The 72,089-nt window shown below is 39.6% G+C and overlaps 1 long non-coding RNA gene across 1 annotated transcript; it reads right to left on the bottom strand.

The window, feature by feature from the left end:
• Nucleotides 1-37,844: 37,844 nt before the first annotated feature.
• LOC147320058 (uncharacterized) lies at nt 37,845-40,127 on the bottom strand. The gene is made up of 6 exons (XR_015131202.1): nt 40,000-40,127; nt 39,783-39,882; nt 39,605-39,664; nt 39,424-39,514; nt 39,100-39,257; nt 37,845-38,433 (listed from the first exon to the last, which is right to left on the bottom strand). It is a non-coding gene; the product is annotated as an uncharacterized LOC147320058 (long non-coding RNA).
• Nucleotides 40,128-72,089: the final 31,962 nt, after the last annotated feature.

Here is a 72,089-nt window from a genome sequence, read left to right as displayed (position 1 = left end):
ATGGATTTTTTTTTCACATTCTGTCTCTCACAGTTGAAGTGTACCTCTGGTGCAAATTACTGACCTCTGTCATCATTTTAGGTGGGGGAACTTGCACAATCGGTGGCTGACTAAATACTTTTTTGCCCCACTGTATATGCTTTGTTCAATTGTCACCATGTAATGTATTATGATAAAGTCAGGCACAGGCTGTTTGCAGAAGTGGTTAAAGGATAGGTTAACAAATCGTTAGAAGTACCGAACAAAGTGATGGTAATTTATGAGAATACTTTTACAGATATATGCTGATTAATGATTAATTGATTATCTGCCATTACTACCTCCTGCCATGCAGATGAAAAACAAAACACTTTCTGTGTGATAACTGAAAGTGTTTTGTAATAATTGTCTTTTTTTGTACCTGATTTTCACTTACAGCACAGAGGCATATCTGACTGGAAGAACGCTGTGTACAGTGGTTGTGTGACTGGAGGAGCTATTGGCTTTTGCGGTATGTAACTTACTTTATTAACTTACATTACAGCAAATTTATGCATTTTGTCCACGTGTTTATTTTTCTGTTTTGCAGCTGGTCTGAAGGCTGGTGTTTATTCTCTGCTGCAATTAATCATGACTTGCGGTGAAGCTCTATGGAGTGGCTCGATGGACAAAAACATAAATATTACACATGTGGCCCAGAGAAAGAAGACTCGCGTTGTGAGTTTGCTAACCCTGATGTTTCCCTGCACATCAAGGATTGCTGTTAAAGCAGAATTGAAGTGTACTGTTCAAACACAGGGATTTTAAGTGGCACCATAGTGGGTTAAAACAAACAAACAAACATAAAAAAAAGACATGTCGGTTTTTCCTGTGACTTTCATATTGTGGACAGTTAGAGCAAGGAATGCCAATTTCTCATGGTGAATCTTCAAAGACAGAGCAGAGTGGGTCTGCTTCAGTGGCGCACTGATCAGGTAATGAAAGCTGAACTTGTGTGAATTTCACTCTGGGTCAAAACTCAGATGAGCAATGTTCTGCCTGTAAAACATTGGTTTGATGTGTAAGTAACTAATCCACACCAGGATTATTTATAATAAAAGAATTTTTTTTTAAATTGTGGATTTACTACTTTTCCTTGATTATTAAAGGACTACAACACCCAAACTAGTCATTACCTTTGCTTTAATTTTTCCTTTTTTTTATTATAGCGAAAGTAGTCTTCAGGAAAAGTTCTCCAGGCTTCTTGAAGGACATTCAATTCAATTCAATTCAATTCAATTCAATTTTATTTATATTGCACCAAATCACAACAACAGTCGCCTCACAGAGCTTTATATTGTACAGTAGATCGTACAATAATAGATACAGAGAAAAACCCAACAATCAACAATATGACCCCATATGAGCAAGCACTTTGGCAACAGTGGGAAGGAAAAACTCCCTTTTAACAGGAAGAAACCTCCGGCAGAACCAGGCTCAGGGAGGGGCGGTCATCTGCTGCGACCGGTTGGGGTGAGAAGGAAGACAGGATAAAGACATGCATTCAAAGCTCTTCTTTTGGATGTTGGCTGCCTTTCCTTCCCTTCTCTGTCAAGATGATCCCACTATTCACTAATGTTGAGGTCCAGGGTTTGGGGAGGCCAATACACAACTGATAGCATTCCATAATGTGTTTTTCTATTTGAAGATGGTGGTGTTGTAAATGCTATTGTATAATTACGTTAGCACAATGGTGATAGGAAGTAGGGGTGGGTTTTAATAATCGATTCATCGATTAAAATCGATTCTGGATTGGATAACGTGACATTGATTCATTAAAATCCTGAATCGATTTTTTTATATAAATGTATTTTGCCCAAAATTCCAGAATCTCAGGTGAAACGTCACAAAATTTTGACGACCACCAAACATTTAAAACAGTAAATGAGAGCAGGTACACGGCTTCTGCACAAAGACGTAAACACAAAGCGCAACCCGCAGATCAGAATCAGTGAGATGTGGCCTTTCTCACCCGACCGCACGGACACGGTCGGGGCTGAAAGCTGACAGCTCGCTGATTCTGATGTTTCGGCGGGTCCGCGCTTTGTGTTTACGTCTTTTTTGCACTGATTCTAAAGCTGTTAGTTTGATCTCTCTCCAAACAATATTGACCAAACCAGCAGCAGCAACCCTGTTCGAACATAAGAGTGTCCATAAGTGCACGTGGCACCAGGACGCTCTAGGCCGTAGAGTGATGTAGGACACATGTAGCTTTGGAAGATGGGTGCAACATTGACTGTCCAGCTCAGCTCAAAATTCAGTGTTTAGACATTTTCCTAGCTCTCCCATCTTCTTCTTCTTCATCCTCCTCCTCCCTTGGTCTCCTCCTCGAACCGCCTGGTACTGGGTTGGGGGGCAATAGCACAGGAGCATCCTGGCCATTGTCTCCATCGTCATCTGTGTCACTATCAGGAACACTTTCAGTGTCGCTCTCAGATCCCTCATCTTCCCACCACCTGATTTCATCAATAATTGGATCTTCTTCTGCTACATTATTGTACACGGGTTGTTCTATTTCTAGAGGTGGATTTCTTTCTGTGTAATCTCCTGCTCCCATCTCTGCTCTATTAATGACCAATGGTCGTTCTATCTGTTGGGGTGGATTTCTTTCTATGTTATCTCCTACTCCCATCTCTGCTCCATTAATGACCAAGGGTCCTGCTATTTCCTGGGGTGGATTTCTTTCAATGCCATCGCCTACTCCCATCTCTGCTCTAAAATTTTCCCAGGGTCCTGCTATTTCCTGGGGAGGATTTATTTCGATGCCTCCTACCGGAACATCAACTGCCTCCTCTTGTTGTGGCAGTTGATTATCAACTAAACCACGCAACTGATTGATTTCAATCCAGGGGAACATCCTGTCAACTGCTCTAAGATTTCCCTGTTGCAGCAGTGCCAAAAGCAGCTCATTGACTGCTAGTCCTACACCAACATGGTTTTGTTCACCATCGTCATGGTTTTGTGAGCCGTCTCCTCTATCCATTTTTTGAAAACAGTCTGCTTTAATAGACTGGAGGAAACTGGTCGGTACAGCTGTCAAACTTTAGCTGATTGGTACAGAACTTTTAAAATGTCCTTGAAAAAGAGTTTAAATCTCTTTAGGAAACTGTTTAAAAACACGAAGCAAATGTGAACTAATCGCAACTGATTGCTGTGAGGAACACTGCGAACTAACGGCTATTTAAGGATTTTCAGATCAAAGTCAAGATTTTGATTGGTTGTGCTTTGAGCTGACTTTTGTGACGTCATCGAATTTGGTTCATTGTGATGACGGTCAACGTTCTGTTGATGAAAAAATGTCGCCGGTGACTGAAACTTTTACAGGAGAAGCATTTCCCACAAAGCCTTGAATGAATTATAGTGACAGAAAGGGGCCACAAGATGACGCCATTTTTCACGTAGTAATTCGCGCCTCAGAGACGTCGTTATTTTTCAAAAAGAAAAAAGAAAAAGAAAGAAAGAAAGAAACAGCAACAACTACTAAACAGAATTTTTACACGTTCATTGCACATTTGTAGGAATGTTTAAATATTTACTTTTTATTAATTACTTTTCATTTTATCTTTATTTTTAAAATCACTGTGCACTGGCAGACCGGGGAGGTGGTCCCCATCTTTAAGAAGGGGGACCGGAGGGTGTGTTCCAACTAAAGGGGGATCACACTCCTCAGCCTCCCTGGGAAAGTCTATGCCAGGGTGCTGGAAAGGAGAGTTCGTCCGCTAGTAGAAACCCTGAAGACCAAACCGCTGTTGACTTAGCATGATCTGTTCTCGTACCTTGTCTGTAAAGTCAGCGCATACACGGCGCACCAGTTTCGCCGTCATAAATCTCTGGAGGCGCACATCCAATTCACCAAGGACTGGGTGCAATTGTGAGTACGCCGTCATTCAAACCAAGTGAAGTCAGCTTGAGTACTACGAGTAAAATGCGTTTGATTTCCCTCCGAACATTCAGATTAGTGCAGCATAAATTCATTCATGAGGGGAAATTACAGTGAGAACGTGTGGAAGCTCTGTTAGATGGATGCCATAGTGAGTTCAGTGCACTGATGTGACATTGTCCTGAAGGATTTAGTTATTCTCTATGGTTAATGAAATTACACTAATTAATTCATATTTATTATAAATAATCCTAATTACACATCTTGCTTCCGTGTTTGTGTGCTGTGTCACTAAATACATTTTAGTGACACATTTTATTTTAGTTTTATACATTGATTAATGACCTGCAGAATCGCCTGCAGGTCCCTCTGTTGTCAGCATGAAGCTGTAAACATTCATTCTTTGAATCTCCACTGGAGAAAATCTACATGTATACAGAGGGAATGCAATCCACGCTTCCCGACACATGTTTCTACTGTATATCCTGACCATTTACTATTTCCTTCCCACCCATATCTGGTGTATTTGGAATAAAATATTCTCATCTACTTCATATTTCATTATATTTTTATTCTACTAAGTTTCTTCTCAGAATATGATCATATAAAAAAATTACTGAACATAAAATGATTTGTTTATTATAGTAAATTAATCTATTATAGTAGAATATAGTAAATGATAGTAAATTAAACTAATCTATAGATGCAGAAAAACTAGATCCTCAGTTACTGAAAAGGTTATCTAAGAAATCTAAGGTACTGGAGAAAGAGATTTCAGTTTCATTTTACTTAATGTATTTTATGAGTATCATTATTATGCTTTAACAGAGAAAGCACATTTAAAAGCACTAAAACTGAGCAACTCTGTCGCAAACGTTGAGCAATACACTCTCTGGATCATCTCGAAACCTGGGTTTGAATTAAAAGATCCCTGGGTAAGCTAATGGCTACCTTTTCTGCAGACAGAGATAACACTTGCGTCCGTGTTGTCTATGTTTTTTGTGGCGTTCCTCAGGGCTCGGTTCGCTTTTATTTTCAGTGATATGCTGCTACTCAGCCAGTTCTTTTACCGTATGGGCGTGCTGCCCCTAGTTAAAATATTATACTCATATTTCTAGGAATACAGGACTATTGCAGTTCTTAAAGCATAGACAGACAAAATGAGAGCATTTTGCTTATTTTTTTAAGGGGGATGGACGTTAAAATAGATATTTAGCCATAACACTACAATATATTCCCCACAAATCAAAGTCCAACATTTTCTTTATTTAGTTTTAATCAGGAAACAAAAAACAGGAGTAAAAATAATAATCTATTGCTCCTAAAACAGTAACAGTTATAATATTCATCTAGCATTGCATATAGTATTTTTACAACTGCAAGCACTGCTGGAAATGTTGCCTCACACACTCAGTTAGGTATGCTTATGTCCACATCACTATCCAGCAACATTTGTCACCAACAAATGGACACAGCTGGAATGAAGACAGAAACAGCTGCTAACATTTTTCCATCCTTTTTTCCTAGAATTCTATGATTTCTTCCAAAATCATGCTCACATTCCCACTGCTACCTGTTTTTGTAATTACAGTGGGGCCAGTGAGAGCCAGAGATTTTCCTTGTTTGAGGTGACCAAATACTTATTTTCCACCCTGATTTACGAATAAATTCTTTACAAATCCTACCATGTGAATTCATGGATTTTTTTTTCACATTCTGTCTCTCACAGTTGAAGTGTACCTCTGGTGCAAATTACTGACCTCTGTCATCATTTTAGGTGGGGGAACTTGCACAATCGGTGGCTGACTAAATACTTTTTTGCCCCACTGTATATGCTTTGTTCAATTGTCACCATGTAATGTATTATGATAAAGTCAGGCACAGGCTGTTTGCAGAAGTGGTTAAAGGATAGGTTAACAAATCGTTAGAAGTACCGAACAAAGTGATGGTAATTTATATGAGAATACTTTTACAGATATATGCTGATTAATGATTAATTGATTATCTGCCATTACTACCTCCTGCCATGCAGATGAAAAACAAAACACTTTCTGTGTGATAACTGAAAGTGTTTTGTAATAATTGTCTTTTTTTGTACCTGATTTTCACTTACAGCACAGAGGCATATCTGACTGGAAGAACGCTGTGTACAGTGGTTGTGTGACTGGAGGAGCTATTGGCTTTTGCGGTATGTAACTTACTTTATTAACTTACATTACAGCAAATTTATGCATTTTGTCCACGTGTTTATTTTTCTGTTTTGCAGCTGGTCTGAAGGCTGGTGTTTATTCTCTGCTGCAATTAATCATGACTTGCGGTGAAGCTCTATGGAGTGGCTCGATGGACAAAAACATAAATATTACACATGTGGCCCAGAGAAAGAAGACTCGCGTTGTGAGTTTGCTAACCCTGATGTTTCCCTGCACATCAAGGATTGCTGTTAAAGCAGAATTGAAGTGTACTGTTCAAACACAGGGATTTTAAGTGGCACCATAGTGGGTTAAAACAAACAAACAAACATAAAAAAAAGACATGTCGGTTTTTCCTGTGACTTTCATATTGTGGACAGTTAGAGCAAGGAATGCCAATTTCTCATGGTGAATCTTCAAAGACAGAGCAGAGTGGGTCTGCTTCAGTGGCGCACTGATCAGGTAATGAAAGCTGAACTTGTGTGAATTTCACTCTGGGTAAAAACTCAGATGAGCAATGTTCTGCCTGTAAAACATTGGTTTGATGTGTAAGTAACTAATCCACACCAGGATTATTTATAATAAAAGAATTTTTTTTTAAAATTGTGGATTTACTACTTTTCCTTGATTATTAAAGGACTACAACACCCAAACTAGTCATTACCTTTGCTTTAATTTTTGCTTTTTTTTATTATAGCGAAAGTAGTCTTCAGGAAAAGTTCTCCAGGCTTCTTGAAGGACATTCAATTCAATTCAATTCAATTCAATTCAATTCAATTTTATTTATATTGCACCAAATCACAACAACAGTCGCCTCACAGAGCTTTATATTGTACAGTAGATCGTACAATAATAGATACAGAGAAAAACCCAACAATCAACAATATGACCCCCTATGAGCAAGCACTTTGGCAACAGTGGGAAGGAAAAACTCCCTTTTAACAGGAAGAAACCTCCGGCAGAACCAGGCTCAGGGAGGGGCGGTCATCTGCTGCGACCGGTTGGGGTGAGAAGGAAGACAGGATAAAGACATGCATTCAAAGCTCTTCTTTTGGATGTTGGCTGCCTTTCCTTCCCTTCTCTGTCAAGATGATCCCACTATTCACTAATGTTGAGGTCCAGGGTTTGGGGAGGCCAATACACAACTGATAGCATTCCATAATGTGTTTTTCTATTTGAAGATGGTGGTGTTGTAAATGCTATTGTATAATTACGTTAGCACAATGGTGATAGGAAGTAGGGGTGGGTTTTAATAATCGATTCATCGATTAAAATCGATTCTGGATTGGATAACGTGACATTGATTCATTAAAATCCTGAATCGATTTTTTTATATAAATGTATTTTGCCCAAAATTCCAGAATCTCAGGTGAAACGTCACAAAATTTTGACGACCACCAAACATTTAAAACAGTAAATGAGAGCAGGTACACGGCTTCTGCACAAAGACGTAAACACAAAGCGCGACCCGCAGATCAGAATCAGTGAGATGTGGCCTTTCTCACCCGACCGCACGGACACGGTCGGGGCTGAAAGCTGACAGCTCGCTGATTCTGATGTTTCGGCGGGTCCGCGCTTTGTGTTTACGTCTTTTTTGCACTGATTCTAAAGCTGTTAGTTTGATCTCTCTCCAAACAATATTGACCAAACCAGCAGCAGCAACCCTGTTCGAACATAAGAGTGTCCATAAGTGCACGTGGCACCAGGACGCTCTAGGCCGTAGAGTGATGTAGGACACATGTAGCTTTGGAAGATGGGTGCAACATTGACTGTCCAGCTCAGCTCAAAATTCAGTGTTTAGACATTTTCCTAGCTCTCCCATCTTCTTCTTCTTCATCCTCCTCCTCCCTTGGTCTCCTCCTCGAACCGCCTGGTACTGGGTTGGGGGGCAATAGCACAGGAGCATCCTGGCCATTGTCTCCATCGTCATCTGTGTCACTATCAGGAACACTTTCAGTGTCGCTCTCAGATCCCTCATCTTCCCACCACCTGATTTCATCAATAATTGGATCTTCTTCTGCTACATTATTGTACACGGGTTGTTCTATTTCTAGAGGTGGATTTCTTTCTGTGTAATCTCCTGCTCCCATCTCTGCTCCATTAATGACCAAGGGTCCTGCTATTTCCTGGGGTGGATTTCTTTCAATGCCATCGCCTACTCCCATCTCTGCTCTAAAATTTTCCCAGGGTCCTGCTATTTCCTGGGGAGGATTTATTTCGATGCCTCCTACCGGAACATCAACTGCCTCCTCTTGTTGTGGCAGTTGATTATCAACTAAACCACGCAACTGATTGATTTCAATCCAGGGGAACATCCTGTCAACTGCTCTAAGATTTCCCTGTTGCAGCAGTGCCAAAAGCAGCTCATTGACTGCTAGTCCTACACCAACATGGTTTTGTTCACCATCGTCATGGTTTTGTGAGCCGTCTCCTCTATCCATTTTTTGAAAACAGTCTGCTTTAATAGACTGGAGGAAACTGGTCGGTACAGCTGTCAAACTTTAGCTGATTGGTACAGAACTTTTAAAATGTCCTTGAAAAAGAGTTTAAATCTCTTTAGGAAACTGTTTAAAAACACGAAGCAAATGTGAACTAATCGCAACTGATTGCTGTGAGGAACACTGCGAACTAACGGCTATTTAAGGATTTTCAGATCAAAGTCAAGATTTTGATTGGTTGTGCTTTGAGCTGACTTTTGTGACGTCATCGAATTTGGTTCATTGTGATGACGGTCAACGTTCTGTTGATGAAAAAATGTCGCCGGTGACTGAAACTTTTACAGGAGAAGCATTTCCCACAAAGCCTTGAATGAATTATAGTGACAGAAAGGGGCCACAAGATGACGCCATTTTTCACGTAGTAATTCGCGCCTCAGAGACGTCGTTATTTTTCAAAAAGAAAAAAGAAAAAGAAAGAAAGAAAGAAACAGCAACAACTACTAAACAGAATTTTTACACGTTCATTGCACATTTGTAGGAATGTTTAAATATTTACTTTTTATTAATTACTTTTCATTTTATCTTTATTTTTAAAATCACTGTGCACTGGCAGACCGGGGAGGTGGTCCCCATCTTTAAGAAGGGGGACCGGAGGGTGTGTTCCAACTAAAGGGGGATCACACTCCTCAGCCTCCCTGGGAAAGTCTATGCCAGGGTGCTGGAAAGGAGAGTTCGTCCGCTAGTAGAAACCCTGAAGACCAAACCGCTGTTGACTTAGCATGATCTGTTCTCGTACCTTGTCTGTAAAGTCAGCGCATACACGGCGCACCAGTTTCGCCGTCATAAATCTCTGGAGGCGCACATCCAATTCACCAAGGACTGGGTGCAATTGTGAGTACGCCGTCATTCAAACCAAGTGAAGTCAGCTTGAGTACTACGAGTAAAATGCGTTTGATTTCCCTCCGAACATTCAGATTAGTGCAGCATAAATTCATTCATGAGGGGAAATTACAGTGAGAACGTGTGGAAGCTCTGTTAGATGGATGCCATAGTGAGTTCAGTGCACTGATGTGACATTGTCCTGAAGGATTTAGTTATTCTCTATGGTTAATGAAATTACACTAATTAATTCATATTTATTATAAATAATCCTAATTACACATCTTGCTTCCGTGTTTGTGTGCTGTGTCACTAAATACATTTTAGTGACACATTTTATTTTAGTTTTATACATTGATTAATGACCTGCAGAATCGCCTGCAGGTCCCTCTGTTGTCAGCATGAAGCTGTAAACATTCATTCTTTGAATCTCCACTGGAGAAAATCTACATGTATACAGAGGGAATGCAATCCACGCTTCCCGAAACATGTTTCTACTGTATATCCTGACCATTTACTATTTCCTTCCCACCCATATCTGGTGTATTTGGAATAAAATATTCTCATCTACTTCATATTTCATTATATTTTTATTCTACTAAGTTTCTTCTCAGAATATGATCATATAAAAAAATTACTGAACATAAAATGATTTGTTTATTATAGTAAATTAATCTATTATAGTAGAATATAGTAAATGATAGTAAATTAAACTAATCTATAGATGCAGAAAAACTAGATCCTCAGTTACTGAAAAGGTTATCTAAGAAATCTAAGGTACTGGAGAAAGAGATTTCAGTTTCATTTTACTTAATGTATTTTATGAGTATCATTATTATGCTTTAACAGAGAAAGCACATTTAAAAGCACTAAAACTGAGCAACTCTGTCGCAAACGTTGAGCAATACACTCTCTGGATCATCTCGAAACCTGGGTTTGAATTAAAAGATCCCTGGGTAAGCTAATGGCTACCTTTTCTGCAGACAGAGATAACACTTGCGTCCGTGTTGTCTATGTTTTTTGTGGCGTTCCTCAGGGCTCGGTTCGCTTTTATTTTCAGTGATATGCTGCTACTCAGCCAGTTCTTTTACCGTATGGGCGTGCTGCCCCTAGTTAAAATATTATACTCATATTTCTAGGAATACAGGACTATTGCAGTTCTTAAAGCATAGACAGACAAAATGAGAGCATTTTGCTTATTTTTTTAAGGGGGATGGACGTTAAAATAGATATTTAGCCATAACACTACAATATATTCCCCACAAATCAAAGTCCAACATTTTCTTTATTTAGTTTTAATCAGGAAACAAAAAACAGGAGTAAAAATAATAATCTATTGCTCCTAAAACAGTAACAGTTATAATATTCATCTAGCATTGCATATAGTATTTTTACAACTGCAAGCACTGCTGGAAATGTTGCCTCACACACTCAGTTAGGTATGCTTATGTCCACATCACTATCCAGCAACATTTGTCACCAACAAATGGACACAGCTGGAATGAAGACAGAAACAGCTGCTAACATTTTTCCATCCTTTTTTCCTAGAATTCTATGATTTCTTCCAAAATCATGCTCACATTCCCACTGCTACCTGTTTTTGTAATTACAGTGGGGCCAGTGAGAGCCAGAGATTTTCCTTGTTTGAGGTGACCAAATACTTATTTTCCACCCTGATTTACGAATCAATTCTTTACAAATCCTACCATGTGAATTCATGGATTTTTTTTTCACATTCTGTCTCTCACAGTTGAAGTGTACCTCTGGTGCAAATTACTGACCTCTGTCATCATTTTAGGTGGGGGAACTTGCACAATCGGTGGCTGACTAAATACTTTTTTGCCCCACTGTATATGCTTTGTTCAATTGTCACCATGTAATGTATTATGATAAAGTCAGGCACAGGCTGTTTGCAGAAGTGGTTAAAGGATAGGTTAACAAATCGTTAGAAGTACCGAACAAAGTGATGGTAATTTATATGAGAATACTTTTACAGATATATGCTGATTAATGATTAATTGATTATCTGCCATTACTACCTCCTGCCATGCAGATGAAAAACAAAACACTTTCTGTGTGATAACTGAAAGTGTTTTGTAATAATTGTCTTTTTTTGTACCTGATTTTCACTTACAGCACAGAGGCATATCTGACTGGAAGAACGCTGTGTACAGTGGTTGTGTGACTGGAGGAGCTATTGGCTTTTGCGGTATGTAACTTACTTTATTAACTTACATTACAGCAAATTTATGCATTTTGTCCACGTGTTTATTTTTCTGTTTTGCAGCTGGTCTGAAGGCTGGTGTTTATTCTCTGCTGCAATTAAACATGACTTGCAGTGAAGCTCTATGGAGTGGCTCGATGGACAAAAACATAAATATTACACATGTGGCCCAGAAAAAGAAGACTCGCGTTGTGAGTTTGCTAACCCTGATGTTTCCCTGCACATCAAGGATTGCTGTTAAAGCAGAATTGAAGTGTACTGTTCAAACACAGGGATTTTAAGTGGCACCATAGTGGGTTAAAACAAACAAACAAACAAACATAAAAAAAAAGACATGTCGGTTTTTCCTGTGACTTTCATATTGTGGACAGTTAGAGCAAGGAATGCCAATTTCTCATGGTGAATCTTCAAAGACAGAGCAGAGTGGGTCTGCTTCAGTGGCGCACTGATCAGGTAATGAAAGCTGAACTTGTGTGAATTTCACTCTGGGTCAAAACTCAGATGAGCAATGTTCTGCCTGTAAAACATTGGTTTGATGTGTAAGTAACTAATCCACACCAGGATTATTTATAATAAAAGAATTTTTTTTTAAATTGTGGATTTACTACTTTTCCTTGATTATTAAAGGACTACAACACCCAAACTAGTCATTACCTTTGCTTTAATTTTTCCTTTTTTTTATTATAGCGAAAGTAGTCTTCAGGAAAAGTTCTCCAGGCTTCTTGAAGGACATTCAATTCAATTCAGTTCAATTCAATTCAATTCAATTCAATTCAATTCAATTTTATTTATATTGCACCAAATCACAACAACAGTCGCCTCACAGAGCTTTATATTGTACAGTAGATCGTACAATAATAGATACAGAGAAAAACCCAACAATCAACAATATGACCCCCTATGAGCAAGCACTTTGGCAACAGTGGGAAGGAAAAACTCCCTTTTAACAGGAAGAAACCTCCGGCAGAACCAGGCTCAGGGAGGGGCGGTCATCTGCTGCGACCGGTTGGGGTGAGAAGGAAGACAGGATAAAGACATGCATTCAAAGCTCTTCTTTGGATGTTGGCTGCCTTTCCTTCCCTTCTCTGTCAAGATGATCCCACTATTCACTAATGTTGAGGTCCAGGGTTTGGGGAGGCCAATACACAACTGATAGCATTCCATAATGTGTTTTTCTATTTGAAGATGGTGGTGTTGTAAATGCTATTGTATAATTACGTTAGCACAATGGTGATAGGAAGTAGGGGTGGGTTTTAATAATCGATTCATCGATTAAAATCGATTCTGGATTGGATAACGTGACATTGATTCATTAAAATCCTGAATCGATTTTTTTATATAAATGTATTTTGCCCAAAATTCCAGAATCTCAGGTGAAACGTCACAAAATTTTGACGACCACCAAACATTTAAAACAGTAAATGAGAGCAGGTACACGGCTTCTGCACAAAGACGTAAACACAAAGCGCGACCCGCAGATCAGAATCAGTGAGATGTGGCCTTTCTCACCCGACCGCACGGACACGGTCGGGGCTGAAAGCTGACAGCTCGCTGATTCTGATGTTTCGGCGGGTCCGCGCTTTGTGTTTACGTCTTTTTTGCACTGATTCTAAAGCTGTTAGTTTGATCTCTCTCCAAACAATATTGACCAAACCAGCAGCAGCAACCCTGTTCGAACATAAGAGTGTCCATAAGTGCACGTGGCACCAGGACGCTCTAGGCCGTAGAGTGATGTAGGACACATGTAGCTTTGGAAGATGGGTGCAACACTGACTGTCCAGCTCAGCTCAAAATTCAGTGTTTAGACATTTTCCTAGCTCTCCCATCTTCTTCTTCTTCTTCATCCTCCTCCTCCCTTGGTCTCCTCCTCGAACCGCCTGGTACTGGGTTGGGGGGCAATAGCACAGGAGCATCCTGGCCATTGTCTCCATCGTCATCTGTGTCACTATCAGGAACACTTTCAGTGTCGCTCTCAGATCCCTCATCTTCCCACCACCTGATTTCATCAATAATTGGATCTTCTTCTGCTACATTATTGTACACGGGTTGTTCTATTTCTAGAGGTGGATTTCTTTCTGTGTAATCTCCTGCTCCCATCTCTGCTCTATTAATGACCAATGGTCGTTCTATCTGTTGGGGTGGATTTCTTTCTATGTTATCTCCTACTCCCATCTCTGCTCCATTAATGACCAAGGGTCCTGCTATTTCCTGGGGTGGATTTCTTTCAATGCCATCGCCTACTCCCATCTCTGCTCTAAAATTTTCCCAGGGTCCTGCTATTTCCTGGGGAGGATTTATTTCGATGCCTCCTACCGGAACATCAACTGCCTCCTCTTGTTGTGGCAGTTGATTATCAACTAAACCACGCAACTGATTGATTTCAATCCAGGGGAACATCCTGTCAACTGCTCTAAGATTTCCCTGTTGCAGCAGTGCCAAAAGCAGCTCATTGACTGCTAGTCCTACACCAACATGGTTTTGTTCACCATCGTCATGGTTTTGTGAGCCGTCTCCTCTATCCATTTTTTGAAAACAGTCTGCTTTAATAGACTGGAGGAAACTGGTCGGTACAGCTGTCAAACTTTAGCTGATTGGTACAGAACTTTTAAAATGTCCTTGAAAAAGAGTTTAAATCTCTTTAGGAAACTGTTTAAAAACACGAAGCAAATGTGAACTAATCGCAACTGATTGCTGTGAGGAACACTGCGAACTAACGGCTATTTAAGGACTTTCAGATCAAAGTCAAGATTTTGATTGGTTGTGCTTTGAGCTGACTTTTGTGACGTCATCGAATTTGGTTCATTGTGATGACGGTCAACGTTCTGCTGATGAAAAAATGTCGCCGGTGACTGAAACTTTTACAGGAGAAGCATTTCCCACAAAGCCTTGAATGAATTATAGTGACAGAAAGGGGCCACAAGATGACGCCATTTTTCACGTAGTAATTCGCGCCTCAGAGACGTCGTTATTTTTCAAAAAGAAAAAAGAAAAAGAAAGAAAGAAAGAAACAGCAACAACTACTAAACAGAATTTTTACACGTTCATTGCACATTTGTAGGAATGTTTAAATATTTACTTTTTATTAATTACTTTTCATTTTATCTTTATTTTTAAAATCACTGTGCACTGGCAGACCGGGGAGGTGGTCCCCATCTTTAAGAAGGGGGACCGGAGGGTGTGTTCCAACTAAAGGGGGATCACACTCCTCAGCCTCCCTGGGAAAGTCTATGCCAGGGTGCTGGAAAGGAGAGTTCGTCCGCTAGTAGAAACCCTGAAGACCAAACCGCTGTTGACTTAGCATGATCTGTTCTCGTACCTTGTCTGTAAAGTCAGCGCATACACGGCGCACCAGTTTCGCCGTCATAAATCTCTGGAGGCGCACATCCAATTCACCAAGGACTGGGTGCAATTGTGAGTACGCCGTCATTCAAACCAAGTGAAGTCAGCTTGAGTACTACGAGTAAAATGCGTTTGATTTCCCTCCGAACATTCAGATTAGTGCAGCATAAATTCATTCATGAGGGGAAATTACAGTGAGAACGTGTGGAAGCTCTGTTAGATGGATGCCATAGTGAGTTCAGTGCACTGATGTGACATTGTCCTGAAGGATTTAGTTATTCTCTATGGTTAATGAAATTACACTAATTAATTCATATTTATTATAAATAATCCTAATTACACATCTTGCTTCCGTGTTTGTGTGCTGTGTCACTAAATACATTTTAGTGACACATTTTATTTTAGTTTTATACATTGATTAATGACCTGCAGAATCGCCTGCAGGTCCCTCTGTTGTCAGCATGAAGCTGTAAACATTCATTCTTTGAATCTCCACTGGAGAAAATCTACATGTATACAGAGGGAATGCAATCCACGCTTCCCGACACATGTTTCTACTGTATATCCTGACCATTTACTATTTCCTTCCCACCCATATCTGGTGTATTTGGAATAAAATATTCTCATCTACTTCATATTTCATTATATTTTTATTCTACTAAGTTTCTTCTCAGAATATGATCATATAAAAAAATTACTGAACATAAAATGATTTGTTTATTATAGTAAATTAATCTATTATAGTAGAATATAGTAAATGATAGTAAATTAAACTAATCTATAGATGCAGAAAAACTAGATCCTCAGTTACTGAAAAGGTTATCTAAGAAATCTAAGGTACTGGAGAAAGAGATTTCAGTTTCATTTTACTTAATGTATTTTATGAGTATCATTATTATGCTTTAACAGAGAAAGCACATTTAAAAGCACTAAAACTGAGCAACTCTGTCGCAAACGTTGAGCAATACACTCTCTGGATCATCTCGAAACCTGAGTGTTGGAGCTATTTGTTCTTTATTTTTTATTATTTTGAAATTAGTTAAAGTTTGTTAGTTTATTTATATTTTGGGGTTTATTTGTCGGTTAATATTTTGTTTTAAATGATTTGTTTGTTTGTTGTTATTTTGTTAAATTAGTCAGTAAGAGCTGTAGGGCCATTTTGTTTCTATAAATAAAGAGACTGGTATAGGACCAGCATGCATTGGGGTGGGCCTATGGTTTTTTACCAGAGCAGGAGAAGCAGTAGGAAGGATCTTGTTTGCCAAATGGATAAATAAACCAAAATCAAAACTCTCAACTAAAAGGTTTGGACAATGGACTTCTTTTGCCTGCGTACGAAATATTACCTCAGTGCAGCAGTGGCTTGTGGACTTTAAGTTGTGGGACGTTTGATCATGCAAAAGTAAAGGAATTGCCACTACACAAAGTAAAAAACCTTCCCGTGGACAAAGGAATAATTCTTCATTAATGGATATAAGGATTTCAAGGATCACCGTCGAACTCGAATAAAAGTTATTGGATCGTCTGGTGAGTAATCCAGACGGATTTGATGTTGAAGCCTGGATCAACATGTCACTCGTTCGTCAAAGCTGGTGAGTGATAATATTGTTTAAGCCGTAAAGGAAAACGGTGAAGCTATTGGAGTTTAAAGACATTATTTCACTACAAAGACTGATGAACTGAGTTTTGACGTACTAAATTGGTGCAAAATTGGATCGCTAATTGAAACATGCCAACGCCCTCTGTGGAAATGTTTGTTCGCTGCAAAAGGCAGGTAAATGGATGTCATGTTTGTACTTTAGGCTATGGATTCTCAGTGTGCTGTGCATCTTTATAAAGTTTGAAATAATCCAAGAAGACAATAAAAATGTCGGATATTAAGAGTAAACGAGAGGATGACACTGAGATGCAAGCAGAGAAAAGAAGTGTTAAATTTACGCCAAAAGGTTTGGATTTGTATATAAAGACATGCCAAGAAAAGCGCAGTTCAATGTGTAAGCAAGCATCTAAGTACATGGGGAAAATTTCCGCTTTAATGACCTCACATGAAAACGTTAAGGAAGTGTCTTCTGAATTTGGGAAGTTTATTAAATGCTATCAAGATGCAAACGCTTTGCAAGAATCCTTTTTAAGTTTGCCACTGCCAGAAGATGAAGTGAAAAGGCAAGTTGCACATTTTCAGTCGAAGGTGACAGCATTCTCTGTTTTTATGGACAAAGTAAAGGTTTGGTTGCAGGAGGCGGGCGAGCCTTATACTGAACAAAACAATACTGTTCGCAATGATAAAGCTGTTGAAAGTTTGGATGAAATAAAACCTGAAGACAGTGTCTCTAATATCTCAAGTGTAAAACCACCTTCAAAAACCTTGTCACAGCAAAGTCGAATTTCATCAACATCTTCCGCACGCATTAAAGCTGCGGCTGACAAGGCAGCGCTCATGGAGCGACTGGCTGCATTAAAGAAAAAACATTCTATCGAAGCGCAAGAGGAAAAACTGAGAAAAGAAAAGGAGAAACTGAGAAAAGAAAAGGAGACATTATCCTTGGAAACAGAGCTGGCAGCCACTAATGCAAAGCTTCGTGTCTTAAAAATAAATTCAGTTTGTAGCTCTGAGCATTCTGATGGAATGAACTCTTATTTTGAAAGAGGGCACGTACAAGAAGCGCCTAGTTTAAATCCTTGTGCCGATACATTTGTTCCAACATCAAGAGATTACTCTGGTATAAATTCTGCATCTGAATCACAAGTAATCGTACCTAGACAAAGTCAAACCCAACATCAGGTTGATGATTCAGCTCAAGTGACGCAGCAAACACAGCCTCAGTCTCCTACTTTGACTGGGAACTGCACGAAGGAGATTGTAAATATTCTGCAAAAACAAAATGACATCACTACTTTGCTTGTAAAACAAAACTTATCTTCTGTCCTCCCCGCCAGAAACATCCCTGTGTTTGATGGAGACCCTTTACAGTACAGATCATTTATGAATGCCTTTGAAAATGGAGTGGAAGCTAAAACTGATAACTGGAGCGACTGTTTGCATTTTTTAGAGCAGTTCACTAGGGGGCAGCCTAGAGATTTGGTGCATAGTTGTCAGCACTTACCACCTGAGCAGGGCTATTCCACAGCCAAAGATCTTCTTGAAGAACATTTTGGGAACGAAAATAAAATTGCCTCTGCATATATGGAGAGGATTGTGAGTTGGGTACCTATTAAAAGTGAGGATGTGAAAGGTCTACAGTCATTCTCTCTTTTTCTTCAAGGATGTTCGAATCTAATGCAGCAAGTTGTTTATATGAAGGAGTTGGATTTGCCCTCAAATATGAGAATGGTTGTTATGAAACTTCCATACAAATTGAGGGAAAAATGGAGAGTTGTTGCCTATGAACTGCAGGAACAAAATGGTTACAGAGCAGTATTCACTGATCTGGTTACCTTTATAATAAAACAGGTAAAAGTAGCATCAGATCCAGTGTTTGGCAACATCCAAGACTCACAATCTGGAAGCAGCTTTAAAGCTTCAAGTTCTACCAAGCAAAGGAGAAAAGGAAGTAGTTTTGCCACTAATGTCAGTACAGTGCCAGGAATCAAAGCTCAATCAACTGGAAGCAGAACAACTTCCGTTGTTCTGCGTAGTTGTTTGTTTTGTTCACACAGCAACCATTTACTAGAGAATTGTAAGCAGTTTAAAGCTAAAACGCATCAGGATAAGTTGACTTTTATCAAGGAAAGGGGAATTTGTTTTGGTTGTTTAAAAGTTGGTCACACAAGCAAAGACTGTAGGAGTCGTTTGGATTGCGACGTGTGTCACCAAAGGCACCCAGGGGTTCTTCATATAGAGCGAAAGGATCCAGGTGCGTCTTCGGAACAAACTCAACAGAGGACAAACTCTAATGTCAACTTTTCAACTGCAACCACTCAGACATGTGGGTATATTGGGGCTGGTCATGAAGTTGATGCAATTTTTTCTATAGTTCCAGTTCAAGTTAAGAGCCAAAAGAGCAATAAAATTGTGCAAACCTATGCGTTTTTGGATCCTGGAAGTTCAGGTACATTCTGTACAGAAACTCTGGCAAAAAGACTGAATGTAAAAGGTAAAAAGACCAATATCTTTTTGAGAACAATGAGTCAAGATAGGATTGTTAGTACACAAGTTCTGTCTGGTTTGGAAGTGTCTGGTTTGGAAGCAAATGATTTCATGCCATTGCCAGATGTTTTGACTCAAAAGACTATGCCAGTTTCTACAGTTAATATTCCCCAGCAAAGCGACATCGATCAGTGGCCTCATCTTAAACCTGTTAAACTGTACAACGTTAATGCAGATGTGGAGCTACTGATAGGCACTGATGCTTCCAATGTTTTGGAGCCATGGAAGGTGATAAACAGTGTGGGAGGTGGACCTTATGCTGTAAAAACAAAAGTTGGCTGGGTCATAAATGGTCCCCTGCGCACTGGAAGTAACAGTGGAAATAAAACCAACTGCACTGCTGTAACAGCCAATAGGATTTCTGTTGAGCGTCTTGAAGACATGTTGATTAAACAGTACAATCATGATTTTAATGAAAGATCATCAGAGGAGCAGACTGAAATGTCTAGAGAGGATCTGTGTTTCATGGATATTGTTAGTAGTTCAATAAAGCTTATTGGAAATCATTATCACATTGATTTGCCTTTCAGGAGAGAAGGTTCCAGTTTGCCAAATAACCTCTGTGTCGCGGAGCAGCGTCTCCAGAGTCTCAGACGGAGATTTGAAAAGGATACTCATTATAAGGATGAATACACTAAATGTGTAAACAACATGCTTGAACGAGGATATGCCGAGTTTGTGCCTGTAGATGAGTTGCACAAAGATGATGGAAAGGTGTGGTACATCCCTCATCATGGAGTGTATCATCCCACAAAGGGCAAATTAAGAGTTGTATTTGACTGTGGAACAACTTATAAAGGAGCATCATTGAACAGTCAGCTTCTACAGGGACCTGATCTCACAAACTCGCTGGTTGGGGTTCTGATCAGATTTAGACAAGAGCCTGTTGCATTAATGGCGGACATTGATTCCATGTTTCACCAAGTTCACGTCTCAGAAAAACATGTCAACTTTCTCCGTTTCCTGTGGTGGCAACATGGCAACACTTCAAGGTCTGCACAGGAATGCAGGATGAAAGTGCATTTGTTTGGAGCTGTATCTTCGCCAAGTTGTGCAAATTATGCTCTACAGAGAACTGCAGATGATAATGCACAACAGTTTCCAGCTGAAGTGGTTGATACAGTCAAAAGAAACTTTTATGTGGATGATTGTTTGAAATCTGTTGCTTCAGAAGAGGAGGCAGTGCACATGGTGAAGAGGCTGACAGATATCTGCGCTAAAGGAGGATTTAAGCTTTCAAAATGGATCAGCAACAGTCGCACAGTGCTCATGTCAATCCCAGAGGAAAGAAGAGCAAAGGAAATTAAGGATCTGGATTTGGACACAGATCAACTTCCAGTTGAGAGAGCACTGGGTTTACAGTGGTGCATAGTAACAGACAAGTTCCAGTTCAGAACCTCCCTGCAGGACCGTCCAACAACCAGAAGGGGAATTTTGTCTGTGGTCAGCTCACTGTATGATCCTTTGGGAATCTTGTCTCCCTTCAGTATGCCAGCTAAACTGTTGCTACAAGAGCTTTGCCGACAAAATTTGAAGTGGGATGAAGTTATTCCCCACTCTCTTTCCCAGCGGTGGCGTGATTGGCTGGAGGATCTCCAGCTGATTTCAAAGTTTAAAGTGGAACGTTGCATTAAACCAAATTGCTTTGGAAGACCAGATAGGGCACAACTTCATCATTTTTCTGATGCAAGTCAAGATGGGTATGGAACGGTGTCATATTTAAAGTTGGAAAAGAATAACGTCACGCATGTTGCTTTTATCCTGGGAAAGGCTAGAGTTGCTCCTCTCAAGCAAACTACAATTCCCAGGTTGGAATTGACGGCTGCAGTTCTTGCAGTTCGGGTGGACAGGCTTCTGCAAAAGGAGCTGCAAGTCAGGTTGGAAAAATCAGTTTTTTGGACTGATAGCACAACAGTACTGAAATACATCTCCAATGAAACCAGAAGATTCAATACTTTTGTTGCAAACAGAATTGCTGTTATTCGGGAAGCAACAGATGTGAATCCGTGGAGATACGTTTCTTCTAAGGAGAATCCTGCAGATGACGCATCCAGAGGTATGAGAGCTGGGGATCTCCTCAAATGTAGGAGATGGATAAAAGGGCCAGAATTTCTCTATGAGTCAGAAAAGGAATGGCCTAAACTGGATGTGGAGTACAGTGTAATTTCTGCAGATGACCCAGAGGTCAAAAGGGACCTGACAATGAATGCCATTGTGAGAGAATTACAAAATCCTACCAGCTATTTTATCCTCTACTTCTCGTCTTGGGCAAAACTTAAAATCTCTGTAGCCTGGCTTTTAAAGATGAAAGAGGTCTTGGTGTTGTTGGCACAGAAGAGGAAAGAGTTGCTTGCTGCAGGTTTGAATAAGAATGATCCGGAAGGTCAGAAAGAAGTGGAGATAAGAATGGAAAGATTTAAGACCACTTTGAAGAAAGGAAATCTCACTCCAGAAGACTTGGCAAAGGCAGAACAAGCTATTCTTCAATATGCACAACAACAGAAATTTACGACTGAAATGGCTTTAATCCGCAATGGCCTCAAAGGAGTCTCTAAGGGAAATTGTCTCTATAAACTTGATCCAGTGTTGGATGCAGGAATCCTCAGAGTGGGTGGCCGATTGAATAAAGCAGCCATGCCTATGGAATTAAAGCATCCTGTAATTTTGACAAAAGATATGCATGTGTCAACACTGATTTTACGCCATATCCATCAAAGGTTGGGACATGCAGGAAGAGCACACATGCTGTCAAAACTAAGACAAAATTACTGGATACTAAATGCAAATTCTGCTGCCAGGAAAATCATCTCTCGTTGTGTCACGTGTAGACGCAACAGAGGAAAGTTTGTTGAACAAAAGATGGCGGATCTGCCTGAAGAGAGAGTCCTGCCAGACATAGCCCCATTCACAAATGTTGGAGTGGACTATTTTGGACCTATAAGTGTTAAAAGAGGACGAAGTCTCCTTAAAAGGTATGGAGTTCTTTTTACTTGTTTCACCAGTCGTGCAGTACATCTGGAGATTGCATGTACACTTGATACAGACTCTTGTATAAATGCTGTGAGGAGGTTAATCTGTAGACGAGGCCCAGTTTCGACCATCAGATCTGATAATGCTACAAATTTTGTTGGGGCGAATCGAGAGTTGAAAGAAAGTTTGACTGAGCTAGACCATGCCAAAATTCAAAAGGCTTTTGTTCAGGATGGCATGAAATGGAACTTCAACATCCCAGCAGCTTCTCACCAAGGCGGTGTGTGGGAGCGTCTCATTCGTTCAGTAAAGAATATTTTAGCCTCAGTTCTTAAGGAGCAAGTTCTGGATGATGAAGGACTCCACACAGTCTTCTGTGAGGTTGAAGCTATAATGAACGACAGACCCATTACTAAAGTTTCAGATGACTCAAATGATCTTGAAGCACTGACACCCAATCACTTGTTGTTGCTGAAAAATAAACCAGTTTTTCCACCAGGACTGTTTCATCCAAGTGATTTGCATGTCAGGAAAAGGTGGAAACAGGTACAGTACATGGCAGAGTTGTTCTGGAAGAGATGGCTTTCTGAGTACCTACCTTTGATGCAAGAAAGACAAAAATGGATGAGGACTAAAAGATGTCTTATACCTGGAGATGTTGTTTTAATTGCAGACGCTACAGCTCCAAGAGGATCATGGATGATGGCGAAAGTCTTAAATGTAAACCAGGATGCAAAAGGCTTGGTGCGTTCTGTGAGACTACAAACAAGGACCAGTGTTTCGGAAAGGCCAGTGACAAAACTTATTTTGCTACTGGAAGCCTCATTGTGAAGAAAATCATCAATGAAAATTAAGGATTTGTTTAAGGGAATAGCTCCTCCTTTTGGGACTTTAAAGTAATTGTGATAGTATGCACAATTAGGGGCCGGAGTGTTGGAGCTATTTGTTCTTTATTTTTTATTATTTTGAAATTAGTTAAAGTTTGTTAGTTTATTTATATTTTGGGGTTTATTTGTCGGTTAATATTTTGTTTTAAATGATTTGTTTGTTTGTTGTTATTTTGTTAAATTAGTCAGTAAGAGCTGTAGGGCCATTTTGTTTCTATAAATAAAGAGACTGGTATAGGACCAGCATGCATTGGGGTGGGCCTATGGTTTTTTTTTTACCAGAGCAGGAGAAGCAGTAGGAAGGATCTTGTTATTGCTTGCCAAATGGATAAATAAACCAAAATCAAAACTCTCAACTAAAAGGTTTGGACAATGGACTTCTTTTGCCTGCGTACGAAATATTACCTCAGTGCAGCAGTGGCTTGTGGACTTTAAGTTGTGGGACGTTTGATCATACAAAAGTAAAGGAATTGCCACTACACTGGGTTTGAATTAAAAGATCCCTGGGTAAGCTAATGGCTACCTTTTCTGCAGACAGAGATAACACTTGCGTCCGTGTTGTCTATGTTTTTTGTGGCGTTCCTCAGGGCTCGGTTCGCTTTTATTTTCAGTGATATGCTGCTACTCAGCCAGTTCTTTTACCGTATGGGCGTGCTGCCCCTAGTTAAAATATTATACTCATATTTCTAGGAATACAGGACTATTGCAGTTCTTAAAGCATAGACAGACAAAATGAGAGCATTTTGCTTATTTTTTTAAGGGGGATGGACGTTAAAATAGATATTTAGCCATAACACTACAATATATTCCCCACAAATCAAAGTCCAACATTTTCTTTATTTAGTTTTAATCAGGAAACAAAAAACAGGAGTAAAAATAATAATCTATTGCTCCTAAAACAGTAACAGTTATAATATTCATCTAGCATTGCATATAGTATTTTTACAACTGCAAGCACTGCTGGAAATGTTGCCTCACACACTCAGTTAGGTATGCTTATGTCCACATCACTATCCAGCAACATTTGTCACCAACAAATGGACACAGCTGGAATGAAGACAGAAACAGCTGCTAACATTTTTCCATCCTTTTTTCCTAGAATTCTATGATTTCTTCCAAAATCATGCTCACATTCCCACTGCTACCTGTTTTTGTAATTACAGTGGGGCAAAAAAGTATTTAGTCAGCCACCGATTGTGCAAGTTCCCCCACCTAAAATGATGACAGAGGTCAGTAATTTGCACCAGAGGTACACTTCAACTGTGAGAGACAGAATGTGAAAAAAAAATCCATGAATTCACATGGTAGGATTTGTAAAGAATTGATTCGTAAATCAGGGTGGAAAATAAGTATTTGGTCACCTCAAACAAGGAAAATCTCTGGCTCTCACAGACCTGTAACGTCTTCTGTAAGAAGCTTTTCTGTCCCCCACTCGTTACCTGTATGAATGGCACCTGTTTGAACTCATCATCTGTATAAAAGACACCTGTCCACAGCCTCAAACAGTCAGACTCCAAACTCCGCCATGGCCAAGACCAAAGAGCTTTCGAAGGACACCAGGAAAAGTATTGTAGACCTGCACCAGACTGGGAAGAGTGAATCTACAATAGGCAAGCAGCTTGGTGTGAAAAAATCAACTGTGGGAGCAATCATCAGAAAATGGAAGACATACAAGACCACTGATAATCTCCCTCGATCTGGGGCTCCACGCAAGATCTCATCCCGTGGGGTCAAAATGATCATGAGAACGGTGAGCAAAGATCCCAGAACCACACGGGGGGACCTGGTGAATGACCTGCAGAGAGCTGGGACCAAAGTAACAAAGGTCACCATCAGTAACACACTACAACGGCAGGGAATCAAATCCCGCAGTGCCAGACGTGTTCCGCTGCTGAAGCCAGTGCATGTCCAGGCCCGTCTGAAGTTTGCCAGAGAGCACATGGATGATACAGCAGAGGATTGGGAGAATGTCATGTGGTCAGATGAAACCAAAGTAGAACTTTTTGGTATAAACTCAACTCGTCGTGTTTGGAGGAAGAAGAATACTGAGTTGCATCCCAAGAACACCATACCTACTGTAAAGCATGGGGGTGGAAACATCATGCTATGGTGCTGTTTTTCTGCCAAGGGGACAGGACGACTGATCCGTGTTAAGGACAGAATGAATGGGGCCATGTATCGTGAGATTTTGAGCCAAAACCTCCTTCCATCAGTGAGAACTTTGAAGATGAAACGAGGCTGGGTCTTCCAACATGACAATGATCCAAAACACACCGCCCGGGCAACAAAGGAGTGGCTCCGTAAGAAGCATTTGAAAGTCCTGGAGTGGCCTAGCCAGTCTCCAGACCTCAACCCCATAGAAAATCTGTGGCGGGAGTTGAAAGTCCGTGTTGCTCGGCGACAGCCCCAAAACATCACTGCTCTCGAGAAGATCTGCATGGAGGAATGGGCCAAAATACCAGCTACTGTGTGTGCAAACCTGGTAAAGACCTATAGTAAACGTTTGACCTCTGTTATTGCCAACAAAGGTTATGTTACAAAGTATTGAGTTGTATTTTTGTTATTGACCAAATACTTATTTTCCACCCTGATTTACGAATCAATTCTTTACAAATCCTACCATGTGGATTCATGGATTTTTTTTTTTCACATTCTGTCTCTCACAGTTGAAGTGTACCTCTGGTGCAAATTACTGACCTCTGTCATCATTTTAGGTGGGGGAACTTGCACAATCGGTGGCTGACTAAATACTTTTTTGCCCCACTGTATATGCTTTGTTCAATTGTCACCATGTAATGTATTATGATAAAGTCAGGCACAGGCTGTTTGCAGAAGTGGTTAAAGGATAGGTTAACAAATCGTTAGAAGTACCGAACAAAGTGATGGTAATTTATATGAGAATACTTTTACAGATATATGCTGATTAATGATTAATTGATTATCTGCCATTACTACCTCCTGCCATGCAGATGAAAAACAAAACACTTTCTGTGTGATAACTGAAAGTGTTTTGTAATAACTGTCTTTTTTTGTACCTGATTTTCACTTACAGCACAGAGGCATATCTGACTGGAAGAACGCTGTGTACAGTGGTTGTGTGACTGGAGGAGCTATTGGCTTTTGCGGTATGTAACTTACTTTATTAACTTACATTACAGCAAATTTATGCATTTTGTCCACGTGTTTATTTTTCTGTTTTGCAGCTGGTCTGAAGGCTGGTGTTTATTCTCTGCTGCAATTAAACATGACTTGCAGTGAAGCTCTATGGAGTGGCTCGATGGACAAAAACATAAATATTACACATGTGGCCCAGAGAAAGAAGACTCGCGTTGTGAGTTTGCTAACCCTGATGTTTCCCTGCACATCAAGGATTGCTGTTAAAGCAGAATTGAAGTGTACTGTTCAAACACAGGGATTTTAAGTGGCACCATAGTGGGTTAAAACAAACAAACAAACATAAAAAAAAGACATGTCGGTTTTTCCTGTGACTTTCATATTGTGGACAGTTAGAGCAAGGAATGCCAATTTCTCATGGTGAATCTTCAAAGACAGAGCAGAGTGGGTCTGCTTCAGTGGCGCACTGATCAGGTAATGAAAGCTGAACTTGTGTGAATTTCACTCTGGGTCTGTAAAAACTCAGATGAGCAATGTTCTGCCTGTAAAACATTGGTTTGATGTGTAAGTAACTAATCCACACCAGGATTATTTATAATAAAATAATTTTTTTTAAAATTGTGGATTTACTACTTTTCCTTGATTATTAAAGGACTACAACACCCAAACTAGTCATTACCTTTGCTTTAATTTTTCCTTTTTTTTATTATAGCGAAAGTAGTCTTCAGGAAAAGTTCTCCAGGCTTCTTGAAGGACATTCAATTCAATTCAATTCAATTCAATTTTATTTATATTGCACCAAATCACAACAACAGTCGCCTCACAGAGCTTTATATTGTACAGTAGATCGTACAATAATAGATACAGAGAAAAACCCAACAATCAACAATATGACCCCCTATGAGCAAGCACTTTGGCAACAGTGGGAAGGAAAAACTCCCTTTTAACAGGAAGAAACCTCCGGCAGAACCAGGCTCAGGGAGGGGCGGTCATCTGCTGCGACCGGTTGGGGTGAGAAGGAAGACAGGATAAAGACATGCATTCAAAGCTCTTCTTTGGATGTTGGCTGCCTTTCCTTCCCTTCTCTGTCAAGATGATCCCACTATTCACTAATGTTGAGGTCCAGGGTTTGGGGAGGCCAATACACAACTGATAGCATTCCATAATGTGTTTTTCTATTTGAAGATGGTGGTGTTGTAAATGCTATTGTATAATTACGTTAGCACAATGGTGATAGGAAGTAGGGGTGGGTTTTAATAATCGATTCATCGATTAAAATCGATTCTGGATTGGATAACGTGACATTGATTCATTAAAATCCTGAATCGATTTTTTTATATAAATGTATTTTGCCCAAAATTCCAGAATCTCAGGTGAAACGTCACAAAATTTTGACGACCACCAAACATTTAAAACAGTAAATGAGAGCAGGAACACGGCTTCTGCACAAAGACGTAAACACAAAGCGCGACCCGCAGATCAGAATCAGTGAGATGTGGCCTTTCTCACCCGACCGCACGGACACGGTCGGGGCTGAAAGCTGACAGCTCGCTGATTCTGATGTTTCGGCGGGTCCGCGCTTTGTGTTTACGTCTTTTTTGCACTGATTCTAAAGCTGTTAGTTTGATCTCTCTCCAAACAATATTGACCAAACCAGCAGCAGCAACCCTGTTCGAACATAAGAGTGTCCATAAGTGCACGTGGCACCAGGACGCTCTAGGCCGTAGAGTGATGTAGGACACATGTAGCTTTGGAAGATGGGTGCAACATTGACTGTCCAGCTCAGCTCAAAATTCAGTGTTTAGACATTTTCCTAGCTCTCCCATCTTCTTCTTCTTCTTCATCCTCCTCCTCCCTTGGTCTCCTCCTCGAACCGCCTGGTACTGGGTTGGGGGGCAATAGCACAGGAGCATCCTGGCCATTGTCTCCATCGTCATCTGTGTCACTATCAGGAACACTTTCAGTGTCGCTCTCAGATCCCTCATCTTCCCACCACCTGATTTCATCAATAATTGGATCTTCTTCTGCTACATTATTGTACACGGGTTGTTCTATTTCTAGAGGTGGATTTCTTTCTGTGTAATCTCCTGCTCCCATCTCTGCTCTATTAATGACCAATGGTCGTTCTATCTGTTGGGGTGGATTTCTTTCTATGTTATCTCCTACTCCCATCTCTGCTCCATTAAAGACCAAGGGTCCTTCTATTTCCTGGGGTGGATTTCTTTCAATGCCATCGCCTACTCCCATCTCTGCTCTAAAATTTTCCCAGGGTCCTGCTATTTCCTGGGGAGGATTTATTTCGATGCCTCCTACCGGAACATCAACTGCCTCCTCTTGTTGTGGCAGTTGATTATCAACTAAACCACGCAACTGATTGATTTCAATCCAGGGGAACATCCTGTCAACTGCTCTAAGATTTCCCTGTTGCAGCAGTGCCAAAAGCAGCTCATTGACTGCTAGTCCTACACCAACATGGTTTTGTTCACCATCGTCATGGTTTTGTGAGCCGTCTCCTCTATCCATTTTTTGAAAACAGTCTGCTTTAATAGACTGGAGGAAACTGGTCGGTACAGCTGTCAAACTTTAGCTGATTGGTACAGAACTTTTAAAATATCCTTGAAAAAGAGTTTAAATCTCTTTAGGAAACTGTTTAAAAACACGAAGCAAATGTGAACTAATCGCAACTGATTGCTGTGAGGAACACTGCGAACTAACGGCTATTTAAGGATTTTCAGATCAAAGTCAAGATTTTGATTGGTTGTGCTTTGAGCTGACTTTTGTGACGTCATCGAATTTGGTTCATTGTGATGACGGTCAACGTTCTGCTGATGAAAAAATGTCGCCGGTGACTGAAACTTTTACAGGAGAAGCATTTCCCACAAAGCCTTGAATGAATTATAGTGACAGAAAGGGGCCACAAGATGACGCCATTTTTCACGTAGTAATTCGCGCCTCAGAGACGTCGTTATTTTTCAAAAAGAAAAAAGAAAAAGAAAGAAAGAAAGAAAGAAAGAAAGAAACAGCAACAACTACTAAACAGAATTTTTACACGTTCATTGCACATTTGTAGGAATGTTTAAATATTTACTTTTTATTAATTACTTTTCATTTTATCTTTATTTTTAAAATCACTGTGCACTGGCAGACCGGGGAGGTGGTCCCCATCTTTAAGAAGGGGGACCGGAGGGTGTGTTCCAACTAAAGGGGGATCACACTCCTCAGCCTCCCTGGGAAAGTCTATGCCAGGGTGCTGGAAAGGAGAGTTCGTCCGCTAGTAGAAACCCTGAAGACCAAACCGCTGTTGACTTAGCATGATCTGTTCTCGTACCTTGTCTGTAAAGTCAGCGCATACACGGCGCACCAGTTTCGCCGTCATAAATCTCTGGAGGCGCACATCCAATTCACCAAGGACTGGGTGCAATTGTGAGTACGCCGTCATTCAAACCAAGTGAAGTCAGCTTGAGTACTACGAGTAAAATGCGTTTGATTTCCCTCCGAACATTCAGATTAGTGCAGCATAAATTCATTCATGAGGGGAAATTACAGTGAGAACATGTGGAAGCTCTGTTAGATGGATGCCATAGTGAGTTCAGTGCACTGATGTGACATTGTCCTGAAGGATTTAGTTATTCTCTATGGTTAATGAAATTACACTAATTAATTCATATTTATTATAAATAATCCTAATTACACATCTTGCTTCCGTGTTTGTGTGCTGTGTCACTAAATACATTTTAGTGACACATTTTATTTTAGTTTTATACATTGATTAATGACCTGCAGAATCGCCTGCAGGTCCCTCTGTTGTCAGCATGAAGCTGTAAACATTCATTCTTTGAATCTCCACTGGAGAAAATCTACATGTATACAGAGGGAATGCAATCCACGCTTCCCGACACATGTTTCTACTGTATATCCTGACCATTTACTATTTCCTTCCCACCCATATCTGGTGTATCTGGAATAAAATATTCTCATCTACTTCATATTTCATTATATTTTTATTCTACTAAGTTTCTTCTCAGAATATGATAATATAAAAAAATTACTGAACATAAAATGATTTGTTTATTATAGTAAATTAATCTATTATAGTTGAATATAGTAAATGATAGTAAATTAAACTAATCTATAGATGCAGAAAAACTAGATCCTCAGTTACTGAAAAGGTTATCTAAGAAATCTAAGGTACTGGAGAAAGAGATTTCAGTTTCATTTTACTTAATGTATTTTATGAGTATCATTATTATGCTTTAACAGAGAAAGCACATTTAAAAGCACTAAAACTGAGCAACTCTGTCGCAAACGTTGAGCAATACACTCTCTGGATCATCTCGAAACCTGGGTTTGAATTAAAAGATCCCTGGGTAAGCTAATGGCTACCTTTACTGCAGACAGAGATAACACTTGCGTCCGTGTTGTCTATGTTTTTTGTGGCGTTCCTCAGGGCTCGGTTCGCTTTTATTTTCAGTGATATGCTGCTACTCAGCCAGTTCTTTTACCGTATGGGCGTGCTGCCCCTAGTTAAAATATTATACTCATATTTCTAGGAATACAGGACTATTGCAGTTCTTAAAGCATAGACAGACAAAATGAGAGCATTTTGCTTATTTTTTTAAGGGGGATGGACGTTAAAATAGATATTTAGCCATAACACTACAATATATTCCCCACAAATCAAAGTCCAACATTTTCTTTATTTAGTTTTAATCAGGAAACAAAAAACAGGAGTAAAAATAATAATCTATTGCTCCTAAAACAGTAACAGTTATAATATTCATCTAGCATTGCATATAGTATTTTTACAACTGCAAGCACTGCTGGAAATGTTGCCTCACACACTCAGTTAGGTATGCTTATGTCCACATCACTATCCAGCAACATTTGTCACCAACAAATGGACACAGCTGGAATGAAGACAGAAACAGCTGCTAACATTTTTCCATCCTTTTTTCCTAGAATTCTATGATTTCTTCCAAAATCATGCTCACATTCCCACTGCTACCTGTTTTTGTAATTACAGTGGGGCCAGTGAGAGCCAGAGATTTTCCTTGTTTGAGGTGACCAAATACTTATTTTCCACCCTGATTTACGAATAAATTCTTTACAAATCCTACCATGTGGATTCATGGATTTTTTTTTTTCACATTCTGTCTCTCACAGTTGAAGTGTACCTCTGGTGCAAATTACTGACCTCTGTCATCATTTTAGGTGGGGGAACTTGCACAATCGGTGGCTGACTAAATACTTTTTTGCCCCACTGTATATGCTTTGTTCAATTGTCACCATGTAATGTATTATGATAAAGTCAGGCACAGGCTGTTTGCAGAAGTGGTTAAAGGATAGGTTAACAAATCGTTAGAAGTACCGAACAAAGTGATGGTAATTTATATGAGAATACTTTTACAGATATATGCTGATTAATGATTAATTGATTATCTGCCATTACTACCTCCTGCCATGCAGATGAAAAACAAAACACTTTCTGTGTGATAACTGAAAGTGTTTTGTAATAACTGTCTTTTTTTGTACCTGATTTTCACTTACAGCACAGAGGCATATCTGACTGGAAGAACGCTGTGTACAGTGGTTGTGTGACTGGAGGAGCTATTGGCTTTTGCGGTATGTAACTTACTTTATTAACTTACATTACAGCAAATTTATGCATTTTGTCCACGTGTTTATTTTTCTGTTTTGCAGCTGGTCTGAAGGCTGGTGTTTATTCTCTGCTGCAATTAAACATGACTTGCAGTGAAGCTCTATGGAGTGGCTCGATGGACAAAAACATAAATATTACACATGTGGCCCAGAAAAAGAAGACTCGCGTTGTGAGTTTGCTAACCCTGATGTTTCCCTGCACATCAAGGATTGCTGTTAAAGCAGAATTGAAGTGTACTGTTCAAACACAGGGATTTTAAGTGGCACCATAGTGGGTTAAAACAAACAAACAAACAAACAAACATAAAAAAAAGACATGTCGGTTTTTCCTGTGACTTTCATATTGTGGACAGTTAGAGCAAGGAATGCCAATTTCTCATGGTGAATCTTCAAAGACAGAGCAGAGTGGGTCTGCTTCAGTGGCGCACTGATCAGGTAATGAAAGCTGAACTTGTGTGAATTTCACTCTGGGTCAAAACTCAGATGAGCAATGTTCTGCCTGTAAAACATTGGTTTGATGTGTAAGTAACTAATCCACACCAGGATTATTTATAATAAAAGAATTTTTTTTTTAAATTGTGGATTTACTACTTTTCCTTGATTATTAAAGGACTACAACACCCAAACTAGTCATTACCTTTGCTTTAATTTTCCCTTTTTTTTATTATAGCGAAAGTAGTCTTCAGGAAAAGTTCTCCAGGCTTCTTGAAGGACATTCAATTCAGTTCAATTCAATTCAATTCAATTCAATTCAATTCAATTCAATTCAATTCAATTTTATTTATATTGCACCAAATCACAACAACAGTCGCCTCACAGAGCTTTATATTGTACAGTAGATCGTACAATAATAGATACAGAGAAAAACCCAACAATCAACAATATGACCCCCTATGAGCAAGCACTTTGGCGACAGTGGGAAGGAAAAACTCCCTTTTAACAGGAAGAAACCTCCGGCAGAACCAGGCTCAGGGAGGGGCGGTCATCTGCTGCGACCGGTTGGGGTGAGAAGGAAGACAGGATAAAGACATGCATTCAAAGCTCTTCTTTTGGATGTTGGCTGCCTTTCCTTCCCTTCTCTGTCAAGATGATCCCACTATTCACTAATGTTGAGGTCCAGGGTTTGGGGAGGCCAATACACAACTGATAGCATTCCATAATGTGTTTTTCTATTTGAAGATGGTGGTGTTGTAAATGCTATTGTATAATTACGTTAGCACAATGGTGATAGGAAGTAGGGGTGGGTTTTAATAATCGATTCATCGATTAAAATCGATTCTGGATTGGATAACGTGACATTGATTCATTAAAATCCTGAATCGATTTTTTTATATAAATGTATTTTGCCCAAAATTCCAGAATCTCAGGTGAAACGTCACAAAATTTTGACGACCACCAAACATTTAAAACAGTAAATGAGAGCAGGTACACGGCTTCTGCACAAAGACGTAAACACAAAGCGCGACCCGCAGATCAGAATCAGTGAGATGTGGCCTTTCTCACCCGACCGCACGGACACGGTCGGGGCTGAAAGCTGACAGCTCGCTGATTCTGATGTTTCGGCGGGTCCGCGCTTTGTGTTTACGTCTTTTTTGCACTGATTCTAAAGCTGTTAGTTTGATCTCTCTCCAAACAATATTGACCAAACCAGCAGCAGCAACCCTGTTCGAACATAAGAGTGTCCATAAGTGCACGTGGCACCAGGACGCTCTAGGCCGTAGAGTGATGTAGGACACATGTAGCTTTGGAAGATGGGTGCAACACTGACTGTCCAGCTCAGCTCAAAATTCAGTGTTTAGACATTTTCCTAGCTCTCCCATCTTCTTCTTCTTCTTCATCCTCCTCCTCCCTTGGTCTCCTCCTCGAACCGCCTGGTACTGGGTTGGGGGGCAATAGCACAGGAGCATCCTGGCCATTGTCTCCATCGTCATCTGTGTCACTATCAGGAACACTTTCAGTGTCGCTCTCAGATCCCTCATCTTCCCACCACCTGATTTCATCAATAATTGGATCTTCTTCTGCTACATTATTGTACACGGGTTGTTCTATTTCTAGAGGTGGATTTCTTTCTGTGTAATCTCCTGCTCCCATCTCTGCTCTATTAATGACCAATGGTCGTTCTATCTGTTGGGGTGGATTTCTTTCTATGTTATCTCCTACTCCCATCTCTGCTCCATTAATGACCAAGGGTCCTGCTATTTCCTGGGGTGGATTTCTTTCAATGCCATCGCCTACTCCCATCTCTGCTCTAAAATTTTCCCAGGGTCCTGCTATTTCCTGGGGAGGATTTATTTCGATGCCTCCTACCGGAACATCAACTGCCTCCTCTTGTTGTGGCAGTTGATTATCAACTAAACCACGCAACTGATTGATTTCAATCCAGGGGAACATCCTGTCAACTGCTCTAAGATTTCCCTGTTGCAGCAGTGCCAAAAGCAGCTCATTGACTGCTAGTCCTACACCAACATGGTTTTGTTCACCATCGTCATGGTTTTGTGAGCCGTCTCCTCTATCCATTTTTTGAAAACAGTCTGCTTTAATAGACTGGAGGAAACTGGTCGGTACAGCTGTCAAACTTTAGCTGATTGGTACAGAACTTTTAAAATATCCTTGAAAAAGAGTTTAAATCTCTTTAGGAAACTGTTTAAAAACACGAAGCAAATGTGAACTAATCGCAACTGATTGCTGTGAGGAACACTGCGAACTAACGGCTATTTAAGGATTTTCAGATCAAAGTCAAGATTTTGATTGGTTGTGCTTTGAGCTGACTTTTGTGACGTCATCGAATTTGGTTCATTGTGATGACGGTCAACGTTCTGCTGATGAAAAAATGTCGCCGGTGACTGAAACTTTTACAGGAGAAGCATTTCCCACAAAGCCTTGAATGAATTATAGTGACAGAAAGGGGCCACAAGATGACGCCATTTTTCACGTAGTAATTCGCGCCTCAGAGACGTCGTTATTTTTCAAAAAGAAAAAAGAAAAAGAAAGAAAGAAAGAAACAGCAACAACTACTAAACAGAATTTTTACACGTTCATTGCACATTTGTAGGAATGTTTAAATATTTACTTTTTATTAATTACTTTTCATTTTATCTTTATTTTTAAAATCACTGTGCACTGGCAGACCGGGGAGGTGGTCCCCATCTTTAAGAAGGGGGACCGGAGGGTGTGTTCCAACTAAAGGGGGATCACACTCCTCAGCCTCCCTGGGAAAGTCTATGCCAGGGTGCTGGAAAGGAGAGTTCGTCCGCTAGTAGAAACCCTGAAGACCAAACCGCTGTTGACTTAGCATGATCTGTTCTCGTACCTTGTCTGTAAAGTCAGCGCATACACGGCGCACCAGTTTCGCCGTCATAAATCTCTGGAGGCGCACATCCAATTCACCAAGGACTGGGTGCAATTGTGAGTACGCCGTCATTCAAACCAAGTGAAGTCAGCTTGAGTACTACGAGTAAAATGCGTTTGATTTCCCTCCGAACATTCAGATTAGTGCAGCATAAATTCATTCATGAGGGGAAATTACAGTGAGAACGTGTGGAAGCTCTGTTAGATGGATGCCATAGTGAGTTCAGTGCACTGATGTGACATTGTCCTGAAGGATTTAGTTATTCTCTATGGTTAATGAAATTACACTAATTAATTCATATTTATTATAAATAATCCTAATTACACATCTTGCTTCCGTGTTTGTGTGCTGTGTCACTAAATACATTTTAGTGACACATTTTATTTTAGTTTTATACATTGATTAATGACCTGCAGAATCGCCTGCAGGTCCCTCTGTTGTCAGCATGAAGCTGTAAACATTCATTCTTTGAATCTCCACTGGAGAAAATCTACATGTATACAGAGGGAATGCAATCCACGCTTCCCGACACATGTTTCTACTGTATATCCTGACCATTTACTATTTCCTTCCCACCCATATCTGGTGTATTTGGAATAAAATATTCTCATCTACTTCATATTTCATTATATTTTTATTCTACTAAGTTTCTTCTCAGAATATGATCATATAAAAAAATTACTGAACATAAAATGATTTGTTTATTATAGTAAATTAATCTATTATAGTAGAATATAGTAAATGATAGTAAATTAAACTAATCTATAGATGCAGAAAAACTAGATCCTCAGTTACTGAAAAGGTTATCTAAGAAATCTAAGGTACTGGAGAAAGAGATTTCAGTTTCATTTTACTTAATGTATTTTATGAGTATCATTATTATGCTTTAACAGAGAAAGCACATTTAAAAGCACTAAAACTGAGCAACTCTGTCGCAAACGTTGAGCAATACACTCTCTGGATCATCTCGAAACCTGAGTGTTGGAGCTATTTGTTCTTTATTTTTTATTATTTTGAAATTAGTTAAAGTTTGTTAGTTTATTTATATTTTGGGGTTTATTTGTCGGTTAATATTTTGTTTTAAATGATTTGTTTGTTTGTTGTTATTTTGTTAAATTAGTCAGTAAGAGCTGTAGGGCCATTTTGTTTCTATAAATAAAGAGACTGGTATAGGACCAGCATGCATTGGGGTGGGCCTATGGTTTTTTTTACCAGAGCAGGAGAAGCAGTAGGAAGGATCTTGTTTGCCAAATGGATAAATAAACCAAAATCAAAACTCTCAACTAAAAGGTTTGGACAATGGACTTCTTTTGCCTGCGTACGAAATATTACCTCAGTGCAGCAGTGGCTTGTGGACTTTAAGTTGTGGGACGTTTGATCATGCAAAAGTAAAGGAATTGCCACTACACAAAGTAAAAAACCTTCCCGTGGACAAAGGAATAATTCTTCATTAATGGATATAAGGATTTCAAGGATCACCGTCGAACTCGAATAAAAGTTATTGGATCGTCTGGTGAGTAATCCAGACGGATTTGATGTTGAAGCCTGGATCAACATGTCACTCGTTCGTCAAAGCTGGTGAGTGATAATATTGTTTAAGCCGTAAAGGAAAACGGTGAAGCTATTGGAGTTTAAAGACATTATTTCACTACAAAGACTGATGAACTGAGTTTTGACGTACTAAATTGGTGCAAAATTGGATCGCTAATTGAAACATGCCAACGCCCTCTGTGGAAATGTTTGTTCGCTGCAAAAGGCAGGTAAATGGATGTCATGTTTGTACTTTAGGCTATGGATTCTCAGTGTGCTGTGCATCTTTATAAAGTTTGAAATAATCCAAGAAGACAATAAAAATGTCGGATATTAAGAGTAAACGAGAGGATGACACTGAGATGCAAGCAGAGAAAAGAAGTGTTAAATTTACGCCAAAAGGTTTGGATTTGTATATAAAGACATGCCAAGAAAAGCGCAGTTCAATGTGTAAGCAAGCATCTAAGTACATGGGGAAAATTTCCGCTTTAATGACCTCACATGAAAACGTTAAGGAAGTGTCTTCTGAATTTGGGAAGTTTATTAAATGCTATCAAGATGCAAACGCTTTGCAAGAATCCTTTTTAAGTTTTCCACTGCCAGAAGATGAAGTGAAAAGGCAAGTTGCACATTTTCAGTCGAAGGTGACAGCATTCTCTGTTTTTATGGACAAAGTAAAGGTTTGGTTGCAGGAGGCGGGCGAGCCTTATACTGAACAAAACAATACTGTTCGCAATGATAAAGCTGTTGAAAGTTTGGATGAAATAAAACCTGAAGACAGTGTCTCTAATATCTCAAGTGTAAAACCACCTTCAAAAACCTTGTCACAGCAAAGTCGAATTTCATCAACATCTTCCGCACGCATTAAAGCTGCGGCTGACAAGGCACACTGTAAAAAAAAATCTGTCAAATTTACGGTAAAATACCGGCAGCTGTGGTTGCCAGGAATATACCGTGTAAAAAATGTGGAATCTGTAAAAGACAATACGGTATACTGGTTTTGTAACCCTAATTTTTAAGGTAGACAACGTATTATTTTACCAAAATCATGATAGAAAAAACCAAATATATTTGTCAATTATACAGCAATTTAATGTAAAAAATGCAACTTTCCATAGCTTTTTACAGATATTTGCAGTAAAAAAAAAGTAATAATATAATAATATTTACAGTAATTTGTTGTTAATTTAACAGTAATAGGATAGACCCTATTATTGTAAATAACTGTAAAAATAACAGAAATATGTTAAACCTTATTAAAACCTTTGACAGTAAAAAACACAGTGAAATTGTATAACAAATTACAGCATTTTATTTTGACCAGATACATTTTACGGTAAATTCCTGGCAACCACAGCTGCCGGTATTTTACCGCTAAAAATACAGTACAATATGAGGAACATAAATGGTTTACCGTACATTTTACATTTGCAACCGCTAAATATAGAAAAATCTAAAGATGCTCATATACAACCAAGGTAGAGAATATTACTGATAAACAATGAGAAAATTTGACATACCATTTGAAAACAGACTAAACATATTATTTTCTCTATTCCTACAAAACAGCATAGATCTTGAGAATACAGCATGTGTCCATATATATGGCTGGTAATCCATGGAGGAATGAATAAACATGAAACAAAATATTACCTGCCCCTGACCTATCAACAGTAATGAGTCACTGGGTCCTGCCTTGGTGAAGGAAAGGACTCGGTGGAGTTTCTAATGCGCATGGTGTTGAAGATACAAGCTCTGCAGGAGTACTTCAATGTCCATCAGGAGTTCACTTTGGACTGGCAGGATCCCCTCTGCAGCAAAAAAAATGGACAAAGTTTGATCAGTGCTTGAGCAAAATGCACAGAAATGAACAAAACGTGCTGCCAAAACCAGATCTAATGATAAATGATTTCTTAAGTGTAAAATATACAGTTCTTAAAGGATAGCTATTGTCAAAATGCAACCTGGGCTGTTTTTTTCAGTTTTTTTTTTTTACTGTAAACGAGACAAACATATATCTAAAAGCATAATTACGACAAACAAGCCGTTTTTGAGATTGACCGTGATTTTGTTTTGTGGTCAATAGCCAGTGAATGGGAATACTAGGGGGCCGGGGCATAAATTTGAGCACATCAAAATCGATACAGTAAAAAAAAAAAAAAAAAAAAAAAAAAAAACAGCCCAGGTTGCGTTTTGGCAATAGTTATACTTTAAATCTACTTATGTAAAAGTTATACATAGACAACGCAGCCCTAATCACAATCATAATTTGTTGGAAAACGTATTTAAGTTTCGTATTGATTTATCATAGAACTTGAAGTTAATGGCTGAATGCATGGTGATGAGACCTATCATTCAATCTACATTTTATAGCGTATGAAACTGCTCACCTGGACATGAACCTGAGCTCGGCTGATTAAGATTAGTGTCTCCTGTCCATCTTTCTTTAGCAAAACTTGAATAATACCACTGCTTACCTCTTATTGAATCTTTGGGTGCAGACTTAATTGAAGAGCCTCGTATAAACAGGCAGGGTGTGATGTTTAGGGAAACCAAAGAATACAGCCGCCATCATTTCTGCCAGAAGACTCATTGGGTGCAACGAAGCTTTCATTGTGGACTGGCTAGATACCTTCTGCATTCAGAAGGAAAACAAGAAGGGCATACACCATAAACAATAATAACTGACAAAAATAATGAGACAAGAAATTAAAGTAACAAAATAAGTGCAAATCAAGTTTCCCTGTGTTACAGTGTAGCTGAATGTTTTTCAACAATTTGATTTACGGTAAAACACATACCAAATATTTCCAGCCAAGGTTTGTTTCAATCTTCAGCATTTTTTTCCTGCCATTGTCTTGAAACTGTTTCATCTGTCTCTCTCATTTGATGCTGTTTACAAAAACAAAACAGCAATATTGTAAAGGGAAAAAGGAAAATTAATTTAATGGAAAAAAAAAAGATTATGACCTGAAATCTCACCATTTCCTGAGAGTCACAGGTCCTTTGAGTATCCTTATGGTTTCTGCTCAAATTCAGTGTCTGAAAAGGGCAGGAACAAAACAAACCTTTTTAATCATAATAAAGACAAAATAAGATTTAGAGACAGACGACAAAGAAATGTGTAAAATATCTTCTTGAATCTGTTTACTTTACTAACCTTGAAAGAGACTCTTGGGTCTTAGCTGTGCCACCACCCTTAAACCTTAAAACAGATGGAGACGATATGCTGGCCTGGCTTGAAATTTCCATATTTGGTGCTGTAAAACAATATCACAAACAATAGATTAATTGTACTTTTTGGACCTTGGCCAAAGCATAATAGAAAAAACAGAAAGTCCTTCATGGCTATTGTGCAATGAAATCATAATACTTACTGGTTTGTTTCTCAGATGTCTCCACTCCTAATGATTGTAGTGCCTCCAGTACAATTTCAAGGATTGAGGCAGACAGGTCCGGCAGCACCTTAGTAATGGAACTCCTTATGCTGCCCCCCATTTCCAAGATATCTGATAAAAGAATGTGAATAAAGGTCAATTTACACCAAGTGGTACCTTTGGTCTTAAAATATGAAGCTGATCTTGCTTGATACTACACTTTTATACAGTGTTTCGTAAGTACCAAACTAACAGCACCATTATTGTGACAGCACACTGTGTTTCAGTGGAACCATTTGGTACCCATACTTCATGTAAGATGTTAATGGATAGAAATCAATTAAGTCAATGGGTTTTGACCAAAAAAATCATTTTATTTAAAACAGCTTACTATCACTTATGTCACACAGAACATCAGCAGGAGGCTCAGTAGAGGGCTCTTCTGATTTCTGCCACAGATCAGACTCTAGCAGACATCTCAAAGTCTCTCTTAAAGGCACATAATAGGCAAACCTATCTTTTCTGTTTTCATCTCTCCCTAAAAATATTTTCTTTGGTTCCGCATAGTTGAAGGCTTTTTTAAAGATCTGAGCTCTGGAGTGCACTGTCCTCAATGGCCCGGTATGACATGCAGAAAAAAGATCATAGCTTTTGACAGACTCACAGACTTTGTTGATGTCCTCCTCTGATAATGATGTGTCATCTTTTAACAGTGATGCAAGTTTACCCAAACTGTATGTCTGTCCCAACTCATGCATGTTCTGCATTTCCTCTACAATGTTCTGTATGGTTGAAGCAGGCAGTAGAAACTGACCCTGCAATTTTAAGTAGAATAGTGAAACGTTTCTCAGAAAAAGATCACAGAATTCAGGGGGCATTTCCATGTTATCTTCATGTGTAATAGACTGTGCAGCAGGCTTGGAAATCAAGGGTACAAAGTCATCTGATGTGGTTGGAACAGATGATGATTGACATGCAGACTCTCTATATAAATCACCAATGCTGCTGTCTGAAAACTCTGTGTTTACGTGACATGTGAGCAGTAAAAGATGATTTAACTCTAAAGGTATTTGTGCATCCTCTTACTGGACAAGTGACCACGTGTCCTTCCACAATATGGCTCTTCAGATGAGCTATTAACTCTTTAGAGTTCTGACACTGACGTTCACACATCGCCATTGCACATGTAAACGAAGAAACCACCACCACACCAGTGACATGGGTGGGGGCAGTGTCTTCGGTAAAAATGAGCCTTAAACGCGCCATACCTGGTGTATGTCTGCTTGCAGCCTGCTTCAATACACCGAAAGAAACAACGTGGCTCATTCCGATGCAGTTTACAATGAAGCACGTAGCCCCTTGATGACTGAACTACCTTACCACAGAAATTACACGTTAACATAACTCCATGTACTTTGGTAATTCCTCCCTAGCGAATTAAGCACGCCATATACAGAAACTAATCCAGAGCAATGCTTCCCTCGCAACAGTAATGCTAACTCAACTCACAAATGCTAACTAAATTCACAACCTCACTCATAAAAAACGAACTGCTAAAATTATCTATAAACGCTGGGCTGGTGGATTTTTATAACAGAGATAACTTGAAGTTGCATGTACTCACCTCACCTCGAACTAATTGTAAGCTGCCAGGATGTCTACAAATTCCGAAGATGCTGTGGTCCAAGCAGCAATAAATGGCGCTAATATACGAGTTCAAAACTGTGTCCGTTAGCGAAGCCAACTTGAGTCTCCTGCATGAAAAAAAGAGCGGTTGGCACACAGCTCAGCAGCGCGCCGCGCTATTGGTCATTTTCAGGTGACGTCATCCCGCAATGTAACGTCGCTCTTTGTTTCTTTAGGAGGTTCGAATTTGATCAGAAGTCACGTCTGCAGACCGCTGCAGCCACGTCTTACCTTGCTTCCCCTTTTTTTGGTGAAATGGTTCGCTCATACTGCACAATGTTGCTACCAGATTTTTTTTCTCTGCAATTCGAACGTAAAACGTCTGTACACAGTTTACCAGCAGTTTAGCTACCAATCAACAGCGATCACACAAATTCAAAATTTAAGGCCGACCCACTTAAGGTGGTCTGATAATATGGCGTGAAACACAACAACATAAAGTTGTTTTAAAATAATAATTAAAAAAGATTATTGAAATCAATTTTATTCACAACCATAAACTTTATTTTTAACATCTTCTTTTGCTGTTGATTTTTTTATCAGAAGGTTAACAATGATATACTGCAGGCCTAACTTTTAATCTGTATATCAGTATCTGAATTTTAAAATAAAAAAATATTATCAGTTTTATTGTCTTTCACTGCTGATATTTGCTTTTTTTTTAATGGTATGTACTGGTTGTATTATTACGGTGGACCCTAATTTTTTAACATCTTGTTTCTGTAAAAATGAATGTTTTTGTTTGCTTAAAAATCTACAGCTTTATACTGTGAATTCCAATGTGCACAACCCCAAAAGATGTAGTTTTACTCAAATAATACCGTAAAATCTAAGTTTTTCAGACATTTTCAACATTACAATATGTAATTGTAAAATGTATGCATATTTATTTGTTTTCACAGAAAATATTTATAATTTCAACATTTTATTACAGTAAAAAACAAAGTTTTATCCAGTCTCACAATTAACGGTTATTCAATCTATTTAATACAGTAAAAGGAAGTTTTTGATTTTACGCTCCATTACCGTTGGAATTTGACGGTGTTTTGCTGTATATTTTACTGACTTTTTTTACAGTGCAGCGCTCATGGAGCGACTGGCTGCATTAAAGAAAAAACATTCTATCGAAGCGCAAGAGGAAAAACTGAGAAAAGAAAAGGAGAAACTGAGAAAAGAAAAGGAGACATTATCCTTGGAAACAGAGCTGGCAGCCACTAATGCAAAGCTTCGTGTCTTAAAAATAAATTCAGTTTGTAGCTCTGAGCATTCTGATGGAATGAACTCTTATTTTGAAAGAGGGCACGTACAAGAAGCGCCTAGTTTAAATCCTTGTGCCGATACATTTGTTCCAACATCAAGAGATTACTCTGGTATAAATTCTGCATCTGAATCACAAGTAATCGTACCTAGACAAAGTCAAACCCAACATCAGGTTGATGATTCAGCTCAAGTGACGCAGGAAACACAGCCTCAGTCTCCTACTTTGACTGGGAACTGCACGAAGGAGATTGTAAATATTCTGCAAAAACAAAATGACATCACTACTTTGCTTGTAAAACAAAACTTATCTTCTGTCCTCCCCGCCAGAAACATCCCTGTGTTTGATGGAGACCCTTTACAGTACAGATCATTTATGAATGCCTTTGAAAATGGAGTGGAAGCTAAAACTGATAACTGGAGCGACTGTTTGCATTTTTTAGAGCAGTTCACTAGGGGGCAGCCTAGAGATTTGGTGCATAGTTGTCAGCACTTACCACCTGAGCAGGGCTATTCCACAGCCAAAGATCTTCTTGAAGAACATTTTGGGAACGAAAATAAAATTGCCTCTGCATATATGGAGAGGATTGTGAGTTGGGTACCTATTAAAAGTGAGGATGTGAAAGGTCTACAGTCATTCTCTCTTTTTCTTCAAGGATGTTCGAATCTAATGCAGCAAGTTGTTTATATGAAGGAGTTGGATTTGCCCTCAAATATGAGAATGGTTGTTATGAAACTTCCATACAAATTGAGGGAAAAATGGAGAGTTGTTGCCTATGAACTGCAGGAACAAAATGGTTACAGAGCAGTATTCACTGATCTGGTTACCTTTATAATAAAACAGGTAAAAGTAGCATCAGATCCAGTGTTTGGCAACATCCAAGACTCACAATCTGGAAGCAGCTTTAAAGCTTCAAGTTCTACCAAGCAAAGGAGAAAAGGAAGTAGTTTTGCCACTAATGTCAGTACAGTGCCAGGAATCAAAGCTCAATCAACTGGAAGCAGAACAACTTCCGTTGTTCTGCGTAGTTGTTTGTTTTGTTCACACAGCAACCATTTACTAGAGAATTGTAAGCAGTTTAAAGCTAAAACGCATCAGGATAAGTTGACTTTTATCAAGGAAAGGGGAATTTGTTTTGGTTGTTTAAAAGTTGGTCACACAAGCAAAGACTGTAGGAGTCGTTTGGATTGCGACGTGTGTCACCAAAGGCACCCAGGGGTTCTTCATATAGAGCGAAAGGATCCAGGTGCGTCTTCGGAACAAACTCAACAGAGGACAAACTCTAATGTCAACTTTTCAACTGCAACCACTCAGACATGTGGGTATATTGGGGCTGGTCATGAAGTTGATGCAATTTTTTCTATAGTTCCAGTTCAAGTTAAGAGCCAAAAGAGCAATAAAATTGTGCAAACCTATGCGTTTTTGGATCCTGGAAGTTCAGGTACATTCTGTACAGAAACTCTGGCAAAAAGACTGAATGTAAAAGGTAAAAAGACCAATATCTTTTTGAGAACAATGAGTCAAGATAGGATTGTTAGTACACAAGTTCTGTCTGGTTTGGAAGTGTCTGGTTTGGAAGCAAATGATTTCATGCCATTGCCAGATGTTTTGACTCAAAAGACTATGCCAGTTTCTACAGTTAATATTCCCCAGCAAAGCGACATCGATCAGTGGCCTCATCTTAAACCTGTTAAACTGTACAACGTTAATGCAGATGTGGAGCTACTGATAGGCACTGATGCTTCCAATGTTTTGGAGCCATGGAAGGTGATAAACAGTGTGGGAGGTGGACCTTATGCTGTAAAAACAAAAGTTGGCTGGGTCATAAATGGTCCCCTGCGCACTGGAAGTAACAGTGGAAATAAAACCAACTGCACTGCTGTAACAGCCAATAGGATTTCTGTTGAGCGTCTTGAAGACATGTTGATTAAACAGTACAATCATGATTTTAATGAAAGATCATCAGAGGAGCAGACTGAAATGTCTAGAGAGGATCTGTGTTTCATGGATATTGTTAGTAGTTCAATAAAGCTTATTGGAAATCATTATCACATTGATTTGCCTTTCAGGAGAGAAGGTTCCAGTTTGCCAAATAACCTCTGTGTCGCGGAGCAGCGTCTCCAGAGTCTCAGACGGAGATTTGAAAAGGATACTCATTATAAGGATGAATACACTAAATGTGTAAACAACATGCTTGAACGAGGATATGCCGAGTTTGTGCCTGTAGATGAGTTGCACAAAGATGATGGAAAGGTGTGGTACATCCCTCATCATGGAGTGTATCATCCCACAAAGGGCAAATTAAGAGTTGTATTTGACTGTGGAACAACTTATAAAGGAGCATCATTGAACAGTCAGCTTCTACAGGGACCTGATCTCACAAACTCGCTGGTTGGGGTTCTGATCAGATTTAGACAAGAGCCTGTTGCATTAATGGCGGACATTGATTCCATGTTTCACCAAGTTCACGTCTCAGAAAAACATGTCAACTTTCTCCGTTTCCTGTGGTGGCAACATGGCAACACTTCAAGGTCTGCACAGGAATGCAGGATGAAAGTGCATTTGTTTGGAGCTGTATCTTCGCCAAGTTGTGCAAATTATGCTCTACAGAGAACTGCAGATGATAATGCACAACAGTTTCCAGCTGAAGTGGTTGATACAGTCAAAAGAAACTTTTATGTGGATGATTGTTTGAAATCTGTTGCTTCAGAAGAGGAGGCAGTGCACATGGTGAAGAGGCTGACAGATATCTGCGCTAAAGGAGGATTTAAGCTTTCAAAATGGATCAGCAACAGTCGCACAGTGCTCATGTCAATCCCAGAGGAAAGAAGAGCAAAGGAAATTAAGGATCTGGATTTGGACACAGATCAACTTCCAGTTGAGAGAGCACTGGGTTTACAGTGGTGCATAGTAACAGACAAGTTCCAGTTCAGAACCTCCCTGCAGGACCGTCCAACAACCAGAAGGGGAATTTTGTCTGTGGTCAGCTCACTGTATGATCCTTTGGGAATCTTGTCTCCCTTCAGTATGCCAGCTAAACTGTTGCTACAAGAGCTTTGCCGACAAAATTTGAAGTGGGATGAAGTTATTCCCCACTCTCTTTCCCAGCGGTGGCGTGATTGGCTGGAGGATCTCCAGCTGATTTCAAAGTTTAAAGTGGAACGTTGCATTAAACCAAATTGCTTTGGAAGACCAGATAGGGCACAACTTCATCATTTTTCTGATGCAAGTCAAGATGGGTATGGAACGGTGTCATATTTAAAGTTGGAAAAGAATAACGTCACGCATGTTGCTTTTATCCTGGGAAAGGCTAGAGTTGCTCCTCTCAAGCAAACTACAATTCCCAGGTTGGAATTGACGGCTGCAGTTCTTGCAGTTCGGGTGGACAGGCTTCTGCAAAAGGAGCTGCAAGTCAGGTTGGAAAAATCAGTTTTTTGGACTGATAGCACAACAGTACTGAAATACATCTCCAATGAAACCAGAAGATTCAATACTTTTGTTGCAAACAGAATTGCTGTTATTCGGGAAGCAACAGATGTGAATCAGTGGAGATACGTTTCTTCTAAGGAGAATCCTGCAGATGACGCATCCAGAGGTATGAGAGCTGGGGATCTCCTCAAATGTAGGAGATGGATAAAAGGGCCAGAATTTCTCTATGAGTCAGAAAAGGAATGGCCTAAACTGGATGTGGAGTACAGTGTAATTTCTGCAGATGACCCAGAGGTCAAAAGGGACCTGACAATGAATGCCATTGTGAGAGAATTACAAAATCCTACCAGCTATTTTATCCTCTACTTCTCGTCTTGGGCAAAACTTAAAATCTCTGTAGCCTGGCTTTTAAAGATGAAAGAGGTCTTGGTGTTGTTGGCACAGAAGAGGAAAGAGTTGCTTGCTGCAGGTTTGAATAAGAATGATCCGGAAGGTCAGAAAGAAGTGGAGATAAGAATGGAAAGATTTAAGACCACTTTGAAGAAAGGAAATCTCACTCCAGAAGACTTGGCAAAGGCAGAACAAGCTATTCTTCAATATGCACAACAACAGAAATTTACGACTGAAATGGCTTTAATCCGCAATGGCCTCAAAGGAGTCTCTAAGGGAAATTGTCTCTATAAACTTGATCCAGTGTTGGATGCAGGAATCCTCAGAGTGGGTGGCCGATTGAATAAAGCAGCCATGCCTATGGAATTAAAGCATCCTGTAATTTTGACAAAAGATATGCATGTGTCAACACTGATTTTACGCCATATCCATCAAAGGTTGGGACATGCAGGAAGAGCACACATGCTGTCAAAACTAAGACAAAATTACTGGATACTAAATGCAAATTCTGCTGCCAGGAAAATCATCTCTCGTTGTGTCACGTGTAGACGCAACAGAGGAAAGTTTGTTGAACAAAAGATGGCGGATCTGCCTGAAGAGAGAGTCCTGCCAGACATAGCCCCATTCACAAATGTTGGAGTGGACTATTTTGGACCTATAAGTGTTAAAAGAGGACGAAGTCTCCTTAAAAGGTATGGAGTTCTTTTTACTTGTTTCACCAGTCGTGCAGTACATCTGGAGATTGCATGTACACTTGATACAGACTCTTGTATAAATGCTGTGAGGAGGTTAATCTGTAGACGAGGCCCAGTTTCGACCATCAGATCTGATAATGCTACAAATTTTGTTGGGGCGAATCGAGAGTTGAAAGAAAGTTTGACTGAGCTAGACCATGCCAAAATTCAAAAGGCTTTTGTTCAGGATGGCATGAAATGGAACTTCAACATCCCAGCAGCTTCTCACCAAGGCGGTGTGTGGGAGCGTCTCATTCGTTCAGTAAAGAATATTTTAGCCTCAGTTCTTAAGGAGCAAGTTCTGGATGATGAAGGACTCCACACAGTCTTCTGTGAGGTTGAAGCTATAATGAACGACAGACCCATTACTAAAGTTTCAGATGACTCAAATGATCTTGAAGCACTGACACCCAATCACTTGTTGTTGCTGAAAAATAAACCAGTTTTTCCACCAGGACTGTTTCATCCAAGTGATTTGCATGTCAGGAAAAGGTGGAAACAGGTACAGTACATGGCAGAGTTGTTCTGGAAGAGATGGCTTTCTGAGTACCTACCTTTGATGCAAGAAAGACAAAAATGGATGAGGACTAAAAGATGTCTTATACCTGGAGATGTTGTTTTAATTGCAGACGCTACAGCTCCAAGAGGATCATGGATGATGGCGAAAGTCTTAAATGTAAACCAGGATGCAAAAGGCTTGGTGCGTTCTGTGAGACTACAAACAAGGACCAGTGTTTTGGAAAGGCCAGTGACAAAACTTATTTTGCTACTGGAAGCCTCATCGTGAAGAAAATCATCAATGAAAATTAAGGATTTGTTTAAGGGAATAGCTCCTCCTTTTGGGACTTTAAAGTAATTGTGATAGTATGCACAATTAGGGGCCGGAGTGTTGGAGCTATTTGTTCTTTATTTTTTATTATTTTGAAATTAGTTAAAGTTTGTTAGTTTATTTATATTTTGGGGTTTATTTGTCGGTTAATATTTTGTTTTAAATGATTTGTTTGTTTGTTGTTATTTTGTTAAATTAGTCAGTAAGAGCTGTAGGGCCATTTTGTTTCTATAAATAAAGAGACTGGTATAGGACCAGCATGCATTGGGGTGGGCCTATGGTTTTTTTACCAGAGCAGGAGAAGCAGTAGGAAGGATCTTGTTATTGCTTGCCAAATGGATAAATAAACCAAAATCAAAACTCTCAACTAAAAGGTTTGGACAATGGACTTCTTTTGCCTGCGTACGAAATATTACCTCAGTGCAGCAGTGGCTTGTGGACTTTAAGTTGTGGGACGTTTGATCATACAAAAGTAAAGGAATTGCCACTACACTGGGTTTGAATTAAAAGATCCCTGGGTAAGCTAATGGCTACCTTTTCTGCAGACAGAGATAACACTTGCGTCCGTGTTGTCTATGTTTTTTGTGGCGTTCCTCAGGGCTCGGTTCGCTTTTATTTTCAGTGATATGCTGCTACTCAGCCAGTTCTTTTACCGTATGGGCGTGCTGCCCCTAGTTAAAATATTATACTCATATTTCTAGGAATACAGGACTATTGCAGTTCTTAAAGCATAGACAGACAAAATGAGAGCATTTTGCTTATTTTTTTAAGGGGGATGGACGTTAAAATAGATATTTAGCCATAACACTACAATATATTCCCCACAAATCAAAGTCCAACATTTTCTTTATTTAGTTTTAATCAGGAAACAAAAAACAGGAGTAAAAATAATAATCTATTGCTCCTAAAACAGTAACAGTTATAATATTCATCTAGCATTGCATATAGTATTTTTACAACTGCAAGCACTGCTGGAAATGTTGCCTCACACACTCAGTTAGGTATGCTTATGTCCACATCACTATCCAGCAACATTTGTCACCAACAAATGGACACAGCTGGAATGAAGACAGAAAATGCTGCTAACATTTTTCCATCCTTTTTTCCTAGAATTCTATGATTTCTTCCAAAATCATGCTCACATTCCCACTGCTACCTGTTTTTGTAATTACAGTATATGCTTTGTTCAATTGTCACCATGTAATGTATTATGATAAAGTCAGGCACAGGCTGTTTGCAGAAGTGGTTAAAGGATAGGTTAACAAATCGTTAGAAGTACCGAACAAAGTGATGGTAATTTATATGAGAATACTTTTACAGATATATGCTGATTAATGATTAATTGATTATCTGCCATTACTACCTCCTGCCATGCAGATGAAAAACAAAACACTTTCTGTGTGATAACTGAAAGTGTTTTGTAATAACTGTCTTTTTTTGTACCTGATTTTCACTTACAGCACAGAGGCATATCTGACTGGAAGAACGCTGTGTACAGTGGTTGTGTGACTGGAGGAGCTATTGGCTTTTGCGGTATGTAACTTACTTTATTAACTTACATTACAGCAAATTTATGCATTTTGTCCACGTGTTTATTTTTCTGTTTTGCAGCTGGTCTGAAGGCTGGTGTTTATTCTCTGCTGCAATTAAACATGACTTGCAGTGAAGCTCTATGGAGTGGCTCGATGGACAAAAACATAAATATTACACATGTGGCCCAGAGAAAGAAGACTCGCGTTGTGAGTTTGCTAACCCTGATGTTTCCCTGCACATCAAGGATTGCTGTTAAAGCAGAATTGAAGTGTACTGTTCAAACACAGGGATTTTAAGTGGCACCATAGTGGGTTAAAACAAACAAACAAACATAAAAAAAAGACATGTCGGTTTTTCCTGTGACTTTCATATTGTGGACAGTTAGAGCAAGGAATGCCAATTTCTCATGGTGAATCTTCAAAGACAGAGCAGAGTGGGTCTGCTTCAGTGGCGCACTGATCAGGTAATGAAAGCTGAACTTGTGTGAATTTCACTCTGGGTCTGTAAAAACTCAGATGAGCAATGTTCTGCCTGTAAAACATTGGTTTGATGTGTAAGTAACTAATCCACACCAGGATTATTTATAATAAAAGAATTTTTTTTAAAATTGTGGATTTACTACTTTTCCTTGATTATTAAAGGACTACAACACCCAAACTAGTCATTACCTTTGCTTTAATTTTTCCTTTTTTTTATTATAGCGAAAGTAGTCTTCAGGAAAAGTTCTCCAGGCTTCTTGAAGGACATTCAATTCAATTCAATTCAATTTTATTTATATTGCACCAAATCACAACAACAGTCGCCTCACAGAGCTTTATATTGTACAGTAGATCGTACAATAATAGATACAGAGAAAAACCCAACAATCAACAATATGACCCCCTATGAGCAAGCACTTTGGCAACAGTGGGAAGGAAAAACTCCCTTTTAACAGGAAGAAACCTCCGGCAGAACCAGGCTCAGGGAGGGGCGGTCATCTGCTGCGACCGGTTGGGGTGAGAAGGAAGACAGGATAAAGACATGCATTCAAAGCTCTTCTTTGGATGTTGGCTGCCTTTCCTTCCCTTCTCTGTCAAGATGATCCCACTATTCACTAATGTTGAGGTCCAGGGTTTGGGGAGGCCAATACACAACTGATAGCATTCCATAATGTGTTTTTCTATTTGAAGATGGTGTTGTAAATGCTATTGTATAATTACGTTAGCACAATGGTGATAGGAAGTAGGGGTGGGTTTTAATAATCGATTCATCGATTAAAATCGATTCTGGATTGGATAACGTGACATTGATTCATTAAAATCCTGAATCGATTTTTTTATATAAATGTATTTTGCCCAAAATTCCAGAATCTCAGGTGAAACGTCACAAAATTTTGACGACCACCAAACATTTAAAACAGTAAATGAGAGCAGGTACACGGCTTCTGCACAAAGACGTAAACACAAAGCGCGACCCGCAGATCAGAATCAGTGAGATGTGGCCTTTCTCACCCGACCGCACGGACACGGTCGGGGCTGAAAGCTGACAGCTCGCTGATTCTGATGTTTCGGCGGGTCCGCGCTTTGTGTTTACGTCTTTTTTGCACTGATTCTAAAGCTGTTAGTTTGATCTCTCTCCAAACAATATTGACCAAACCAGCAGCAGCAACCCTGTTCGAACATAAGAGTGTCCATAAGTGCACGTGGCACCAGGACGCTCTAGGCCGTAGAGTGATGTAGGACACATGTAGCTTTGGAAGATGGGTGCAACATTGACTGTCCAGCTCAGCTCAAAATTCAGTGTTTAGACATTTTCCTAGCTCTCCCATCTTCTTCTTCTTCATCCTCCTCCTCCCTTGGTCTCCTCCTCGAACCGCCTGGTACTGGGTTGGGGGGCAATAGCACAGGAGCATCCTGGCCATTGTCTCCATCATCATCTGTGTCACTATCAGGAACACTTTCAGTGTCGCTCTCAGATCCCTCATCTTCCCACCACCTGATTTCATCAATAATTGGATCTTCTTCTGCTACATTATTGTACACGGGTTGTTCTATTTCTAGAGGTGGATTTCTTTCTGTGTAATCTCCTGCTCCCATCTCTGCTCTATTAATGACCAATGGTCGTTCTATCTGTTGGGGTGGATTTCTTTCTATGTTATCTCCTACTCCCATCTCTGCTCCATTAATGACCAAGGGTCCTGCTATTTCCTGGGGTGGATTTCTTTCAATGCCATCGCCTACTCCCATCTCTGCTCTAAAATTTTCCCAGGGTCCTGCTATTTCCTGGGGAGGATTTATTTCGATGCCTCCTACCGGAACATCAACTGCCTCCTCTTGTTGTGGCAGTTGATTATCAACTAAACCACGCAACTGATTGATTTCAATCCAGGGGAACATCCTGTCAACTGCTCTAAGATTTCCCTGTTGCAGCAGTGCCAAAAGCAGCTCATTGACTGCTAGTCCTACACCAACATGGTTTTGTTCACCATCGTCATGGTTTTGTGAGCCGTCTCCTCTATCCATTTTTTGAAAACAGTCTGCTTTAATAGACTGGAGGAAACTGGTCGGTACAGCTGTCAAACTTTAGCTGATTGGTACAGAACTTTTAAAATGTCCTTGAAAAAGAGTTTAAATCTCTTTAGGAAACTGTTTAAAAACACGAAGCAAATGTGAACTAATCGCAACTGATTGCTGTGAGGAACACTGCGAACTAACGGCTATTTAAGGATTTTCAGATCAAAGTCAAGATTTTGATTGGTTGTGCTTTGAGCTGACTTTTGTGACGTCATCGAATTTGGTTCATTGTGATGACGGTCAACGTTCTGCTGATGAAAAAATGTCGCCGGTGACTGAAACTTTTACAGGAGAAGCATTTCCCACAAAGCCTTGAATGAATTATAGTGACAGAAAGGGGCCACAAGATGACGCCATTTTTCACGTAGTAATTCGCGCCTCAGAGACGTCGTTATTTTTCAAAAAGAAAAAAGAAAAAGAAAGAAAGAAAGAAACAGCAACAACTACTAAACAGAATTTTTACACGTTCATTGCACATTTGTAGGAATGTTTAAATATTTACTTTTTATTAATTACTTTTCATTTTATCTTTATTTTTAAAATCACTGTGCACTGGCAGACCGGGGAGGTGGTCCCCATCTTTAAGAAGGGGGACCGGAGGGTGTGTTCCAACTAAAGGGGGATCACACTCCTCAGCCTCCCTGGGAAAGTCTATGCCAGGGTGCTGGAAAGGAGAGTTCGTCCGCTAGTAGAAACCCTGAAGACCAAACCGCTGTTGACTTAGCATGATCTGTTCTCCTACCTTGTCTGTAAAGTCAGCGCATACACGGCGCACCAGTTTCGCCGTTATAAATCTCTGGAGGCGCACATCCAATTCACCAAGGACTGGGTGCAATTGTGAGTACGCCGTCATTCAAACCAAGTGAAGTCAGCTTGAGTACTACGAGTAAAATGCGTTTGATTTCCCTCCGAACATTCAGATTAGTGCAGCATAAATTCATTCATGAGGGGAAATTACAGTGAGAACATGTGGAAGCTCTGTTAGATGGATGCCATAGTGAGTTCAGTGCACTGATGTGACATTGTCCTGAAGGATTTAGTTACTCTCTATGGTTAATGAAATTACACTAATTAATTCATATTTATTATAAATAATCCTAATTACACATCTTGCTTCCGTGTTTGTGTGCTGTGTCACTAAATACATTTTAGTGACACATTTTATTTTAGTTTTATACATTGATTAATGACCTGCAGAATCGCCTGCAGGTCCCTCTGTTGTCAGCATGAAGCTGTAAACATTCATTCTTTGAATCTCCACTGGAGAAAATCTACATGTATACAGAGGGAATGCAATCCACGCTTCCCGACACATGTTTCTACTGTATATCCTGACCATTTACTATTTCCTTCCCACCCATATCTGGTGTATTTGGAATAAAATATTCTCATCTACTTCATATTTCATTATATTTTTATTCTACTAAGTTTCTTCTCAGAATATGATAATATAAAAAAATTACTGAACATAAAATGATTTGTTTATTATAGTAAATTAATCTATTATAGTAGAATATAGTAAATGATAGTAAATTAAACTAATCTATAGATGCAGAAAAACTAGATCCTCAGTTACTGAAAAGGTTATCTAAGAAATCTAAGGTACTGGAGAAAGAGATTTCAGTTTCATTTTACTTAATGTATTTTATGAGTATCGTTATTATGCTTTAACAGAGAAAGCACATTTAAAAGCACTAAAACTGAGCAACTCTGTCGCAAACGTTGAGCAATACACTCTCTGGATCATCTCGAAACCTGGGTTTGAATTAAAAGATCCCTGGGTAAGCTAATGGCTACCTTTTCTGCAGACAGAGATAACACTTGCGTCCGTGTTGTCTATGTTTTTTGTGGCGTTCCTCAGGGCTCGGTTCGCTTTTATTTTCAGTGATATGCTGCTACTCAGCCAGTTCTTTTACCGTATGGGCGTGCTGCCCCTAGTTAAAATATTATACTCATATTTCTAGGAATACAGGACTATTGCAGTTCTTAAAGCATAGACAGACAAAATGAGAGCATTTTGCTTATTTTTTTAAGGGGGATGGACGTTAAAATAGATATTTAGCCATAACACTACAATATATTCCCCACAAATCAAAGTCCAACATTTTCTTTATTTAGTTTTAATCAGGAAACAAAAAACAGGAGTAAAAATAATAATCTATTGCTCCTAAAACAGTAACAGTTATAATATTCATCTAGCATTGCATATAGTATTTTTACAACTGCAAGCACTGCTGGAAATGTTGCCTCACACACTCAGTTAGGTATGCTTATGTCCACATCACTATCCAGCAACATTTGTCACCAACAAATGGACACAGCTGGAATGAAGACAGAAACAGCTGCTAACATTTTTCCATCCTTTTTTCCTAGAATTCTATGATTTCTTCCAAAATCATGCTCACATTCCCACTGCTACCTGTTTTTGTAATTACAGTGGGGCCAGTGAGAGCCAGAGATTTTCCTTGTTTGAGGTGACCAAATACTTATTTTCCACCCTGATTTACGAATAAATTCTTTACAAATCCTACCATGTGGATTCATGGATTTTTTTTTCACATTCTGTCTCTCACAGTTGAAGTGTACCTCTGGTGCAAATTACTGACCTCTGTCATCATTTTAGGTGGGGGAACTTGCACAATCGGTGGCTGACTAAATACTTTTTTGCCCCACTGTATATGCTTTGTTCAATTGTCACCATGTAATGTATTATGATAAAGTCAGGCACAGGCTGTTTGCAGAAGTGGTTAAAGGATAGGTTAACAAATCGTTAGAAGTACCGAACAAAGTGATGGTAATTTATATGAGAATACTTTTACAGATATATGCTAATTAATGATTAATTGATTATCTGCCATTACTACCTCCTGCCATGCAGATGAAAAACAAAACACTTTCTGTGTGATAACTGAAAGTGTTTTGTAATAACTGTCTTTTTTTGTACCTGATTTTCACTTACAGCACAGAGGCATATCTGACTGGAAGAACGCTGTGTACAGTGGTTGTGTGACTGGAGGAGCTATTGGCTTTTGCGGTATGTAACTTACTTTATTAACTTACATTACAGCAAATTTATGCATTTTGTCCACGTGTTTATTTTTCTGTTTTGCAGCTGGTCTGAAGGCTGGTGTTTATTCTCTGCTGCAATTAAACATGACTTGCAGTGAAGCTCTATGGAGTGGCTCGATGGACAAAAACATAAATATTACACATGTGGCCCAGAGAAAGAAGACTCGCGTTGTGAGTTTGCTAACCCTGATGTTTCCCTGCACATCAAGGATTGCTGTTAAAGCAGAATTGAAGTGTACTGTTCAAACACAGGGATTTTAAGTGGCACCATAGTGGGTTAAAACAAACAAACAAACATAAAAAAAAGACATGTCGGTTTTTCCTGTGACTTTCATATTGTGGACAGTTAGAGCAAGGAATGCCAATTTCTCATGGTGAATCTTCAAAGACAGAGCAGAGTGGGTCTGCTTCAGTGGCGCACTGATCAGGTAATGAAAGCTGAACTTGTGTGAATTTCACTCTGGGTCAAAACTCAGATGAGCAATGTTCTGCCTGTAAAACATTGGTTTGATGTGTAAGTAACTAATCCACACCAGGATTATTTATAATAAAAGAATTGTTTTTAAATTGTGGATTTACTACTTTTCCTTGATTATTAAAGGACTACAACACCCAAACTAGTCATTACCTTTGCTTTAATTTTTCCTTTTTTTTATTATAGCGAAAGTAGTCTTCAGGAAAAGTTCTCCAGGCTTCTTGAAGGACATTCAATTCAGTTCAATTCAGTTCAATTCAATTCAATTCAATTCAATTCAATTCAATTTTATTTATATTGCACCAAATCACAACAACAGTCGCCTCACAGAGCTTTATATTGTACAGTAGATCGTACAATAATAGATACAGAGAAAAACCCAACAATCAACAATATGACCCCCTATGAGCAAGCACTTTGGCAACAGTGGGAAGGAAAAACTCCCTTTTAACAGGAAGAAACCTCCGGCAGAACCAGGCTCAGGGAGGGGCGGTCATCTGCTGCGACCGGTTGGGGTGAGAAGGAAGACAGGATAAAGACATGCATTCAAAGCTCTTCTTTGGATGTTGGCTGCCTTTCCTTCCCTTCTCTGTCAAGATGATCCCACTATTCACTAATGTTGAGGTCCAGGGTTTGGGGAGGCCAATACACAACTGATAGCATTCCATAATGTGTTTTTCTATTTGAAGATGGTGGTGTTGTAAATGCTATTGTATAATTACGTTAGCACAATGGTGATAGGAAGTAGGGGTGGGTTTTAATAATCGATTCATCGATTAAAATCGATTCTGGATTGGATAACGTGACATTGATTCATCAAAATCCTGAATCGATTTTTTTATATAAATGTATTTTGCCCAAAATTCCAGAATCTCAGGTGAAACGTCACAAAATTTTGACGACCACCAAACATTTAAAACAGTAAATGAGAGCAGGTACACGGCTTCTGCACAAAGACGTAAACACAAAGCGCGACCCGCAGATCAGAATCAGTGAGATGTGGCCTTTCTCACCCGACCGCACGGACACGGTCGGGGCTGAAAGCTGACAGCTCGCTGATTCTGATGTTTCGGCGGGTCCGCGCTTTGTGTTTACGTCTTTTTTGCACTGATTCTAAAGCTGTTAGTTTGATCTCTCTCCAAACAATATTGACCAAACCAGCAGCAGCAACCCTGTTCGAACATAAGAGTGTCCATAAGTGCACGTGGCACCAGGACGCTCTAGGCCGTAGAGTGATGTAGGACACATGTAGCTTTGGAAGATGGGTGCAACATTGACTGTCCAGCTCAGCTCAAAATTCAGTGTTTAGACATTTTCCTAGCTCTCCCATCTTCTTCTTCTTCTTCATCCTCCTCCTCCCTTGGTCTCCTCCTCGAACCGCCTGGTACTGGGTTGGGGGGCAATAGCACAGGAGCATCCTGGCCATTGTCTCCATCGTCATCTGTGTCACTATCAGGAACACTTTCAGTGTCGCTCTCAGATCCCTCATCTTCCCACCACCTGATTTCATCAATAATTGGATCTTCTTCTGCTACATTATTGTACACGGGTTGTTCTATTTCTAGAGGTGGATTTCTTTCTGTGTAATCTCCTGCTCCCATCTCTGCTCTATTAATGACCAATGGTCGTTCTATCTGTTGGGGTGGATTTCTTTCTATGTTATCTCCTACTCCCATCTCTGCTCCATTAATGACCAAGGGTCCTGCTATTTCCTGGGGTGGATTTCTTTCAATGCCATCGCCTACTCCCATCTCTGCTCTAAAATTTTCCCAGGGTCCTGCTATTTCCTGGGGAGGATTTATTTCGATGCCTCCTACCGGAACATCAACTGCCTCCTCTTGTTGTGGCAGTTGATTATCAACTAAACCACGCAACTGATTGATTTCAATCCAGGGGAACATCCTGTCAACTGCTCTAAGATTTCCCTGTTGCAGCAGTGCCAAAAGCAGCTCATTGACTGCTAGTCCTACACCAACATGGTTTTGTTCACCATCGTCATGGTTTTGTGAGCCGTCTCCTCTATCCATTTTTTGAAAACAGTCTGCTTTAATAGACTGGAGGAAACTGGTCGGTACAGCTGTCAAACTTTAGCTGATTGGTACAGAACTTTTAAAATGTCCTTGAAAAAGAGTTTAAATCTCTTTAGGAAACTGTTTAAAAACACGAAGCAAATGTGAACTAATCGCAACTGATTGCTGTGAGGAACACTGCGAACTAACGGCTATTTAAGGACTTTCAGATCAAAGTCAAGATTTTGATTGGTTGTGCTTTGAGCTGACTTTTGTGACGTCATCGAATTTGGTTCATTGTGATGACGGTCAACGTTCTGCTGATGAAAAAATGTCGCCGGTGACTGAAACTTTTACAGGAGAAGCATTTCCCACAAAGCCTTGAATGAATTATAGTGACAGAAAGGGGCCACAAGATGACGCCATTTTTCACGTAGTAATTCGCGCCTCAGAGACGTCGTTATTTTTCAAAAAGAAAAAAGAAAAAGAAAGAAAGAAAGAAACAGCAACAACTACTAAACAGAATTTTTACACGTTCATTGCACATTTGTAGGAATGTTTAAATATTTACTTTTTATTAATTACTTTTCATTTTATCTTTATTTTTAAAATCACTGTACTTGGCAGACCGGGGAGGTGGTCCCCATCTTTAAGAAGGGGGACCGGAGGGTGTGTTCCAACTAAAGGGGGATCACACTCCTCAGCCTCCCTGGGAAAGTCTATGCCAGGGTGCTGGAAAGGAGAGTTCGTCCGCTAGTAGAAACCCTGAAGACCAAACCGCTGTTGACTTAGCATGATCTGTTCTCGTACCTTGTCTGTAAAGTCAGCGCATACACGGCGCACCAGTTTCGCCGTCATAAATCTCTGGAGGCGCACATCCAATTCACCAAGGACTGGGTGCAATTGTGAGTACGCCGTCATTCAAACCAAGTGAAGTCAGCTTGAGTACTACGAGTAAAATGCGTTTGATTTCCCTCCGAACATTCAGATTAGTGCAGCATAAATTCATTCATGAGGGGAAATTACAGTGAGAACATGTGGAAGCTCTGTTAGATGGATGCCATAGTGAGTTCAGTGCACTGATGTGACATTGTCCTGAAGGATTTAGTTATTCTCTATGGTTAATGAAATTACACTAATTAATTCATATTTATTATAAATAATCCTAATTACACATCTTGCTTCCGTGTTTGTGTGCTGTGTCACTAAATACATTTTAGTGACACATTTTATTTTAGTTTTATACATTGATTAATGACCTGCAGAATCGCCTGCAGGTCCCTCTGTTGTCAGCATGAAGCTGTAAACATTCATTCTTTGAATCTCCACTGGAGAAAATCTACATGTATACAGAGGGAATGCAATCCACGCTTCCCGACACATGTTTCTACTGTATATCCTGACCATTTACTATTTCCTTCCCACCCATATCTGGTGTATTTGGAATAAAATATTCTCATCTACTTCATATTTCATTATATGTTTATTCTACTAAGTTTCTTCTCAGAATATGATCATATAAAAAAATTACTGAACATAAAATGATTTGTTTATTATAGTAAATTAATCTATTATAGTAGAATATAGTAAATGATAGTAAATTAAACTAATCTATAGATGCAGAAAAACTAGATCCTCAGTTACTGAAAAGGTTATCTAAGAAATCTAAGGTACTGGAGAAAGAGATTTCAGTTTCATTTTACTTAATGTATTTTATGAGTATCATTATTATGCTTTAACAGAGAAAGCACATTTAAAAGCACTAAAACTGAGCAACTCTGTCGCAAACGTTGAGCAATACACTCTCTGGATCATCTCGAAACCTGAGTGTTGGAGCTATTTGTTCTTTATTTTTTATTATTTTGAAATTAGTTAAAGTTTGTTAGTTTATTTATATTTTGGGGTTTATTTGTCGGTTAATATTTTGTTTTAAATGATTTGTTTGTTTGTTGTTATTTTGTTAAATTAGTCAGTAAGAGCTGTAGGGCCATTTTGTTTCTATAAATAAAGAGACTGGTATAGGACCAGCATGCATTGGGGTGGGCCTATGGTTTTTTACCAGAGCAGGAGAAGCAGTAGGAAGGATCTTGTTTGCCAAATGGATAAATAAACCAAAATCAAAACTCTCAACTAAAAGGTTTGGACAATGGACTTCTTTTGCCTGCGTACGAAATATTACCTCAGTGCAGCAGTGGCTTGTGGACTTTAAGTTGTGGGACGTTTGATCATGCAAAAGTAAAGGAATTGCCACTACACAAAGTAAAAAACCTTCCCGTGGACAAAGGAATAATTCTTCATTAATGGATATAAGGATTTCAAGGATCACCGTCGAACTCGAATAAAAGTTATTGGATCGTCTGGTGAGTAATCCAGACGGATTTGATGTTGAAGCCTGGATCAACATGTCACTCGTTCGTCAAAGCTGGTGAGTGATAATATTGTTTAAGCCGTAAAGGAAAACGGTGAAGCTATTGGAGTTTAAAGACATTATTTCACTACAAAGACTGATGAACTGAGTTTTGACGTACTAAATTGGTGCAAAATTGGATCGCTAATTGAAACATGCCAACGCCCTCTGTGGAAATGTTTGTTCGCTGCAAAAGGCAGGTAAATGGATGTCATGTTTGTACTTTAGGCTATGGATTCTCAGTGTGCTGTGCATCTTTATAAAGTTTGAAATAATCCAAGAAGACAATAAAAATGTCGGATATTAAGAGTAAACGAGAGGATGACACTGAGATGCAAGCAGAGAAAAGAAGTGTTAAATTTACGCCAAAAGGTTTGGATTTGTATATAAAGACATGCCAAGAAAAGCGCAGTTCAATGTGTAAGCAAGCATCTAAGTACATGGGGAAAATTTCCGCTTTAATGACCTCACATGAAAACGTTAAGGAAGTGTCTTCTGAATTTGGGAAGTTTATTAAATGCTATCAAGATGCAAACGCTGTGCAAGAATCCTTTTTAAGTTTGCCACTGCCAGAAGATGAAGTGAAAAGGCAAGTTGCACATTTTCAGTCGAAGGTGACAGCATTCTCTGTTTTTATGGACAAAGTAAAGGTTTGGTTGCAGGAGGCGGGCGAGCCTTATACTGAACAAAACAATACTGTTCGCAATGATAAAGCTGTTGAAAGTTTGGATGAAATAAAACCTGAAGACAGTGTCTCTAATATCTCAAGTGTAAAACCACCTTCAAAAACCTTGTCACAGCAAAGTCGAATTTCATCAACATCTTCCGCACGCATTAAAGCTGCGGCTGACAAGGCAGCGCTCATGGAGCGACTGGCTGCATTAAAGAAAAAACATTCTATCGAAGCGCAAGAGGAAAAACTGAGAAAAGAAAAGGAGAAACTGAGAAAAGAAAAGGAGACATTATCCTTGGAAACAGAGCTGGCAGCCACTAATGCAAAGCTTCGTGTCTTAAAAATAAATTCAGTTTGTAGCTCTGAGCATTCTGATGGAATGAACTCTTATTTTGAAAGAGGGCACGTACAAGAAGCGCCTAGTTTAAATCCTTGTGCCGATACATTTGTTCCAACATCAAGAGATTACTCTGGTATAAATTCTGCATCTGAATCACAAGTAATCGTACCTAGACAAAGTCAAACCCAACATCAGGTTGATGATTCAGCTCAAGTGACGCAGCAAACACAGCCTCAGTCTCCTACTTTGACTGGGAACTGCACGAAGGAGATTGTAAATATTCTGCAAAAACAAAATGACATCACTACTTTGCTTGTAAAACAAAACTTATCTTCTGTCCTCCCCGCCAGAAACATCCCTGTGTTTGATGGAGACCCTTTACAGTACAGATCATTTATGAATGCCTTTGAAAATGGAGTGGAAGCTAAAACTGATAACTGGAGCGACTGTTTGCATTTTTTAGAGCAGTTCACTAGGGGGCAGCCTAGAGATTTGGTGCATAGTTGTCAGCACTTACCACCTGAGCAGGGCTATTCCACAGCCAAAGATCTTCTTGAAGAACATTTTGGGAACGAAAATAAAATTGCCTCTGCATATATGGAGAGGATTGTGAGTTGGGTACCTATTAAAAGTGAGGATGTGAAAGGTCTACAGTCATTCTCTCTTTTTCTTCAAGGATGTTCGAATCTAATGCAGCAAGTTGTTTATATGAAGGAGTTGGATTTGCCCTCAAATATGAGAATGGTTGTTATGAAACTTCCATACAAATTGAGGGAAAAATGGAGAGTTGTTGCCTATGAACTGCAGGAACAAAATGGTTACAGAGCAGTATTCACTGATCTGGTTACCTTTATAATAAAACAGGTAAAAGTAGCATCAGATCCAGTGTTTGGCAACATCCAAGACTCACAATCTGGAAGCAGCTTTAAAGCTTCAAGTTCTACCAAGCAAAGGAGAAAAGGAAGTAGTTTTGCCACTAATGTCAGTACAGTGCCAGGAATCAAAGCTCAATCAACTGGAAGCAGAACAACTTCCGTTGTTCTGCGTAGTTGTTTGTTTTGTTCACACAGCAACCATTTACTAGAGAATTGTAAGCAGTTTAAAGCTAAAACGCATCAGGATAAGTTGACTTTTATCAAGGAAAGGGGAATTTGTTTTGGTTGTTTAAAAGTTGGTCACACAAGCAAAGACTGTAGGAGTCGTTTGGATTGCGACGTGTGTCACCAAAGGCACCCAGGGGTTCTTCATATAGAGCGAAAGGATCCAGGTGCGTCTTCGGAACAAACTCAACAGAGGACAAACTCTAATGTCAACTTTTCAACTGCAACCACTCAGACATGTGGGTATATTGGGGCTGGTCATGAAGTTGATGCAATTTTTTCTATAGTTCCAGTTCAAGTTAAGAGCCAAAAGAGCAATAAAATTGTGCAAACCTATGCGTTTTTGGATCCTGGAAGTTCAGGTACATTCTGTACAGAAACTCTGGCAAAAAGACTGAATGTAAAAGGTAAAAAGACCAATATCTTTTTGAGAACAATGAGTCAAGATAGGATTGTTAGTACACAAGTTCTGTCTGGTTTGGAAGTGTCTGGTTTGGAAGCAAATGATTTCATGCCATTGCCAGATGGTTTGACTCAAAAGACTATGCCAGTTTCTACAGTTAATATTCCCCAGCAAAGCGACATCGATCAGTGGCCTCATCTTAAACCTGTTAAACTGTACAACGTTAATGCAGATGTGGAGCTACTGATAGGCACTGATGCTTCCAATGTTTTGGAGCCATGGAAGGTGATAAACAGTGTGGGAGGTGGACCTTATGCTGTAAAAACAAAAGTTGGCTGGGTCATAAATGGTCCCCTGCGCACTGGAAGTAACAGTGGAAATAAAACCAACTGCACTGCTGTAACAGCCAATAGGATTTCTGTTGAGCGTCTTGAAGACATGTTGATTAAACAGTACAATCATGATTTTAATGAAAGATCATCAGAGGAGCAGACTGAAATGTCTAGAGAGGATCTGTGTTTCATGGATATTGTTAGTAGTTCAATAAAGCTTATTGGAAATCATTATCACATTGATTTGCCTTTCAGGAGAGAAGGTTCCAGTTTGCCAAATAACCTCTGTGTCGCGGAGCAGCGTCTCCAGAGTCTCAGACGGAGATTTGAAAAGGATACTCATTATAAGGATGAATACACTAAATGTGTAAACAACATGCTTGAACGAGGATATGCCGAGTTTGTGCCTGTAGATGAGTTGCACAAAGATGATGGAAAGGTGTGGTACATCCCTCATCATGGAGTGTATCATCCCACAAAGGGCAAATTAAGAGTTGTATTTGACTGTGGAACAACTTATAAAGGAGCATCATTGAACAGTCAGCTTCTACAGGGACCTGATCTCACAAACTCGCTGGTTGGGGTTCTGATCAGATTTAGACAAGAGCCTGTTGCATTAATGGCGGACATTGATTCCATGTTTCACCAAGTTCACGTCTCAGAAAAACATGTCAACTTTCTCCGTTTCCTGTGGTGGCAACATGGCAACACTTCAAGGTCTGCACAGGAATGCAGGATGAAAGTGCATTTGTTTGGAGCTGTATCTTCGCCAAGTTGTGCAAATTATGCTCTACAGAGAACTGCAGATGATAATGCACAACAGTTTCCAGCTGAAGTGGTTGATACAGTCAAAAGAAACTTTTATGTGGATGATTGTTTGAAATCTGTTGCTTCAGAAGAGGAGGCAGTGCACATGGTGAAGAGGCTGACAGATATCTGCGCTAAAGGAGGATTTAAGCTTTCAAAATGGATCAGCAACAGTCGCACAGTGCTCATGTCAATCCCAGAGGAAAGAAGAGCAAAGGAAATTAAGGATCTGGATTTGGACACAGATCAACTTCCAGTTGAGAGAGCACTGGGTTTACAGTGGTGCATAGTAACAGACAAGTTCCAGTTCAGAACCTCCCTGCAGGACCGTCCAACAACCAGAAGGGGAATTTTGTCTGTGGTCAGCTCACTGTATGATCCTTTGGGAATCTTGTCTCCCTTCAGTATGCCAGCTAAACTGTTGCTACAAGAGCTTTGCCGACAAAATTTGAAGTGGGATGAAGTTATTCCCCACTCTCTTTCCCAGCGGTGGCGTGATTGGCTGGAGGATCTCCAGCTGATTTCAAAGTTTAAAGTGGAACATTGCATTAAACCAAATTGCTTTGGAAGACCAGATAGGGCACAACTTCATCATTTTTCTGATGCAAGTCAAGATGGGTATGGAACGGTGTCATATTTAAAGTTGGAAAAGAATAACGTCACGCATGTTGCTTTTATCCTGGGAAAGGCTAGAGTTGCTCCTCTCAAGCAAACTACAATTCCCAGGTTGGAATTGACGGCTGCAGTTCTTGCAGTTCGGGTGGACAGGCTTCTGCAAAAGGAGCTGCAAGTCAGGTTGGAAAAATCAGTTTTTTGGACTGATAGCACAACAGTACTGAAATACATCTCCAATGAAACCAGAAGATTCAATACTTTTGTTGCAAACAGAATTGCTGTTATTCGGGAAGCAACAGATGTGAATCAGTGGAGATACGTTTCTTCTAAGGAGAATCCTGCAGATGACGCATCCAGAGGTATGAGAGCTGGGGATCTCCTCAAATGTAGGAGATGGATAAAAGGGCCAGAATTTCTCTATGAGTCAGAAAAGGAATGGCCTAAACTGGATGTGGAGTACAGTGTAATTTCTGCAGATGACCCAGAGGTCAAAAGGGACCTGACAATGAATGCCATTGTGAGAGAATTACAAAATCCTACCAGCTATTTTATCCTCTACTTCTCGTCTTGGGCAAAACTTAAAATCTCTGTAGCCTGGCTTTTAAAGATGAAAGAGGTCTTGGTGTTGTTGGCACAGAAGAGGAAAGAGTTGCTTGCTGCAGGTTTGAATAAGAATGATCCGGAAGGTCAGAAAGAAGTGGAGATAAGAATGGAAAGATTTAAGACCACTTTGAAGAAAGGAAATCTCACTCCAGAAGACTTGGCAAAGGCAGAACAAGCTATTCTTCAATATGCACAACAACAGAAATTTACGACTGAAATGGCTTTAATCCGCAATGGCCTCAAAGGAGTCTCTAAGGGAAATTGTCTCTATAAACTTGATCCAGTGTTGGATGCAGGAATCCTCAGAGTGGGTGGCCGATTGAATAAAGCAGCCATGCCTATGGAATTAAAGCATCCTGTAATTTTGACAAAAGATATGCATGTGTCAACACTGATTTTACGCCATATCCATCAAAGGTTGGGACATGCAGGAAGAGCACACATGCTGTCAAAACTAAGACAAAATTACTGGATACTAAATGCAAATTCTGCTGCCAGGAAAATCATCTCTCGTTGTGTCACGTGTAGACGCAACAGAGGAAAGTTTGTTGAACAAAAGATGGCGGATCTGCCTGAAGAGAGAGTCCTGCCAGACATAGCCCCATTCACAAATGTTGGAGTGGACTATTTTGGACCTATAAGTGTTAAAAGAGGACGAAGTCTCCTTAAAAGGTATGGAGTTCTTTTTACTTGTTTCACCAGTCGTGCAGTACATCTGGAGATTGCATGTACACTTGATACAGACTCTTGTATAAATGCTGTGAGGAGGTTAATCTGTAGACGAGGCCCAGTTTCGACCATCAGATCTGATAATGCTACAAATTTTGTTGGGGCGAATCGAGAGTTGAAAGAAAGTTTGACTGAGCTAGACCATGCCAAAATTCAAAAGGCTTTTGTTCAGGATGGCATGAAATGGAACTTCAACATCCCAGCAGCTTCTCACCAAGGCGGTGTGTGGGAGCGTCTCATTCGTTCAGTAAAGAATATTTTAGCCTCAGTTCTTAAGGAGCAAGTTCTGGATGATGAAGGACTCCACACAGTCTTCTGTGAGGTTGAAGCTATAATGAACGACAGACCCATTACTAAAGTTTCAGATGACTCAAATGATCTTGAAGCACTGACACCCAATCACTTGTTGTTGCTGAAAAATAAACCAGTTTTTCCACCAGGACTGTTTCATCCAAGTGATTTGCATGTCAGGAAAAGGTGGAAACAGGTACAGTACATGGCAGAGTTGTTCTGGAAGAGATGGCTTTCTGAGTACCTACCTTTGATGCAAGAAAGACAAAAATGGATGAGGACTAAAAGATGTCTTATACCTGGAGATGTTGTTTTAATTGCAGACGCTACAGCTCCAAGAGGATCATGGATGATGGCGAAAGTCTTAAATGTAAACCAGGATGCAAAAGGCTTGGTGCGTTCTGTGAGACTACAAACAAGGACCAGTGTTTTGGAAAGGCCAGTGACAAAACTTATTTTGCTACTGGAAGCCTCATCGTGAAGAAAATCATCAATGAAAATTAAGGATTTGTTTAAGGGAATAGCTCCTCCTTTTGGGACTTTAAAGTAATTGTGATAGTATGCACAATTAGGGGCCGGAGTGTTGGAGCTATTTGTTCTTTATTTTTTATTATTTTGAAATTAGTTAAAGTTTGTTAGTTTATTTATATTTTGGGGTTTATTTGTCGGTTAATATTTTGTTTTAAATGATTTGTTTGTTTGTTGTTATTTTGTTAAATTAGTCAGTAAGAGCTGTAGGGCCATTTTGTTTCTATAAATAAAGAGACTGGTATAGGACCAGCATGCATTGGGGTGGGCCTATGGTTTTTTTACCAGAGCAGGAGAAGCAGTAGGAAGGATCTTGTTATTGCTTGCCAAATGGATAAATAAACCAAAATCAAAACTCTCAACTAAAAGGTTTGGACAATGGACTTCTTTTGCCTGCGTACGAAATATTACCTCAGTGCAGCAGTGGCTTGTGGACTTTAAGTTGTGGGACGTTTGATCATACAAAAGTAAAGGAATTGCCACTACACTGGGTTTGAATTAAAAGATCCCTGGGTAAGCTAATGGCTACCTTTTCTGCAGACAGAGATAACACTTGCGTCCGTGTTGTCTATGTTTTTTGTGGCGTTCCTCAGGGCTCGGTTCGCTTTTATTTTCAGTGATATGCTGCTACTCAGCCAGTTCTTTTACCGTATGGGCGTGCTGCCCCTAGTTAAAATATTATACTCATATTTCTAGGAATACAGGACTATTGCAGTTCTTAAAGCATAGACAGACAAAATGAGAGCATTTTGCTTATTTTTTTAAGGGGGATGGACGTTAAAATAGATATTTAGCCATAACACTACAATATATTCCCCACAAATCAAAGTCCAACATTTTCTTTATTTAGTTTTAATCAGGAAACAAAAAACAGGAGTAAAAATAATAATCTATTGCTCCTAAAACAGTAACAGTTATAATATTCATCTAGCATTGCATATAGTATTTTTACAACTGCAAGCACTGCTGGAAATGTTGCCTCACACACTCAGTTAGGTATGCTTATGTCCACATCACTATCCAGCAACATTTGTCACCAACAAATGGACACAGCTGGAATGAAGACAGAAAATGCTGCTAACATTTTTCCATCCTTTTTTCCTAGAATTCTATGATTTCTTCCAAAATCATGCTCACATTCCCACTGCTACCTGTTTTTGTAATTACAGTATATGCTTTGTTCAATTGTCACCATGTAATGTATTATGATAAAGTCAGGCACAGGCTGTTTGCAGAAGTGGTTAAAGGATAGGTTAACAAATCGTTAGAAGTACCGAACAAAGTGATGGTAATTTATATGAGAATACTTTTACAGATATATGCTGATTAATGATTAATTGATTATCTGCCATTACTACCTCCTGCCATGCAGATGAAAAACAAAACACTTTCTGTGTGATAACTGAAAGTGTTTTGTAATAACTGTCTTTTTTTGTACCTGATTTTCACTTACAGCACAGAGGCATATCTGACTGGAAGAACGCTGTGTACAGTGGTTGTGTGACTGGAGGAGCTATTGGCTTTTGCGGTATGTAACTTACTTTATTAACTTACATTACAGCAAATTTATGCATTTTGTCCACGTGTTTATTTTTCTGTTTTGCAGCTGGTCTGAAGGCTGGTGTTTATTCTCTGCTGCAATTAAACATGACTTGCAGTGAAGCTCTATGGAGTGGCTCGATGGACAAAAACATAAATATTACACATGTGGCCCAGAGAAAGAAGACTCGCGTTGTGAGTTTGCTAACCCTGATGTTTCCCTGCACATCAAGGATTGCTGTTAAAGCAGAATTGAAGTGTACTGTTCAAACACAGGGATTTTAAGTGGCACCATAGTGGGTTAAAACAAACAAACAAACATAAAAAAAAGACATGTCGGTTTTTCCTGTGACTTTCATATTGTGGACAGTTAGAGCAAGGAATGCCAATTTCTCATGGTGAATCTTCAAAGACAGAGCAGAGTGGGTCTGCTTCAGTGGCGCACTGATCAGGTAATGAAAGCTGAACTTGTGTGAATTTCACTCTGGGTCTGTAAAAACTCAGATGAGCAATGTTCTGCCTGTAAAACATTGGTTTGATGTGTAAGTAACTAATCCACACCAGGATTATTTATAATAAAAGAATTTTTTTTAAAATTGTGGATTTACTACTTTTCCTTGATTATTAAAGGACTACAACACCCAAACTAGTCATTACCTTTGCTTTAATTTTTCCTTTTTTTTATTATAGCGAAAGTAGTCTTCAGGAAAAGTTCTCCAGGCTTCTTGAAGGACATTCAATTCAATTCAATTCAATTTTATTTATATTGCACCAAATCACAACAACAGTCGCCTCACAGAGCTTTATATTGTACAGTAGATCGTACAATAATAGATACAGAGAAAAACCCAACAATCAACAATATGACCCCCTATGAGCAAGCACTTTGGCAACAGTGGGAAGGAAAAACTCCCTTTTAACAGGAAGAAACCTCCGGCAGAACCAGGCTCAGGGAGGGGCGGTCATCTGCTGCGACCGGTTGGGGTGAGAAGGAAGACAGGATAAAGACATGCATTCAAAGCTCTTCTTTGGATGTTGGCTGCCTTTCCTTCCCTTCTCTGTCAAGATGATCCCACTATTCACTAATGTTGAGGTCCAGGGTTTGGGGAGGCCAATACACAACTGATAGCATTCCATAATGTGTTTTTCTATTTGAAGATGGTGTTGTAAATGCTATTGTATAATTACGTTAGCACAATGGTGATAGGAAGTAGGGGTGGGTTTTAATAATCGATTCATCGATTAAAATCGATTCTGGATTGGATAACGTGACATTGATTCATTAAAATCCTGAATCGATTTTTTTATATAAATGTATTTTGCCCAAAATTCCAGAATCTCAGGTGAAACGTCACAAAATTTTGACGACCACCAAACATTTAAAACAGTAAATGAGAGCAGGTACACGGCTTCTGCACAAAGACGTAAACACAAAGCGCGACCCGCAGATCAGAATCAGTGAGATGTGGCCTTTCTCACCCGACCGCACGGACACGGTCGGGGCTGAAAGCTGACAGCTCGCTGATTCTGATGTTTCGGCGGGTCCGCGCTTTGTGTTTACGTCTTTTTTGCACTGATTCTAAAGCTGTTAGTTTGATCTCTCTCCAAACAATATTGACCAAACCAGCAGCAGCAACCCTGTTCGAACATAAGAGTGTCCATAAGTGCACGTGGCACCAGGACGCTCTAGGCCGTAGAGTGATGTAGGACACATGTAGCTTTGGAAGATGGGTGCAACATTGACTGTCCAGCTCAGCTCAAAATTCAGTGTTTAGACATTTTCCTAGCTCTCCCATCTTCTTCTTCTTCATCCTCCTCCTCCCTTGGTCTCCTCCTCGAACCGCCTGGTACTGGGTTGGGGGGCAATAGCACAGGAGCATCCTGGCCATTGTCTCCATCATCATCTGTGTCACTATCAGGAACACTTTCAGTGTCGCTCTCAGATCCCTCATCTTCCCACCACCTGATTTCATCAATAATTGGATCTTCTTCTGCTACATTATTGTACACGGGTTGTTCTATTTCTAGAGGTGGATTTCTTTCTGTGTAATCTCCTGCTCCCATCTCTGCTCTATTAATGACCAATGGTCGTTCTATCTGTTGGGGTGGATTTCTTTCTATGTTATCTCCTACTCCCATCTCTGCTCCATTAATGACCAAGGGTCCTGCTATTTCCTGGGGTGGATTTCTTTCAATGCCATCGCCTACTCCCATCTCTGCTCTAAAATTTTCCCAGGGTCCTGCTATTTCCTGGGGAGGATTTATTTCGATGCCTCCTACCGGAACATCAACTGCCTCCTCTTGTTGTGGCAGTTGATTATCAACTAAACCACGCAACTGATTGATTTCAATCCAGGGGAACATCCTGTCAACTGCTCTAAGATTTCCCTGTTGCAGCAGTGCCAAAAGCAGCTCATTGACTGCTAGTCCTACACCAACATGGTTTTGTTCACCATCGTCATGGTTTTGTGAGCCGTCTCCTCTATCCATTTTTTGAAAACAGTCTGCTTTAATAGACTGGAGGAAACTGGTCGGTACAGCTGTCAAACTTTAGCTGATTGGTACAGAACTTTTAAAATGTCCTTGAAAAAGAGTTTAAATCTCTTTAGGAAACTGTTTAAAAACACGAAGCAAATGTGAACTAATCGCAACTGATTGCTGTGAGGAACACTGCGAACTAACGGCTATTTAAGGATTTTCAGATCAAAGTCAAGATTTTGATTGGTTGTGCTTTGAGCTGACTTTTGTGACGTCATCGAATTTGGTTCATTGTGATGACGGTCAACGTTCTGCTGATGAAAAAATGTCGCCGGTGACTGAAACTTTTACAGGAGAAGCATTTCCCACAAAGCCTTGAATGAATTATAGTGACAGAAAGGGGCCACAAGATGACGCCATTTTTCACGTAGTAATTCGCGCCTCAGAGACGTCGTTATTTTTCAAAAAGAAAAAAGAAAAAGAAAGAAAGAAAGAAACAGCAACAACTACTAAACAGAATTTTTACACGTTCATTGCACATTTGTAGGAATGTTTAAATATTTACTTTTTATTAATTACTTTTCATTTTATCTTTATTTTTAAAATCACTGTGCACTGGCAGACCGGGGAGGTGGTCCCCATCTTTAAGAAGGGGGACCGGAGGGTGTGTTCCAACTAAAGGGGGATCACACTCCTCAGCCTCCCTGGGAAAGTCTATGCCAGGGTGCTGGAAAGGAGAGTTCGTCCGCTAGTAGAAACCCTGAAGACCAAACCGCTGTTGACTTAGCATGATCTGTTCTCCTACCTTGTCTGTAAAGTCAGCGCATACACGGCGCACCAGTTTCGCCGTTATAAATCTCTGGAGGCGCACATCCAATTCACCAAGGACTGGGTGCAATTGTGAGTACGCCGTCATTCAAACCAAGTGAAGTCAGCTTGAGTACTACGAGTAAAATGCGTTTGATTTCCCTCCGAACATTCAGATTAGTGCAGCATAAATTCATTCATGAGGGGAAATTACAGTGAGAACATGTGGAAGCTCTGTTAGATGGATGCCATAGTGAGTTCAGTGCACTGATGTGACATTGTCCTGAAGGATTTAGTTACTCTCTATGGTTAATGAAATTACACTAATTAATTCATATTTATTATAAATAATCCTAATTACACATCTTGCTTCCGTGTTTGTGTGCTGTGTCACTAAATACATTTTAGTGACACATTTTATTTTAGTTTTATACATTGATTAATGACCTGCAGAATCGCCTGCAGGTCCCTCTG

The sequence above is a fragment of the Aulonocara sp. 'chitande type north' Nkhata Bay genome, linkage group LG10 (assembly GCF_057382095.1).
Source record: "Aulonocara sp. 'chitande type north' Nkhata Bay isolate Kocher_YH1m ecotype deep benthic linkage group LG10, A_spYH_male_GT1.1, whole genome shotgun sequence".
Lineage (NCBI taxonomy): Eukaryota > Metazoa > Chordata > Actinopteri > Cichliformes > Cichlidae > Aulonocara > Aulonocara sp. 'chitande type north' Nkhata Bay.
The sequence above is the reverse complement of the archived record's forward strand: the minus strand, read 5'-3'. Positions and strand labels throughout refer to the sequence as shown.